Here is a 61213-nt window from a genome sequence, read left to right on the forward strand (position 1 = left end):
CTTTGAGCAGGCATTGAAGATTTTCTGAGGCTGTGTGGGCAGCATCTCTCCAGCCCAGACAGTTTGATGGATAGCAACTTGAATTTCACTGAACTGCTGCATGACCTCTCCCGGTTGTCTCACCCAGACCTTAAGGAGGAAAAAAAAAACCGAGCTTTGGAGCATTCCATAAAACAATGCCTGAGGGACCGACTTTTTTCTTCTGGTAATCACTGATTTGGTTGGCAGGCAGGCACAAGAAGCAGCAGAAGCAAAGTAATTCAGCACCATTTCCTCTCAGTGTTCAAAACTGGCTCAGAAGGATGCTGTGAATGACAGAAACGGCATCCAGTTTTAGTCACCACGATGTAAAAAAGAGGTTGAGACTCTAGAAAGAGTACAGAGAAGAGCAACAAAGATGATCAGGGGACTGGAGGCTAAAACATATAAAGAACAGTTGCTGGAATTGGGGATGTCTAGTTTAATGGAGAGAAGGACTATGGGTGACATGATAGCAGTCTTCCAATATCTCAGGGGCTGCCCCAAAGAAGAGGCAGTCAAGCTATTCTTCAAAGCACCTGAAGGCAGGACAAGAAGCCACAGATGGAAACTGACCAAGGAGAGAAGCAACCTAAGGAGAAATTTCCTGACAGTTAGAACAATTAATCAGTGGAACAACCTGCCTCCAGAAGCTGTGAATGCTCCAACACGAAGTTTTTAAGAAGAGACTGGACAGCCATTTGTCTGTAATGGTATGGGGTTTCCTGCCTGAGGAGAGGGTTGGACTAGATGACCTCCAAGGTCCATTCCAACTTTATTATTATTGTTGTTATATGGAAAAGATCAAAGGCCACTAGAGAGGATCCAGTAATAGAGACGGCTACATTCCTTCTAAGTCCCATCAAAGAACATCCAGGAGGCTAGTAGAGTTAAGAGAGCTTGGAACCGGTTCAGAAACCTGATCACAATAAGTCCAGATAGTCTGCTTCTCTCGTTTTATTTATCACCTTACCACATTTCCCCCCAAAATAGTCTTCAGAAAGAGGACATTAGATATAGGATGGTAGCTAGCCAAGAAGAGATTTCCGGATGGGCCTTCAGGATGGTGTAGACCAGGGGTCCAAATCTGACAACTTGAAGACTTGTGGACTTCAACTCCCAGAATTCCCAGCATGCTGTCTAGCAAGGCAGGGGTTGCCAACCCCCGGTCCATGGACCAGCACCGGGCCGCGGCATGCAAGAAACCAGTCCGCACAAACAAGCAAAGCCCCATCCGCGAGAGGCAGGCAACACACAAAACCACACCCCTTCTGGTTCATGGAAAAACCTCTCTCCACTGAACCAGTCCCTGGTGCCCAAAAGGTCGGGGACCTCTGGTCTAGGGAATTCTGGGAATTGAAGTCTTCCAAGTTGCCAAGTTTGGAGACCCCTGGCATAGACTCATTTTCTTGTCCCAGCCAGGAAAGATGAGGTCATGTCCACCAGTGGCTGATCTAAGGTCAGAAAGGATGATAACCAAACAGTCCCAGATTATTTTACAGGTTTTATAGCTTGCCCAGCTCAACATCCTCGGGGTGGATTGCAACTGTAAAAGCGGCGGTAGATATAAACCCAGATGATAAGGTTCACTCAGCCTTCCATCCTTCCGAGGTAGGTAAAATGAGGACCCAGATTTTTGGGGGCAATTAAGCTGACTTTGTAATAATGCCGCTTGGGGTGTGTGTGAAAGCCTTAATAAGCAGGCATATACATAGAATGAAGGCTACTGCTAAGTTTGTAAGCCGCCGAGTCTTCGGAGAAGGGCGGGATATAAATGGAATTAAAATAAAAATAAATAAATAAAACCCACAAAGTTGGGTAGATTTCGTCTTTGGCTGCCTCTGCTTAATTCCCTTTCTCTTGCCGTTTAAACCGGTAACTCCCATAATATGTAGTTAGACTGTGCGTGATGTGATTGGTCGTTCAGAGGTAATCTGGATCACTCTCATTATGATTAGTCAAGTAGTAATTTATAAAGCAGACACACAGAAAGCTTAAGTAGGGGCCTGCTGTGAGCAGGGCCCAAAGTCACCAAATTGAATGTTTTTTCCCCTCCCTAATAGTACATTTAGAGGCCTTGGAGCATAAAGGTGATGGAGCAGGCTATTTGCCACTCCTCTCCCGGGAGACATTCAATTGCATACTTCATTTGTATTGGAAGTCAGCACCCACCCACCGTCCTAGAGAAGGAAATATTTGGAGGGGGGGCAATATTAAAAAGGCAGAATATTATATTTCCCCAAAGGAAGAATGGAGGGGAAAAAAATCTTTAAAAGCTTTTCTGCTCAAGTTTTCCCCAGGCCGAAAGTGGGCAGGCCAGCTCTGTAGAAATGCAGAACTGATCATCCTATTCAGAAAGGCCGGGTCCAATTATTCATAAGCAAAATGCCTTCAGCCCCAGCCCCAGAGGAGAAGGTCATGACCTTTAGGACATAATAGGATTAACCCACCACCATTAGAATACCAAAAGGGCACACTCAAGCTGAGGTCAAAGTTCCTGCCACAGGAACAGGAAGCGCCTCAAAACACAAGGCCCAAAGAAGGTATAAAAACACACACACGACTCCCAGCTCCATTTTGTCAGCCACCCTAGAAACATGCTGTGTCACTGAAGTTTCTGGCAACTCAAATCAACAGAACCTTCTTTCTTAAGCGGCCTCCATTTTGTTTATTCCCGGCTTGGATTGGACCTCTTTCAACATTTGGACCACTGAGTTAGCATAATGGGTGTAACCCAGCAGCTAAAAAAAAAGGGACGCGGTGGCTCAGTGGGTTAGGACGTTGAGCTTGTCGATCAGATGGTGGGCAGTTTGGCGGCTCGAATCCCGAGTGCTCTGTAACAGATTGAGCGCCTGTTACTCGTCCCAGCTTCTGCCAACCTAGCAGTTCGAAAGCACGTAAAAATGCAAGTAGAAAAATAGTGACCACTATGGTGGGAAGGTAACAGTGTTCCGTGCGCCTTTGGCGTCCAGTCATGCCGGCCACATGACCACCAAGATGTCCTCGGACAAACGCTGGCTCTTCGGCTTTGAAACGGAGATGAGCACCGGCCCCTAGAGTTGGAAACGACTAGCACACATGTGTGGGGGAACCTTTACCTTTAGCAGCTAAAAAGCTTCATACTGAATCTGACCATTTCCGGTTTGGGTTTTTGTTTCTCCCATGTATTTAGCCAGCATTGGCCCAAGAGAAGGGATTGTCTCTCCACTTCTTAAACTGCACGCAACCAGGATCATCATAACACTGCTTATGAAGAACCAGGATTCTGATCTTTTCGGTTAGGGCCCTTCACATCCCCTGAAGTAAGATAGGCTTTCGCTATGCCCTCTTTTCACCAGTCTGCAAAACAGGATTTTATTTAGGGGGCTAGATGGCGTTTTATCGATTCTGTAGGTTTTCTTGCAAATACCGTTCTCTGGTGTAAGTCTGCCTTGGCTGTATGGAGTAGGTGAGTATGGTATAGATAGAAACCATGGCAGAAAATACACGAAGGTATTTTGTTTGGCCACAGATGTCTCCGTTCTCAAACATCTTATAGTAGAGGAGGCGGATGGGATGACGATGAGAGATGCAAGTAAAAATGTAGGTGCATTTACAGTAGTATTTTACAACCACAGCAACTTTAAAATATGTGGACTTCAACTTCCAGAATTCTGGGAGTTGAAGTCCACACATCTTAAAGCTGGTGGGACTGAGAATAAACGAACACCAATTTCCACCATCAGGCAAGGAAGACTTCCCAGCATCCTTCACCATCGGTCATACCGCCTGGGGCTGCTGGGAGCTGTAGTTCAGCAGCCTTTAGAGGGGCCACCGCCTTCCCACCCCAGCCTTCGGGTGGGGGGCAAAACCCTAATTCCTTTCTCTTACCCCCTTATCTTGCAGATTTCCCACCTGGGCCGCCAAAGCGCTTCTACCTCCAAAGCCATGCTGGGAAGCTTTGCACATGCTCAGAGGCACGCTCCGCTTCCAGCCACTTCCAACCCCCCCACCCCCCACCCCTAGCTCTTCCCTAGAAATGGGCCAAACTTTCCTTCCCGGCGGGGCGGGGAAGGCTAGCAACAGGTGGCTTCCTGGGCCCAAACCAAGCCAGCCGCTCTCGGGAGTCGCGCCGGAGTGACTCCGGATTGCAGATGGGCCGGCGGCGCCTCCTCATCAGGATTCTGTGCGCGCCGGCGAAGCACCGCAGCGAATGCCAATGCGCTCCTCTGCTCGCCCGCCTCCCCTCCCTCCCCTCCGGCCGCCGCCGCCGCGCTCCCCCCTTCGCCCCCGCCCCGCCGCGGGAGCCGGATGCAAAAAAGCCAGGCTGCCGCCGGCCAACGCCTCTTGCAAGCCGGCCTCCTTCCCCCTCCGCGCCCGGCAGAGACCCTCCCCCGACCCCCTCCCCCGCCTTCTCTCCCCGGGGACGCAGCTGGCCGGGGATGCTTGCGGGGCGGCGGGAAGCGAGGAGCGCTGGGGCTGCTGCGGTTTTGGCACCCCCCTCCTCGCAGCCTCCGCCCTCCCCCGCCCGGCCCGGAGATGGGGGGGTAGGACCAGGCAGGGGAGGGGCGAGCGGAGCCCAGCTCGCCTCCCCTCCTTCCCGCCACCCGCTCCCGGCTGAGCCCGACGGTGGGAGCCGCCGATTGAACAGCTGCCCACGCCGGAGCCTCTAAGGAGCCCGGGAAGACGCGCCGGCGGAGCGGAGGAAAAAAAGAGAGAAGGAAGGAAGGAAGGAGGGAGAGAGAGAGAGAGAGAGAGAGAGAGCAGGGCCGGGGGGGGGCGCTGCGTCTCTCCCCACCCAATTTGCAGAAGATCAACATTTGCTCTCGCCAGCAGGAGGAGAAAAGGGGGGGGGAGAAGGCGACCGCGTTGAATTGAGGGAAGGCGAGAGGCGGCGGGGGGGGGGCATCCTGCCGGGCCCTCCCCCCAGCAAAAGGGGGCGATGCAGCATCCTGGAGCGTCGGACATGGGGAGTTTCCTTTTTTACGGACAGTTCTCCCCCCCCCTCTGGACTGGAGGGGGCTTGTGGCGCTTTGACTCCGGAGTCATCTGATTAGCCTGCCCGCCCCCCCTCCTCGAACTCGCTGCGCCCCACACTTTGGCCCTAAGCGGCCGGGCGGGGAGAGGAAGACCCGAAAGCCGCCGGCACGGCACCGAGCCTCCCTCGCCCGTCGACCTCCTTCCACCCCCCCAGCCCCTTTTCCCAAGCCTTGCGGCCGTCGGGGAGCTTTCCAGATGGAGAAGCCAGTCGGGAGTTCTTCCTGGATTCTCCATTGAGAAGAGGATATTTGCACGGATGCGGGAGGGCGGGCGAGTACGCGCGCGCGGGGGTCTCGTGTGCGTGTGAGCGCGGCCGCGCGCGACTGAGTTAGTGTGTTAGCTGGGGGGGGGGCTTTCTTTTCCAGAGAAAACGTAAAAAAAACAAAAAAACCCCCAAAAACTCCAAACCGTGGTGGCGAGGGTGGGGGGGTCCCCCGAGAAGACGGGAGGCAAGAGGAGCGGTTGGCTTTTCCCCTTCCCCTCCAAATCGAACTGCGAAGGAAAAGGGGGGGGGCTTCCTTCCCCTCCCCCGTCCCTTCCGACGCCGACAAAATCCCCCCCCCACCTCATCAAAGAGAAGAGTCGCAAGGAGAAGGAGGCCGGTGGGGGGGCGCAGTTCACGGATTCCGTAAGTCTGAACTACTTTGCTTTATCTTGGCGGGGTGGGGGTGCGGGGGGGGGCGCGGTGGAAGCGTCTCCGGTTTTATGGAATCCGGTTGACGTTAAAGAAGACTGCACAGGTGCCCATAAAAACCGAGGGGGGTTTTTGCTCGTTAGGGTTGGGGGGGGGAAGGGGGATGGAAAGGAAGTGAGGGTTGACTTCCTCCTGGGGGTGGTGGGGGTGGTTGGACCTGCAGATTTAAGAAGCAGCTTCCTCCTTTTCTGGATGAGGATGCAACGGCCAGCAGGTGGGGAGGGAGGGGTGGGCGGTGGACAAAATGATTTCTTGCAAGGGAGGGGGAAAAATGCAGCGAGGAATGGTAGCCTGGCTGATGCCTTTGGGTCTGCTCAACCCTCTTGCGCCACCCGTGCCTCAGTTTCCCCATCCCCGCCTGAACTTGCCAGCCCAGCTGCCCCGGGAGGGTGGGGGTGGGTGGGAAGCAGCTATGAATGGTTATCCTTGAGGGACAGGCTCACCCTGGCTTTGGAAGAGACCTGCTCCGTGGCACCCTCCATCCTTGGACTTTCGGTCCCCCCTCCCCCCCCTTGCATCACCTGGCCTTCGGACTCCAGCATCAAGGCCAAGGAGCCATTTCCTTCTCCCCCCCCCCCCCCCGTTGGCCTAAGCCAGGGGTAGGCAACCTTGGCTCTTTTATGACCCGTGGACTTCAGCTCCCAGAATTCCTGAGCCAGCTGTGCTGGCTCAGGAATTCTGAGAGTTGAAGTCCACGGGTCATAAAAGAGCCAAGGTTGCCTACCTCTGGCCTAAGCTCTTGCAAGGGCCTTTTCTGGGGCCTCCGTGCCCTCCCACCAGCCCAACTGGGCCTCCTCCATCCTCTGACTGGCCTGCCTTGGTCGTGGGAAAGGTTGCAGAGTCCGACTGAGGTGGACCGCGATATCAAGACCCGTTGCAGTCCTGTGAACATTCAGAGGGGATGCTTGAAAAGGGCTGTTGTGAGGCGAGGCAGATTTAGGTGTTTAGTCCTCACGTTTAGTGCTGAATGGTCCCCTTGCTGGAGCAGCCCACATTCAGATATCTCTCCCCCCCTCAAAAAAATATTTTTTACTACCACAGCTCTGCTTACTGTTTTTCAGCATATCAGCACAAATTGCTTAGCAGCATTTTTTGGCGGTGGGGGTGGGGATATATATATATATATATATATATATATATATATATATATATATATATATATATATATATATATATATATATATATATCAAATACTTTGTTAACTATTTAGGTTACCTTGCTAGGCCCCAAACATGGGGCAAATCTTTATTTCCTGTTTTCAGCCTATCTTGAAGGCCATCGAACGGGCAGTAGTCACACCGGACAGCTCATATATTTGTGTAAATTACTAACAAATATATATATATATATATGGAAAGCTTTAGAAGGAAAGAGCTAATTCACAAGTTCCAAAACTTTGGTTCCAAAGCACTGGAAGTTTTTTTTTTTCTTCCTGGCAAAGGACAATAGCTCTCCACACACTTGATTGCTGTCTGTGTATTCCCACTTCCCTTATCTATTTTTGTACCTCTTGGGAATCTTTCTGGGAATGAGGCTTTCAGCAGTTCGTTTGAGGTTGGTGTATTGCAGGAGTCCAATTTGTGTGTTTCTAAACCACAATGTATGACTTGTATTGTTCTGAATCCAAACGGTTCTGATTTATTTGGTAAGTGGTGTACTTGGTAAATCGTGTTTAAACCAACTGGAGAAGAAAGTCTCTATTAACAAATCCACCAGGGAGCTGTTCAGGGGCTGAAGCAATATATTTTTTTTGCTTAGAAAAGTTGTTATATGTCACTTATTTAAGGAAGAGGAGACGTGATAAAGATATGTGCAATTATCAGGAAGCATGAAAGTAGTAGATACGGAAAAGATTTTCTACCTTTTGCAGAATGTTAGAAAATGGGATAATCCAGTCAATCTAAATGAGAGGGTTTCAAGTTAATTAATCAAAGGGAAGGATCAATCATACATTGCCTATATAAGCCAGGCAGTTTACTTCCATAAACACATTAATCATGAACCAGTATTAACCACATATATTATGATACCATCACGCAAATGATGGAAATTACGGAATTCATGTCATGATCAGTAAAGCTGTGATGTCACAGAGTGTCACTTGCCCCTTCCCACAAAAGCCCACGTGTTCACGATGGAGAGATGGGTACCAGCTTAGCTTGTTTCATAAAAAGAAGGGAGGCAATCATTGGATCCTTCCAGATAGACTATGCTTAGTTTTACCAGCCCTCCAACTTTGTGTCCCTTTGTGGATGGGAGCCAGATAAACACCTTTTTTTTGGAAAGTTAATACTAGCTATATATTGGGGACCCTCCAGGTGGGACATTCTGCTTGTAAGACTTTTCAAAAATCATAGTGTTGACGCATTTTTTGAATTTAAAAAGTGGGGATTTGGGGGCCCTTCAGTCAGGTTTAGTAGGACTCTTTCTTATGTCCTTTCCAACAATATTCCTTAGGTGAAAATTCTGTTATTTGTGATGGTCTTCACGGCTACATTATAAGGTAGCGTTTCTCCTGATGAGCAACTTCAAGATGTGTGGACTTCAGCTCCCAGAGTTCCTTAGTCCACCCTGCCATTGCTTTACTAACAGTAGTGCAGTAATAGCATTTTTAGATCAGTAGGGCTAGAAATAAAGTATGGATATGTTTCCTGTTCTCAGCTCCTTTGCCCTGTTTCAGGGGTGTCCAACCCGGGTATCTTTAAGACTTGTGGATTTCAATCCCCAGAACCCATGCTGGCTGGGGCATTCTGGGAGTTGAAGTCCACAGGTCATAACATTTCCAAGGTTGGACACCCCTGTCCTATTCTTTGCTTCCTTCTTTTTCTCTTAAGCCTAAAACTCTTTCTTCTCCTTTCCCTTTGCTTCCCACATTTCTGATTGAACAAAAAACAACAACAACGAAACAAAACCTGGAATTGTTGTTTTACAAGTCCTCTTCCTGCCCCAGAGAGGACAGACAGACAGAGACAAACGCATATAGGCAGATAGACACATCCTTCCACTCTCTCTCCAAATATTTGGAGTGCAACCTGTTGCTCTCTTCAATCTCTCACCAAAGAATAATGTCTGCTACGTCTCCCTCTTGGAATTTTCTGCGTACAAATTCCTGGGATCTTTTGAACACATTACCTGCCTGTTGAATTCAGCAGGATCTTTCCCCTAGCTGACTTAGGAAATAGAAGACCAAGCCTCTCGGGATAACCCCCACCCCTCACCCCACCCCAATCCAATCCAGCTACCAGATCTCTTTTCCACTGGAGATCCTGCCATTTCTCACCATCTAATATCATCCCTGCCCCTGAGCCATGTCACCCAATCTTAGCATGCCTGCAAAAGTGAATCTCTGGTCTTTACAACTCCACAAGTCTGCCTGAAGCGATCTATTTTTCGGGCTGTGGTTTTGTATTAAAAATTAAATTTCTGGAAGAGAGAATCTTAGCTGCTTGCTGCTACTGCTGCTTTCCCATCCCCTGTTTTCTCATAGGACAACGGGATGGATGTCCTTTCTGCAGCATGGCTAAAAAGCACAGCAGGAGCCATGTCCTGTTCTACATCTGGTTTTCATCCTGTAGGGCATCCTCCAAACGTACACCACCTCCGTTGACTGGTGAATATTTGCAGCACCACTAGATAAGCTATCTTTTCCTGCCTTCCCTGGACCTTTTCTTGCAGTTGCCATGCTAGCTTATTTTCCTGTTACCTTCTCCAGATACCACTCTGTTCTTATCATCCTAATTCCATCTCTCTCTGGCTCTTAGCCAGATCCGGTGGGTGACTTTCTTGCTGTGAACCAGCGCCTTCCTCCTCGTTGCCCGTCTCTTTCTCTTCCGATCCTCCATGGGGAAGACCCCACCATCCATTGCAATATCTGTTACCTTTGCTTTGTGATCATCTTTCTTGTCTAGGAGATGGTTGTGTTGTTGTTGTTTTTTCCGGGTTTCTGCGCGCCTGTTTTCTTTGTGGAACAAATTTCCCTTTCGCTTACCAGAGTCGGGCTTTTTTTTAGCTGGTGTAAAACAGCCAATTAAGGGCCGTGACTGGACCAACGAAAATGATGGGTAATTTGAAGGTTCCATAGTGGGTGGAAACGAAGAGCCACGTTTCCTTCAGATCAGCTGCCATCGGGGTTTTCCCGGCATTTAGTATTTCTCACACCATCCCACACCATCCCTTCTTCCTGGTTTAATTGGAAGGCTGCCTTGCTATAGTTTGTGGCTGGCCAGCTCCCTTCTCATCAGGAATCTATATATTTATTATTTTTGCAAATAAGGTGGCGAACATATCCACTATACCTTCCTCCTCCTGTTTTCCCACAACAACAACCCTGTGAGGTGGGCTGGGGTAAGAGAGAAGGACTGGACCAAAATCCCCCAGCCAGCTTTCACAAATAAGGTGGGATTAGAACTCACCGTCTGCTGGTGATTGGCCCAAAGTTACCCAGCCGGCTTTCACGACTAAGGCTGGACTAGAACTCAGTGTCTGCTGGTGATTTGCCCAAAGTCACCCAGTTGGCTTTCACGATTAAGGCTGGACTAGAACTCAGTGTCTGCTGGTGATTTGCCCAAAGTCACCCAGTTGGCTTTCACGATTAAGGCGGGACTAGTACTTAGTGTCTGCTGGTGATTTGCCCAAAGTCACCCAGCTGGTTTTCATGGCTAAGGCGGGACTAGAACTCACACTCTCCTGGTGATTGGCCCAAAGTCACCCAGCCGGCTTTCACGATTAAGGTGGGACTAGTACTTAGTGTCTGCTGGTGATTGGCTCAAAGTCTCCCAGCTGGCTTTCACGACTAAGGCAGGACTAGAACTCACCATCTCCTGGTGATTGGCCCAAAGTCACCCAGCCGGCTTTCATGCCTAAGGTGGTACTGGAACTGTCCATTTCCTGGTGATTGGCCCAAGCCCCTCAGTCAGCCTTCATGCCCAAGGCGAGACTAGAACTCCCAGTGGCCTGTTTTCTATTCTGCTGCCTTCACCACTAGGCCAAACGGTGCACCTTTGCCTTTGAACCCAGCACCCTGGGACCTCCAGTTGAGCAGCTGTTAGGGCCACCAGCTGTTAGAGGAAGAGGAAAGGTTATAGTTGTGTTCTTGCTAGCTTGGATTTGTCTCTCTCTCTCTATCCCGCCGGGGAGGACACCCGGCTCCACGGAGAAGACATGGAGAGATCCAAGTCAGCAACCAAATTGGTGTGACAGTTCGGGCAGATTGAGCGCGGCCTTGGTGTCGGAGTTGTCCTGGAGGCTCTCCAAGAGAGTGAAACCGGAGTGGGAAAGGGGAGATGGCTGTATTCCTTTGGGCTGCCTGGTGTTGTTGTTGTTTAATGTCTGTGCGGTGACACGGCTTGAAAAGTAGAAGGCAAGAGAGGGATCCGTGTGCCAGGCTGACAGGAGAATACAGGGCCACTCATCGACACTTCTAAAAAAGTGTCATTTAGCTCAGAGGCTCATTTTAAAGCCAAGTTCACACCATTTGGAGAGGGAGACATAGCTGCTTAAAGAACCTTTGCAGCCTTAAGTAGCCGTTCTGCCATTTTGATTTTGGTTCCTGCACGGGGCTGGATCCACAAAGGGATTGTTGGATGTCTTTGTATCCGGGAGGGGGGGGGCTGAAACCCACCCTTTTTCCAGAAACAAACTTCAGGCCTTAGCCAAGAAGACAAGAAATTCCTGTCCTCTGAGGACAGTAGAACCAGGTCTCCAGAGACGGCTGCCTTCTTCAGCCATCTGAGGCTGGAGTAGTTTGCAGTGCGATGCGAAACTCTCCTTTTGTGCAAGGAGTAGCTCCTACGGGAGAGCTAAGGGCAACGTGGGCTGTAATTTCGAAGAAAATCCGTGGTGGAAGGCCAAGAAGACTGGATGAAAAAGAAGCAGCAGTGACTGCAAGGAAGTGGTGATGCGTGTTTAAGTAAGCACTTAGTGAAATAATTAGGACATTCAATTTTTGTGTGGCGGGCTCTCTACTCTGAAGTGCACTTAGGTCCATTCGGAGGTCGAAGCAAGGCACTTGGGGTAAAAGGTGCATTTTCTTTTAACATTGTATTTATTGAATTTTTAGTGTTGCCAATCTCCCGTGTAAAGTGGCTTACAGATGTATAAAAAAGGCAAAAAATAATTAAAAATATTAAAATGAGGCAAAGTTAGGTGTTCACTCTGCTGAACACCAAATCCTCCCAGTATTGTTCTGGGTCTAAATATTCATGTTGTATGGTTGTAGTATTGTTTTTATTCTTCTCATCTTCTCTACTGCCCCCTCTTATTGGTATCATATAATTATTATTACTCTGTTGCTTTGTATGTACATTGACAGCTTTTGCACAGGAGACAAATTTCTTGTGTGTCTAATCACACTTGGCCAAGTAAAGTACAGGTAGTCCTCGATTTACGACTACAATGAAGCCCCAGATTTCTGTTGCTAAGTGAGACGAGCAGGACTAGAACTCACCATCTCCTGGTGATTGGCCCACCCAGCTGGCTTTCATGGCTAAGGCGGGACTAGAATTCACTGTCATGACAGTTACAGGTGGTTTTCATGGCTAAGGCGGCACTAGAACTCACGATCTCCTGGTGATTGGCCCAAAGTCACTCAGCTTGGCTTTCATGACAAAGGCAGGACTAGAACTCGCAATCTTTCACCTTCTAGCCTGGTTCCTTAACCACTAAGAGGGATACTTGGAATTGTAGGAGAGTAATTTCTGGAAGGCTACAGGTCTCCATTTTCAGTGTTGTGTTAAAAATGGGAGGAAACTCAGTTCCAACCGCCATTTTTTGAAGTTCGTCAGCTGAGCTGGGTGTGTTCCATCTCTCAGGATGATCTAAAGACAGAATTGAGTTCATGGTGGGCAGGGGTGATCTGCACAGTCCGTGCAAGTCCATCTGTAGTTGGAAGGACTAAGGAAAGAAAGGCTTCAGGGATAATGAGCTGTACCAAATGTTTCCCCCGATATTTTTATTCTCCCTCAGCCATCAATCAGAATGTATTAGTCTTGTGTAGCGCTGAGTAAATGTTTGTTCTGCTTTATCACTGTTTTGTTCCTGTTAACTAGATTGTCTGGAATTTTCCCCTATGGCACTGTTCAAAAATAGGTTTATGCCCGTAGGACGGTTGAGCTACAAATTGATCCTTCACCTTGATATCTTTTTGGTTTCAGGGGTGTCGGGAGAACGTGGGCTATTAAAAAGAGCAGACTTCTTGGGTAACCCGACTTGCTAGATCCTCAGCTCTTCAGCGAGAATTTGTATTTAATTATTCATTTCAATTTCACCTTATCTGGATTGCCCACCCACCTCAAAGGGTGACGTGCAATAAAACATGGAACAAAAGACAGGCAGTCCTCGACTTACGACCATAATTAAACCCAAAATTTCTGTTAAGTGAAATGTTTAAGTGGGTTTGTCCCATTTTGCAACCTTCCCTGCCACCGTTGTTAAGTGAATCACTTCAGTTGTTTAGTTAATAACGCAGTTATTATAAATGAAGCTGGCTTGCCCCACTGACTGCTTGCCAGAAGATCGCAAAAGGGGATCACATGACCTGCAGGACACTGCAACTGTCATAAGTACATGCCAGTTGCCAAGCATCTGAATTCTGATCACATGACCGCGGGAATGCAGCAACGGTTGTGAGTGTGAAAAACGGTCCTAACTCACTTTTCCCAGTGCCGTTGTAACTTTGAACAGTCACTAAATGAACTCTTATAAGACGACCTGTAATATACAAAAATTAAAAGGTTAGAGTTAAAATTTTGGAATTAAATTTTTATAAAAGTATCCACGTTTTTAAGGAGGCAATGATAATTAAACCCCTATAAAGGAGAATATTTGTAGCCGAGGGGTTGACATGAGAGGTCCTTGGTGCTCTCTGAGCTTGGTGGTTTTCTTGCAGACACGTTTCATTCGCCAAACTGGGTAACGTCAGTGCTGTAATTAAACCCTGTTTAAAAATTAAACTGACAAAGTCCAGAGGAAGTGCCCACGTGGCATCAGCCCAACGTACGATGGTGTGCTCCTTTAGGCACCCCACGGAAGGCAGCAGTACCATGTTTAAACCTCTTTTGGGAGACCACCTCATAAAATAGGAGTGAAGGAGATCAGCAATGCCTATGGGGATTCTTGGTCATTTAGGTCAGGGGTCCTCAACCTTGGCAACTTTAAGACTTGTGGACTTCAACTCCCAGGATTCCTCAGCCAGCAAAGCTGGCTGAGTAATCCTGGGAGTTAAAGTCTACAAGTCTTAAAGTTGCTAAGGTTGAGGACCCCTGATTTAGGTCACGGTTTTTCAAGAGGCAACTGGGCATTCTTCGTTGTTGCTTTTTCCTTGACAAAAGTTTCGCTTCTCGCTCAGGAGGCTACTTCAGTTCTGAACTGGAGAACTGGAAAAGCTTCTTGGAGGAGAAGCGAAACTTTGTCGGGGGAAAAAACAACAACGAAGAATGCCCAGTTGCCTCTTGAAGAAACACCTTTGGGAGATCAGCCTTGGCAAAAGCCATCCTAAGGTAAACTTACCTCCTTGATGAACTCCGGGTTGACGGAGATCCCATTCATCAGACGTTAACCGGTTACTACTCGTTTAGTCTGATGTGTCTGCGCTGCTCGAGAAAGATACGGGCTGGATCCTGAAAAGGCTATGGCAGATGGCATAACCAGCATTTTGGTAAGCTGATTATCTCAGCTACCCTTCCTGCGCTGGCATTGTAGGCTTTGCAGGCAGGAGTTCTTTGATCCCATTAAACTCTTAGTAAGGCTTTGCCTGCAGCTAATCGGGGATTCCTACGGAGAAAAGGCTGCATTACAAGTTCCATCCTAACATACAGACAGGAGAAATAATCCAGGCTCCTAATCAATAGGACAGGCAATGGCTGCTCCATGGGATGGCAAATCTGAGGTACAAATCATTGTTAGTTTGCTCATCCTCAAGCAGCTGGTCCAGGAGTTGAAATGGCTGGGCACCAGGTTAAATGATAGGTATTTTCCTCCTGCGGTTGCCAAATCCAGACACGGCTGAAGTTCTGCAATAAAGGTAATCCTCAATGTATACTCCAGTTGGAGCCATAACTTCAACTGCCAAGCAAAACAGTTGTTAAATGTTACAACCTCTTTGGCCATGGTTATTAAGTGAATCTTCAGTTGTTAAGTGATTCCTGAAGTCGTTAAGTGATCTCCTCCTCCTCCTCCTCCTCCCCCTGTTTTTTCCTGTCCATATCCACAATTCTTTCCTATTTTGTTTCCTCCTAACACTTTTGGTGTTCAAAACTGGCTCAGATGGATGCTGTGAATGACAAAAACTGCATCCAGTTTTGGTCACCATGATGTAAAAAAGAGGTTGAGACTCTAGAAAGAGTGCAGAGAAGAGCAACAAAGATGATCAGGGGACTGGAGGCTAAAACATATAAGGAATGGTTGCTGGAATTGGGTATGTCTAGTTTAATGAAGAGAAGGACATGGGCCGACATGATAGCAGTCTTCCAGTATCTCAGGGGCTGCCCCAAAGAAGAGGGAGTCAAGCTATTCTCCAAAGCACCTGAAGGCAGGACAAGGAGCAACGGATGGAAACTATTCAAGGAGAGAAGCAACCTAGAACTAAGGAGAAACTTCCTGAAAGTGAGAACACTTAACCAGTGAAACAACCTGCCTCCAGAAGTTGTGAATGCTCCAACACTGAAATTTTTTTTAGAAGAGACTGGCCAGCCATTTGTCTGAAATGGTATAGGGTTTCCTGCCTGAGCAGGGATTGGACTGGATGACCTCCAAGGTCCTTTCTAACATCATCATCATCATCATCATCATCATCATCATCATCATCACACTTGCATTGTTTTTATCTTGTTAAAACATTTCTTCAATTAAAAAAAATACACCTTTTTTTTAAAAAAGCATGTTGGTCCAACCCTGCCAGTGTCAATCCAAGAAAGTCTGTCTCGCTGTTCTTTGTGGCCAGAGCAGAATCTGCTGCCTTGGTTAAGGCCTACGTGAAGTGCCCCCTCTTGAGCTGCTCCTGGCGTCCTCCGTTGCTTCCTCACCGTGCACCCAGCTTTAGAGGTTGGAACTGTTCCATCAGCTCCTTGTCCAAGAAGAAACAGATTTAAGGCAACTTTTGCCCTGCTTCTGAGGGTCTCTTGATGAAATCAGCTATTTTGGCTTTTGGAAAAAGGTCTCCTTGGGGGACACCTGCCAGACAGATAGGGACCGTTCTAGGCTCCAGGGCGTTATTAAAGGGATAGGATGCAGAGGGAGCTAGTCCGTTATGCTTTATTATCTTTTCATTCTCATTTTTTCCCCCTGGTCTGTATCGATTCCACAGAGGCTTAGTGTGCCATTCTATTTTCTAATTGTGTCTTGCCCGGGAAGCATTTGATATGCCGAAAGAACTGTTAATACGGTCAAACTGTCAAACAAATACAAAGACCTAGAAGGTTTTGGCGGAGGCAAGGAGGCACGCCACAAAGAGTGTATTATAAATAGAAAACAAACATGTCAAAGAATGTTAATTTGTTCCCACCTACCCCATGTTAAATAGCAGCTCCTTGCTTTCTTTAGTTTTAATTTTTTTTTGCTTGGTTTCACTGCCTGCCGAAACGGAGGGCTGTTGCTTGGTGTCACAGCCGTCCTGAATGGAAAATCTCTGATTAGCTGCAAGCAAGCCTTGAATTAAATCTATGTGCTTTGGGCATATTTGTGCGTCATATATGTAGGCTGGGTTATATTTCTTTTCCGGTAATAAAGCCTAGAGTGCGAATTGCATCGTTTCATTCTCCCAAGTTTGCAAGGGGGTGGAAGGAGGGAGGTTTGCAAATTTGATTATGCCTCCGTTGAGTGTGGGAAGAAGACCCCTATGGACACTGAATGGAATCCTTTGATGTGACACACTTGTTGTTGTTTTTTAAAGTGGGCAGAATTCATTTTTTTAAAAAGTTGGGTGAATGTTAATTGATTAAAATTCTGGCCTAGAAACTAGGAGACTGAATTCTAGTCCTGCCTCGGGAATGAAAACTAGCTTGGTGACTTTGGACCAATCACCAGGAGACTGGAATTTCTAGTCCCATGTTAGGCACAAAGGCTGGCTGGGTGACTTTGGCCAGTCTCCAGGAGACTGGAAGTTCTAGTTCTGCCTCAGGAATGAAAACCAGCTCGGTAACTTTGGACCAATCACTAGTAGACTGGGAGTTCTAGTCCCATGTTAGGCACAAAGGCTGGTTGGGTGACTTTGGCCAGTATCCAGGAGACTGGGAATTCTAGTCCTGCCGTAGGCAGGGAAGCTGGCTGGATGACTTCGGGCCAGCCACTTGCTCCCAGTCCAACCCACCTCACAGGGTTGCTGTTGTGGGAAAAGAGGAGGAGGATCATGTCTGCTTAGCCATATTAACGGTACTTTCACCATATCAAATATTTCTTGGGCAAGAGACAATTAGAAAACAGAACGGCACGCTAAGCCTCTGTGGAATCGATACAGAGCAGGGGGAAAAAAATATGAGCATGTTCACCGCCTTGAGTTATTTGTAAAAATGACAAAGGCAGGACAGAAATAAATGAATACAAGAAATAAATAAATGTTCAGCCGCTTTCAAGGCTGCAGTTTAAATCTTCACTGTTTGCTGAATGTGCAAATTGGAGCCGAAAAGGGGAGATGGCTAAGTTTTGTTCCATATATAGCCTCGTGGAGTCCTTCTATTTCACGAACGTGGAATACTTAAAGGGGGAGCAGCAGTGGATTGACAAGGTTGCGCGAGGACAGTGAATTATCCAGTGTTTTATGCACTGTTTTAGAGGGCCGTGGAAAAGTTCCATCAGAAAGTTGGAGATAACGGATGAAAATGTGATCGGCCATGTGACAAACATCAGACGGGGGAGGCATCTCATATTTTCAACGTGCAGGCAAAATGTGGGACAATACAGGTAGTCCTCGACTTTATGATGACAATTGAGCACAAAACGGTTGTTAACCGAGACGGTTGTTAAATGAATTTTGCCCCATTTTACGACCTTTCCTGCCGTGGCTGTTAAATGAATCGCTGCGATTGCTAAATTAGTCACCCAGTTGTTAAGTGAATCTGCCTTCCCCATTGACTTTGCTTTTCAGAAGGTCGCAAAGGGGGAAATCACGTGACCCCGGGATGCTGCAACTGTCATAAACATGAGTCCGTTGCCAAGCATCCAAATTTTCATTGTGGGACCCAGGAGATGCTGCAATGGTCGTAAGTGTGAATAACAGTCCAAAGTTACTTTTTCCAGTGATGTAACTTCAAAAGGTCACTAAATGAAGTGCTATAAATTGAGGACTACCTGTATTCTAGTTTCTAATTAAAATATTAAAACTGTACACCCCAACCTTATTTCTCCAGGTAGCCTTCAACTTACGACCATTAACTGAGGCCACAGTTTCAGTCGTTAAGTGGATCACCCCATGACCACATCTAATTTTACGATCCTTTTATTAAGCAAACTCGTGGTTCACTATAGGGCAGGTGTTGTTTTTTTGTTTTTTTTTCTAGAAACCAGAAATAAATGCTGGTTTTCGGCAAAAACATTGCAAATTGTGGTCACGTGACTGTAGGATGCTGCAAACGGTTGTAAATACAGGCCAAGTTGCCCAAATGCAGTCATGTGACAGCCGAGGGCGGGGACCGCCGTTTGGAAATAAATCAGGTCGCGAGTCCTTTTTTTGAGGATCCGTTGTAACTTCAGCCAGTAAACAACCTTCTGTAAGTTGAAGACTGCTTGTGTGTCACACTGCATTGTGTTCAAAACATGAGGCGGGTAGAGTACACAAATATACAGCTGCAACAATGTCTCTTTGACGCCCCATGGAGTTGTTTCCCTTTTCCCCGCAGCAGGACGCTTCCATATTTTAATACCTGTAGATAGGCAAAGAGTTAAATCTTAACATTTTACTCATCGCTGCCGGTGTCCTGCTGGCATAAAGAACACCTGTTGGTTTATTTTATTTTTGCTAGAGGTAGCAGGCCTGCTAGGGGAAAAAAAATGGCAATTTCCCCTCCCATCTGCTCTTCCTTTTAGCCACCTAATAAAAGCCTGGTGGGATCCTTTGAACTGGATACAGGCAGCTCATTTTTCACATAGAGATAGTCCCCGACTTACAGCCACTCATTTAGTGACCAAAGTCAGAACAGCATTGGGGGAAAAATGACTTTTTCACACTTACGACTGTTGCCGCTGCAGCTGGTCACGTGATCGGAATTCAGATGCCCCACAAATGGCTCGTATTTATGACGGTGTCCCAGGATCATGGGATCCCCTTTTGCGACAAGTGAAGTCAACAGGGGAAAGCCAACCGTGTTAACAGCCGTGTTGCTAACTTAACAACTGCAGTGATTCACTTAACATCTGTGGCAAGAAAGATGCCAAAATGGAGCAAAACAGTCTCAATTAGTGAGAGAAATTGTGGGCTCCCTGGTGGTTGTAAGTCGAGAACTACCTGTAGCCTCGCCTAGAGACGAGGTGGGAGGCACACAAATCTCATAAATAAATAAATAGATAAGGAGATAAACCTTGACACCTTCGTAGGACATAACAGATAGTTCTCAACTTATGACCTGAGGCTTTCATGCCTAAGGGGACTAGAACTCACAGTTTCCTGGCTTCTAGCATTGTGCCTTAACTGCTAAACCAAACTATCAAGTTTGAAAACACTTGACTAGAATTTAGTTTTGTTTTGATTTAGTGCAGGCAACCTTTGCTCTTATGGCTCGTGGACTTCAACTCCCAGAATTCTTGAGCCAGAATGGCTCAGCTTGGAAACCTCTCCCTTTCCCCTCAGCATGGCTGGCTCAGGAATTCTGGGAGTTGAAGTCCACGAGTCATAAAGCAGCCAAGGCCTAGGGCAAGGGTAGGCAACCTTGGCCCATATATGACTCGTGGACTTCAACTCCCAGAATTCCTGAGCCGGCATGGCTCAGCATGGAAACCTCTCCCTTTCCCCTCAGCATGGCTGGCTCAGGAATTCTGGGAGTTGAAGTCCACGAGTCATAAAAGAGCCAAGGTTGCCTACCCCTGGTTTAGTGTGTCGCGTGACCTTAACCAGCATGGCATATAAGACACCGCTTAAACTTATCACGACTGCATGAAACCATCTGGTTGTGTCGTTGGTTTAATATTTTTTTAAATTTTTTTTTAAAATGGTGATAGCTTGATCCAGAGAGCTGTTGAAAGGGTATATTTCTCTGGTTCTTTTTGAGAACAAAATACAGATAGAATTATTTGGAAATTAGAAGGTTAGAGTATTTAGATTTGCTCCATAAATCCTTTTATTCTTTTTTTTTTGTGGTAGCCTTGTTTACATGCACTTAAGAAAGGATTCAAGGTTGTTAACCTGTCAGGAACTGTGTGAACGATGAGGGTGTGGGGAGAGCATTCGACTGGGTCTCTTGCTGTTTGAACTTTGATGCAAATTCTCTTTTCCCCCCCCCCAAATGTGCTGTGAATATGAATGACACTCATGCAAGTCAATGAGGGAGAACTTGGCATTTAAATATTCTGTTTAAGCAGCACCTGAAAACGGAGCCCCAAATTTCCAAGCTGTAGGCAAAAGCTGGCCTGAGGCAGTGTATGCAGAAGGCTCCGGAACCTTTAGAAGGAGAGGAAAACTTGCAGAGTCCTAGTGCAATCTCAAAAGCTCCTGGGAGGACAAGTTGATCACTTAAAATAATTCTGAAAAATAAGAAAAACGGTGGGGACCAAGGGTTAGAGCTCAACAAACACTGTAGGATAAAAGGAGAGGCTTGTTGGTTTTCCCTGCACAAAATCTTTGCCCTTTCCTTCCTTGTTTATATTTGTTTGTTTGTTTGTTTGAATTTTATCCTGACTTTATTGCTTTATACGTAATTCAAGGTGGCGAACATACCTGACATTCCTTTCGTCTCCTTTTCCCCAACAACAACCCTGTGAGGTGGGTTGGGGCGAAGGAGAGTGAATGGCCCAGAGTCAACCAATCAGCTTTCATATCTGAGGTGGGGCTACAACTCACAGTCACCTGGTGATTGGCGCAAAGTCCTCCAGCTGCCTTTTATGCCTAAGGCGGGACTAGAACTCATGGTTTCTTGGTGATTGGCACCAAATCACCCAATAGGCTTTCCTATGCGAGGCGGGACTAGAATTCACAGTCTCTTGGTGATTGGCCCCCAAAGCACCTAACAGGCTTTCATGCCTAAGGTGGGATAGGTTCAAACTCACCCAGCTAGCTTTCATGCATAAGTTGAGACTAGAACTCACAGTCTCTCCCAGTTTCTAGGCCAGGACCTTAACCAGTACACCAAACCGACCTTTATCTTTATAGATGGTGAGCTGTAAGTTAGTTGCTAGAAAACAGGATTGCTTTTCTTTTCAGACCAAGGATCCCAGGAGTTAGGACCTGCATGGGTCACATTGCAAACACAGAAGGAAGCCTGGTGTCCCTCGGGTGTGCAAATGGGGACCCAGGGGTCTTCTGACTCCCAACAAGCTGGGGGACTCCAGAGCTACTTATAGAATTTGGGCCAGATTTGAAGGCCGAAGGGCTAAAATTCATGCGTTGTGTACCCAACAGCACAACTCTGAAATTTCTCCGAACGGGACAAGCTTTCTCCGGCAGGATAATTGGTTTCCTTTCCAGCAGCCTCAGACAAAGATGGGGGGGGGGTCCGTGGGTCGTCGGATAGGAAGGCAGGGAGGAGAAAGGCGGCCATATTCAAGGTTTATTTGCACGAGATGTGGAAATGCAAAAGATGGCCGATGAGAGAGAAGAATAACAGAATTGGAAGGGACCTTGGAGGTCATCTGGTCCAACCCTCTGCCCAAGCAAGAGAGCCTATGCCATTTCAGACAAGTGGCTGTCCAGAATCTCACCTAAAGTTCTTTCCCACGTCAGTTCCCATCAGGGCCCCTTGAGGGACAAGGCAGCGGGGGGGGGGGGAGAAGAGTAAGGGAAGAGCTGCCCTTTCTCTCTTGCTCTAACTTTGTGGTGGGGCCCACTTGCCATTCTTTGGAGGAACGCTCCCCCCCCTTGGAGGAGAGAAGAGGCAACTGAGTTGGGAAGGGCTGTGGCACTGCAGATGGCTTTGCCTAGCAACCGTGGCATCCTTGTTAGCAGCTTCTTGTTGCCCGGCAACAGCAGTCACGTGGTGCCAAGATACTGTTTTCCTCATTAGTTGAGCCAGGCTGGAGAAGTTGCCGACAGCAAATCCTCCTTATTGCCTCGGTCTAAAGCAGGGGTGTCCAACCATGGCAACTTTAAGACTTGTGGACTTCAGCTCTCAGAATTCTGGGACTTGAAGTCCAGATGTCTTTAAAGTTGCCATAGTTGGGCACCCCCTTGGTCTAAAGCTTTGGGTCTGGATAATACTAAGACTGGCAGTGCACTCTGCCTCGTTGGGGCACCCATGTCTTCTGAGATTTTGGGGCATCTACGAAGTGATAGAAAGTCACTCTGCACATGGTCATCAACCAGTAATATCCCAGGCCTTCTCTGAAGGCTTAGCTTTCAGATGTTTAGGGCAAGGGCAACCACAGGGTGTGTCTACTTGTGTCAGTCAAGAGCAGGAGTAGGCAACCTTGGCTCTTTTATGACTCGTGGACTTCCAACTCCCAGAATTCCTGAGCCAGCCCGAGCCAGGAATTCTGGGAGTTGAAGTTCACGAGTCATAAAAGAGCCAAGGTTGCCTACCCCCTGGTCAAGAGGATGGCCATCATTGAGTGGTTGAAATTCCACAATTAAAGGCTACGAATTTCAAGGTCTAAGGCTACAGTCAAGCAATAACAGCTGCCATTTTGATTTTGCTGACCTGTCTTATGGACAGTTATCAGAGCTCAGCTACCATCAACCTGAAGAGAGCACTTTAGGGATAGAAGGAAGTGTTGTAGGCCGAATTTGGGAGGATAATTCACCAAGGTAGCTTTAGATATATCCCAGTAAGCTATTCAGCAAATGCTATTAGGATAGATTTACAAATGCTGTTAGGTGAGACCGTTGGATGCACTTAGATTTTTTTAGATTTTTTTTTAAAAAGTCCCACCTTTATTATTTTTATAAATAATTCAAGGAAATGAATATCTTCTTCCTCCTCATATTTTCCCTACAAGAATAACCCTGTGAGGTGGGTTGGGTTGAAAAAGAGGGCCTGGCCCCAAATCACCCAGCCGTCTTGATTGACTAAGGTGGGTCTAGAACTCACCGTCTCCTCGTGATTGGCCCAAAGTCACCTAGCCGCCTTTCATGCTTAAGTCCAGACTAGAACTCACAGTCTCCCGGTTTCTAACTTCATCACTAGACCAAATTAGCTTTCCCCCCAAAATCAAAAAGCAGAAGAGCCGTGGGGCTGAGGGGTGCCACGGGGGTGGGGGGGAGAAGAGAGATTTAATAGTGGGTTCCTGCTGAGCAACACATCTTGGCAAATGCCCAGCAATGCCAACTCCTAATGCCAGCTCTGATACAGGCTTCGCCAGGCACTCATTTTCACCCAGCATGCAAATGTAAGAAATCATTTATTATTATTATTATTATTTTTAAAGAGAGACTGTGTGAAAAGTCCTGGAAGTTGGTTCTGGAATTCAGTTCGGAGGCTATTGTGGAAATGAATCTCTAATTAATTTTGGAGGCATGTTTCCAGAGGACGCATCTACTGAACAGCATAAATGCCTGCTGGGAGACACAATCCTTAAATTGGAGCTAGCGCTTGATAATCAGAATATACAGACTATTCCGCAGATCCCTGAACTGTAGTAAATAATGGAATGAAGTAGAAGAATGGAATGGAATGGAATAGAATCGCAGAGTTGGAAGGGACCTTGGAGGTCTTCTAGTCCAACCCCCCCACTTAGGCAGGAAAACCCTATACCATTTCAGACAAATGGTAGTCCGATCTCTTCTTAAAAACCTGGAGGAGCACCCCTTCCTCCTCTCCTCTCCTCTCCTCTCCGCTTCCAATTCTAATCTCCCTTCTCCTCTGCAGCCTGCCTGCCTGCCTTGGAAAAAGGCCAATCCAGAAATCCTCGCTTCACCTTTAGCCAAGGATGGCTGTGCAAATGTCAGGCACATCCTCTTTGTTTGCCGATCCGCTTCATGCCGTTGCCCCTGAACCTTCAGCGTTGCACAGAGGAGAGAGAACTTGCGGTGTGCTGCTTTCCCCCCCCCCCCGTCCCCCCCCCCCCGGCCTGGTGTAACGGTGGTGGAAAAGCCACCTTGGAAATAGTGTCTATTTCTCTGGATCGCTGGACCCAGTCATGGCACTTCAGAGGAGAAGAAGAGAAACTGGCTTTTATCCCCCCCTCCCACATTAGCAAATGGCCTGACCGCCCCCTCAGGAAACCCAGTGGTGAGGCCTTCTTCTCCCTGTGCTCGGCCTCCAGTCTAGGCGGTCCTCGACTTACAAACGTTTGTTTAGTGACCGCTCGAAATTACACCGGCACTGAAAAACGTGACTTACGACCGTTTTTCACACTTACGACCACTGCGGTGTCCCCACGGTCACGCGATCCCAATTCAGCCTCGACTAGAGTTGAGGTAGACAGCCCTCTACCTACGACCATGTCTGTTACTAAGCAAGACAGCGGTTAACTGATTTCTGCCCCATTTTACGACCTTTCTTGCCGCCGTTGTTAAGCGAATCACTGCAGGGTTTAAATTAAGTTAAGCGAACCCGGCTTCCCCGTTGACTTTGCTTTGTCAGAAGGCCGCCAAAGAGGATCGTGTGACCCCAGGACATCACATAAACCAGGGCTCTTCAAACTTGGTCCTTTTGTGACTTGTGGACTTCAACTCCCAGAATTCCTCAGCCACTGACCTAGGACATGGGGTTGTCTGGCTGAGGAATTCTGGGAGTTGAAGTCCACAAGTCATAAAAGGGTCACGTTTGAAGACCCCCCCTTGGCATAAACCATCATAAATATGAGTCAATTGCCAAGTGGCTGAATTTTGATCGCGTGATCGTGGGGATTGCTGCAACGGTCGTGTGAAAAACGGTAATAAGTCACTTTCAGTGCCGTTGTGACTCCGAATGGTCACTGAATGGTTGTAAGTCAAGGACCACCTGTATTCAGAAAAGCAACGCCTCGAAGCGTGCATCATGAAGGCCCTACGTGGTTTAGCTGAGGTTTTCGTCCTTTTCGTGGCTGAGCTAACTACTTCTCTCCGGGATTTTTTTTTCTCCTCCCAGGTGAGGTTTCAGAGTGCGGGACCTGTTTTATTTTATTTAATTTTTTTTTTTTAGCTTTTGGTCCTTTTTCCCTGCCTCATCTGGAAAACTCTCCGCCCCGCCCTCCCCGCTCCCTTCTGTTTGCCGGTGATGGATGGAAAACAAAAATTAATGCTCAAGGTGAACACACAGTGCTAGGACAAAGGAGTGTTGCTGACTCAGCGCAAAGCAGGACGGGTGTCATGTGCCACTGGGGGGGGGGGGAGAGGGCTGTTTGCTGGTCCTTTGCAGCATCAGCCGTTGGAAAGGTGCGTAAGGCTGACGGGTGGGGGTGGGGGTGGGAAATGCTGGAGTGAGTGGCCACTAGGAGGCGCCATTCTTGGGAAAGTTGACCCTTGGCTGTGGGACCACTTTGACTGATCTATTTATTTTTGCTGGAGACCAATAAGGATTTGCAGCTAAAGGAGCAATGCGCTGAAGTGAAGGGCAGGGAGGGTCAAATAGGTAGCCGAGAGCGTAATGGCAGGCAGGGGATGCTTTGTGATATTGGCAGAAATCAGTGTGTGTGTGTGTGTGTGTGTGTGTGTGTGTGTGTGTGTGTGTGTGGCGGGTGGGGGGGGGCAGCACTTGGCAGAAGACCCTGCAGGAAGGATCAAGCGAAATAGTTACTATAGGTCACCTCTAGATCAGGTTTATCACTATGGGCGGATGACTTAGTCCCCGTTCAACTTCAAATAAAGCATCCTTTCTTAAAAATCTGAACGCCAAAGGCTTTCTTTTCTTCCACTTTTATCTATATAAGATCCTCCCTGATCTATTTGTTCTATTAACACTTTGAAAGAGGGTTATTTGGGGGGGGCGAATGCCAGTGGGAGGGGAAACACCACCCACAATTCTTCTGTAGCCAACTCTGCAAAGAGTGGAGGGCTGGGATGGCCCCGTTCCCCGGACGTGAGCCTTATTTCCAAGAAAACGTCAAAGACATTTTGCCAAGGAGTTACTCACAATTGCCCTAGAGAGAGACCTTCCTCCATCCCTAATCAAGGTATACAAATCATCTAAAGCTGGGGTCTTCAAGCTTGGCCCTTGTATGACTTGTGGACTTCAACTCCCAGAATTCCTCAGCCAGGCACGCGTGCCTGGCTGAGCAATTCTGGGAGTTGAAGTTCACAAGTCATACTAGGGCCAAGTTTGAAGATCCCTGATCTAAAGTTTATGATGACTCCCCAAATACAGGTATTCTTCAATTTACCATCTCCATAGGGACCAGAATTTTCATTTGCTAAGCAAAAGGTTTGCTAAGTAAGTCGTGGCCCATTTTACGACCTTTCTTGCCATGTGTTGTTAAGCGAATCACTGCAGTTTTTAAGTTGTTAAGCAAATTCAGCTTCTCCTGTTGACTTCAGGCCACTGGTGGTGGCCAAGCGCCCAGGTTTTGCTCACCTGACCCTGGGGACGCTGCAGCGGTCATAAGTGCAAGGACTGTTCATAAATCACTTTTTCAGTGCCATTGTAACTTTTAACAGTCCTTGAATGAATGACCATAAGGCGAGGACTTATCGGTACACAAAGAAGCGTCTGGATCCATGGCACATCAGCGTTTCCAGAAAAGAGAATATAAACCATTCTGGCAACACTAGGTGACCCGACTAACAGAACATTGTGGTGTAAATTAAGTTGTGTATTGTGTATTGTGTCTCTGCCAGAAAAGCATTGGCGATCACATGAGGCTATAATCGTTGTGAAGACAAACTGGTTGCTAGGCCCCTAAATTTTGATCCTGTGACTGTGGGGAATGTAGCAACAGTCATAAGTGTGAGGATCAGCTATAAATCGCTTTTTTGTAACTTCGAACAGTTGCTAAATGAATGGTTGTATCTTGAGGACTACATGAGCATGAGAAATCAGGAGTCATTTGAGCAGTTCCAAAGAATTGAATAGAATAGAATAGAATAGAATAGAATAGAATAGAATAGAATAGAATAGAATAGAATAGAATAGAATAGAGCAGAGCTGGAAGGGACCTTGGAGGTCTTCTAGTCCAGCCCCCTGCTCAAGCAGGAGAACCTATACCATCTCAGAAAGGTGATTGTCCAGTCTCTTCTTAAAAATTTCCAGTGATGGAGCACCCACGATTTCTGGTGGCAAGCTGTTCCACTGGGTGATTGTCCTCACTGTCAGGAAGTTATCTAGTTTTTTTGCAAGCTTAAGTTGTCTACAGGAACCTGAACCACTAAGGGTCAAAGCAAGTGGATAAGAGTCAATAGAATTCAAGGTGGGCTGGACTTTTGTGAGCATGAAGGGACTCGAGACTTATGACGCATTTGACCCCCCCTCCCTCGAGCTCAGCCTGCTCATCTCCTACGCTACCTGTAGAGAAGTGGGGGTGGGGGGGGGTTGATGCAATCCAGCCTAGAGTTCTGGGACCTTCCGATGGACCTTCGTCGCAGTATCAGCTTAACCTTGCTTAGCTTCCAAAGCTGGGCGACGTTGGCCAGAGACTCATCTGCTGAGATCTGTTCCAGGGACTCATGGAAAGGGGGCATCTTTCTGTCCTACCTGCAGGTGGCAGCGCAGAGGCCACGGCCGAACTTTCTCCATGAGGAGGGGTAGAAGATGCCGGCTTTGCCCGCGCTGCTGCTGCTGCTGATACTCGGCTTTGCCCACCAGAGCCTGGAGCTGTTGTCCTCTCTGCGCATGGGTGAGTAGAAGACTTTTGTTGCAGGACGGCGAATCTGTGGAACGGCTTGCCTTCAGAAGCTGTGGGTGCTCCATCACTGTAGGTCTGAAATGGTTTAGGTAGGGTCTTCTTCTTGAGCAGGGGGTTGGACGAGAAGACCTCCAAGGTCCCTTCCAACTCTGTAATTCTATTGTCTCAAAGGTGTTTTTTCAAGAGGCAACTGGACTTCCTTGTTTTCTTTGAAGACGTTTCACTTCTTCATCCAAGAAGCTTCTTCAGCTCCAACCTGATGGTGGGGAATGGAAGGATTTATATTCCTTGCAGGCAGCTGGTCGTTTGCATTCTTTTGTGAGAGTCGTTGAGGCCACTTGGAGGTTCGTCTGTGTCCTCAAGGTCCCCTGAGTGGTGCAAATGGAACTGCTGAAAGGACCATGTTGTAGATGGGAGATAGATGATGTCGTATCCCACCCCTTCTCTTGAGAGAGAGGACTGTTCAGTGTTGACATAGGTGGACTCTTTGACCCCTCTTTCAAACCAGCAGACACACATACACCTCCAAGCGGCCCCAAAGACTCTCCAAAAGAATGCAAATGACCAGCTGTCTGCAAGGAACATAAATCTTTCCCTTCCCCACCATCTAATCAGAGCTGCAGGAGCTTCTTGGACGAGAAGTGAAACATCTTTAAAGAAAATGGGTGGAAACTAGTCAAGGAGAGAAGCAACCTAGAACTAAGGAGAAACTTCCTGACAGTTAGAACAATTAACCAGTGGAACAACCTGCCTCCACAAGCGGTGAATGCTCCAACACTGGAAGTTTTTAAGAAGAGACTGGACAGCCATTTGTCTGAAATGGTATAGGGTTTCCTGCCTGAGCAGGGGGTTGGATTAGATGACCTCCAAGGTCCCTTCCATCTTCTTCTTCTTCTTCTTCTTCTTCTTCTTCTTCTTCTTCTTCTTCTTCTTCTTCTTCTTCTTCTTCTTCTTCTTCTTCTTCTTCTTCTTCTTATTATTATTATTATTATTATTATTATTATTATTATTATTATTATAATAAAACAAGAAAGTCCAGTTGCCTGCTGAAAAAGGCCCTTTGGGGACAGCCGTGACCTGGAGACTGAGAATCTCCATAGACATCTGTTATTCTGTTGTTCTAAGAGAACTGAAAGAACGTTGAGGGTAGTTGAAGCTTGGGGCAGAAAGCCAGAGTCTCAGTTACAGACTGACCTTGGGCGTGACAGTGGCTGGAGAAGGGCTGTCAGTTGTGGTTCAATAAGCCCTTGTTATCTTTGCAGCCAGATGCCTCCAGGAAAAAAGGCAGAGTTTTGTACTGATTTGGTCCTTGGAAGCAACTGCAGAGGTTGAAGCTGCTTTGCTTTCCAAGCTAGAGGGCATCTGTGTTTGACCAGGGCTGAGGTTAGATCATGGTGTAGAGACAAAGAACAAGGATCCCGGAATCTGCCGGGATTTAGAAGAAGAGAATTAAACAAGAAAGAGGAAGGTCAGAGCGTACGTCTTCTGACGTTCTCCAGAGCAGTGTTTTTCAACTTTAACAACTTTAAGATGTCTCGATTTCAACGGCTGGGGAATTCTGGGAGTTGAAGTCCAGTCATCTTAAAGTTGCCATGTTTGAGGAACACTGCTTCCAATGGATTGGGGCAACAATTCCCACCATTCCTGCTTGTTCATTGTGCAGGCCAGGAATTCTGGGAGATGTCACCTCTGTACAGTGGGAGAGGTTGACAGTCATCTTGTGAAGATGGTTGAGAAAGACAATGTCTACACTCGGAGTAGTTCAGAAAAAAGTTTTTTTTGACAGTGATCAAAACTTCCTTCCTTCCTTCCTTCCTTCCTTCCTTCCTTCCTTCCTTCCTTCCTTCCTTCCTTCCTTCCCATCATTGGTTCCTCTTTCACGACCAGCTGCCATCTTGGATGACCAGACAGTGTGTGGCCGTGGGGAGCGACTCGCCTTAGCTTTGGCCCGTGAACACATCAACAGCATCATTGAAGTGCCCGCCAAGGCCCGGGTGGAGGTGGAGATCTTCGAATTGCAGCGGGACAGCCAGTACGAGACCACTGACACCAGTACGTTGGGTGCCCTCCAGCAGGGCATGGACAATCTTCTCAACCCCTGAAACCAGGAAGCCGAGAAGGTGGAGCTTCTTGAAGTTAAGGGAGGACCACTGTAAGGAGCGATCTGGTATAATATGTTGAGCTGGCTCTATCCATCCCTCAAAATGGGCTTAACTCTACAAAACCCACCTCAGGATGCAACTACATGTTGGGTTGAGACTGTCAGTCAGTTGGAAAGTCTTGCTTGTAAGAACGGCATCCTTATCCCTGGGGTTTGTGTGGGATGAACTTCTGGGTTCTCCATTTGCACGACAAGGCCTACAAGCAATTTTTTGTTCTGAGAAGGAGCCGTGTCAAAAGCAAGGTTTCCCCACCCCTGCCACAGACCTTATGGATCCTGGGGAGGTGTGGCCATGAGGGAGTTTTCCTAAAAGAGCCTCTGAAAGTTGAGGTCAAGGTTTCAAGCCTCGGACGGTCAGTATAGGCCAGGGGTCTTCAAACTTGGCCCTTTTATGACTCGTGGACTTCAACTCCCAGAATTCCTCAGCCAGCCATGCTGAGGGGAAAGGGAGAGGTTTCCAAGCTGAGGAATTCTGGGAGTTGAAGTCTACAAGTCATAAAAGGGCCAGGTTTGAAGACCCCTGGTATAGGCCATTTGAGCAAGGTCAGAGCTAGTGTGGTAGCATGTGGTCCCAGAAGAGAGGGCTTTATTCAAGAGCAGGCTTCCCCAATCCCGGCCTGTGTACCAGTTCCATGGCCTGTTGGTAACCTAGCTGCAAAGCTGCAAGTGAGCGGTGTGCGAGCAAACCCTATTATAAAACTATACACGCGTGGGATCTAGGTTACCCTCTGCTCCCCACCCTGAGTCTGTGGAAAAATTGTCTTCCACGAAACCGGTCCCTGGTGCTCAACAGGTTGAGGGCCACCGTTCCAGAGGACCAAGAGACAGTGAAGTTTAGACACGGGTGTCGAAGCTTGAAAACTTCAATTCCCAGAATTCCCCAGCAAGCATTTTGGATACTTCTTTCAGTATTTTAAAACGGGGGTCTTCAACCTCGGCATCTTTAAGACTTGTGGACTTCAATTCCCAGCTGGCTGGGGAATTCTGGGAGTTGAAGTCCACAAGTGTTAAAGATGCCAGGTTCGTACACGCCTGGTTTAGATAGTTTGGTTGAGAGGAAGCGAGTCAAGGCAGCAGCTCCTGCAAAGTCAGCCTGTCTTCAATGCTGCGAGTAGCTTCCTTTAGTCGGGCAAGATTCTGGCCTGCAGGTGAGGAACAATAAAGGAAATTGCTTAGAAGTAACTCTGTCTTTCTTGGGGTTTTTTTTTGGAGTCTGCCAGGGTAAGTGAGACTAGAATAAGGACTTTTTCACCCACTAAGTTCTTTTAGACCAGCTTGCGAACTCCACTCTTTTGTGCTGATGGAATGATTGGCAGATAGTAAAAAAAGAGAAGCCTTACAATAGAAGCTTACAAAGGTTGTAATTCTGCTCCGTACAGCAAGCTTGGACTGTGCAAAGAAAAGGGGTTTTTTTTTTTCCTGCCTGACCTTCTTCCCACCCTCTCTGTTTCATGCAGTGTGTCAAATCTTGCCTAAAGGTGTGGTCTCGGTTCTGGGGCCAGCATCCAGCCCGGCCTCTGCGTCCATCGTCAGCCACATATGTGGAGAAAAAGAGGTGAGCGAACCCCAAACTCATCCCCATTCCTGACATTTTTGGCACCTTCTGATGACAGCAACCCCCCCCTCCCTTTTCTACCAAAAAAAAAGAGAGAGATGGGACTGGATTCTCACCTTTCTTTCAGAAAAGTACGTAACAGGCGCTCCTCCGGTTACGACCCAATTTTTGAGCCCACAATTTCTCTTGCTAATCGAGACCCTTGTTAAGTGAGTTTGGCCCCGTTTTACGACCTTTCTTGCCACGGTTGTTAAATGAATCTGCTGCAGTTGGTAAGTTAGTGACACGGATGTTAAGTGAATCTGGCTTCCCCATCGACTTTGCTTGTCGGAAGGTGTCCAAAGGGGGATATCATGCGACCCTGGGACGCTGCGACCATCGGAAATATGAATCGGTTGCCAAGGATCTGAATTATGATCCCATGTCCATGGGGATGCTACAAAGGTCGCAAGTGTGAAAAAAGGTCATAACGGTCATAACTCATTGTAACTTTGGACAGTCACTAAACAAATAGTTATAAGTTGAGGACTTTCTGTATGGAGTCTCAAAAGGGCCAGACTTGCGTTTGCTTAAAAGGTGAGGTTTGGCTTCTCTCCAGAGGCAAAGATTTAGGCAGTGGAATGGCTTGAATCATCCAATTCCTGCTTTTAGAACTCCAGTATGCTATTTCCCCATCCCCCTTTCTTTTGAAAATGACACGGATGTTTCTAGACCTCATGATTGCGTAATTTTGCTCACAGCTTTAAAAACCGCTGCAGGACTAGGAAGAGTTTTGTAAACACAGTACAGGTAATCTGCAACTTTTGGCCACAATTGGGACCGAATTTCTGTTGTTAAACAAAATGGTTGTTAAAATGATTCACGCTCAGTTTTACCACCTTTTTTGCCACAGTGGCTAAGCCAGGGGTAGGCAACCTTGGCTTTTTTATGACTTGTGGACTTCAACTCCCAGAATTCCTGAGCAAGCATAGCTCAGCTTGGAAACCTCTCCCTTTTCCCTCAGCATGGCTGGCTCAGGAATTCTGGGAGTTGAAGTCCACGAGTCATAAAAGAGCCAAGGTTGCCTACCCCTGGGCTAAGCGAATCACTGCAGTTGTTAAGTGACTCGTGCGGTTATTAAGCGAATCTGCCTTCTCCCCGTGGACTTTGCATGTCGGAATCCGGCTTGGAAGGTCACAAAATGGCCATCAAATGACCCTGGGCAAAGCTGCATCCGTTGTAAATATATATGCTAGTTGCCAAGGGCTCGAATTTGGATCACGTGACCTGTCGCAAGTCCCTTTTTCTGGTCCTCTTGCAGCTTTGAATGGTCGCTAAAGAGAATCATGGTCAGTTGAGGACTGCATATCGTGAGCATGGCAGGTTTAGTTCTGTAGAATTTTGACCCGCTGAAGCCTTCTTGTCTGCCCTGGTTTTGTAGTCGCCCAAGGAGAGCAGTCTCATTGCCAAGAAAGCCAACGATGTCCTTCTCTCCTCTAGATACCCCATGTTAAGGTGGGTCCCGAGGAAACACCAAAATTGCAATACCTGCGCTTTGCTTCGGTCAGCCTCTACCCCAGCAACGAGGATGTCAGCCTGGCGGTGTCTTGTATTCTGAAGTCCTTCAACTACCCCTCGGCGAGCCTCATTTGTGCCAAGGCTGAATGTAAGGAAGACAGTTGTGCTGTTTGGCAAGGAACAGGATTTTGGGATGCTTGGCATGGGGTGGGAGGTGTTCTCCATGTACCTTTGGTTTGTGGGACCCAGGATTTACATCTGCCTGAAGATCATGCCCTTGTGACAGAATCTTGCCGAGGACTCCAGTGAGTGGCTGTGTTGCACGGTGGGTAGAGGAAGCTCCTACTTTAACGTGGTGTGGACGGAATAATCTCGGCTAGCCCGTCAGGTCCGAAAACAAAACGTCTGATCCAACTACAAGGGTACTCTTATTTCCCAAAGCTAGCACAAAATCTGATTCTGCTGCCGACTGGATATAGTCGGTACTGGCAGTAGAGGAAGAAATTGCAGGGAGGGCAGAGGAAGAAAGCAGACAGTGCATTTGAGACAAGCGTGCAGATTTGGGACTTTTCGTGCTGCGTGATTTTAAGTAGGGGAGTGCTCGTATGTTCCCAGAAAACTAACTCTAGGAGATCCTCTTTTTCCTTTTGGGTTTAGGCTTGGGATAAGACAGGGAAGACTGCTTTCAGAGATAGTCAGCCGTGGTTGCTAGCACCCCCCCAGCCAGTTTGGCCTCAGGGATTGATGGGAATTGTAGTCTGAAGGAAGAGAAGGCTGAGACACAGGTAGTTAAATCTGTGTTCAGAATCCAAGCAGCTAAATTAACAAGCCACCTGTTAGGAATATGCAGATAGCAACGGCTGCTGATGTAGAGGTGAGCAGAGATTATGTCTATTAAAATTATAGCAGGCAGGAGAGTGAGAGAATGGTGTTGATAATACCAGTCCTTCAGATAAAATTGGAGCAATTTTATTCAGGACTGCAGTAGTGAAAATTGCATCCCTCCGATCAGCCTGCTGGGCTGCTGATAATTATCAACACCTCCCTGTAGTGTAATTTGGATTTGGGGGGGGGGGGAGAAAAAAAAAGCAGACATGTTAAATGGAAAAAATCAATTTAGTATTACGTCTGGTCGTCTCTCGTCTGGGGTGAGTGGCTTCAAACAGCAACATTGCCTCAATGTTGACGCTTGGCAGGCGGGCCACCAGGAAGCCCTCTTGTGGAAATCAAGCCATCATTGTGTTTTGATCTCCTTGGTCTTCTGAAAAGCAGAAGTCAAAGAGCTTTTGATTCAGTGAGCAGACTCAGAGATATTCAATAAGGTTTATTTTGGTGCAGAAGCTTTCGTGTTCTGACTGAATGTGTCCAGGGTCAAGCGGGCAAGCCTTGAAGCCCCAGACCATAAGGCTGAAGTCTAGCTTGTAGACAAGGTTGGCGTAACCGCCTGTTTCCTTGTTCTGCCCGCCAGGCCTGTTGAGACTGGAGGAATTAGTGCGACAGTTCCTCATCTCCAAGGAAACCCTTTCGATCCGGATGTTGGATGACACCAACGATCCCACGCCGCTGCTCAAGGAGATCCGAGACGACAAAATCTCCACCGTTATTATCGACGCCAATGCTTCCATCTCTTACCTCATCCTGAAGAAGGTGAGAGAGGATGGCTGGGCCCAACTGGGCCAGGAACACAAAGTTTTGGGGTTGAAGTCCACGAGTCATAAAAGAGCCAAGGTTGCCTGCCCCTGTTCTGTTCGATGGATCTTTAGTCTCTCAGTATTACATGCCTGGTGTTATGAGGACAAAGCTCTTCTGACAATGTTTTGTGTACATTTGGGATGTCATAATGAACCCAAAGGCTAATTGCATACCTTGATTAGGAATGGGTGAAGGTCTCTCCTTGTTCCTCCCCAAGCTATTGGGCGATTGTGAAGCCCCCTTGGAATATTGTATTTAGTTGATTGCAATCCTGCATTCATTACCTCGTAACTAACTCAAGGTGTCAAACTTGCCTAATTCTCTTTTTCTCCTCCTGTTTTCCCCACAACAATCCTGCAAGGTGTGTTGGGCTGAGAGAGATGGAGGGACTGGCCTCAAATCACCCATCTGGGTTTTTTGTTTTTCATGCCTAAGGCAGCACTAGAATTCACAGTTTCCTGGTAATAGTCCCAAAGTCATCCAGGCAGCTGTCATTCCTAAGGCGGGACTAGAACTCACAGTCTCCAGGTGATAGATCCAAAGTCACCCAGCCAGTTTTCATGCTTAAGGCAGGACTAGAAGTCACAGTCTCCTGGTTTCTAGCCTAGTGCCTTAACTACTAGACATGGGGTGGGCAATTATGGCCCTATTACGACCGATGGTCTTCAATTCCCAGAATCCCTGAGCCAGCCAAGCTGGCTCAGGATTTCTGGGAGTTGAAGTCTACAGCCTTGCCTGGGTCGCACTGAGTGAAAAGGAACTGTCTTGGGCTGCATATAGAATATATATAATATAGTTAACGTATATAGATAACAAACGTCCTAAATTTTTAAATATTTTTATTATATTATTAGTTCTACAGGACTGCGTGTAGCCCGTGGGCAGCAAGTTGAACACCCTTGGTTTAAACCTTAGTAGGACCAAAGTATAAACATTTTTATATCTATTTGAGATTCATCTGAAGTGCGTAAAAATCTTACTCACCTGGCTACGTTTAAAACAGCTGGAAATGAGCGTAAGTCAGACCAAACCAGTCCAGCAAGTTGTGACCTGGCCGGTTTTAGAACCCACCAATCGTCCGTATCAAATTTCTCAGCACATTTTCTGGTGTCCTCAGCAAGCATAGCATGTTGTCAAGCAATCGAGATGTTCTCGTAGTTAATTCTGGCGCATTGCCTTTTTTTCCCAGGCTTCAGAGTTGGGGATGACATCTGCCTTCTACAAGTACATCCTGACAACCATGGTTAGTATCTTGACCGAGCTGAGCTTGTGAACAGAATCTCTGTTTGTAGGTATACAATCCTATGTCGATCCCATTTTTGACTCCTCAAAAGAGCTCAGATTCATGGTTTCTACGCAGGAGAGTCCTGGCTGGTCTGGTCTCATTGTTAAGTAAACTATTCTGACATTTGGCTAAGACTAGCCCTGATGCCAGGTTCCACAGCAGCCCTTTTTCATTCTGTGGCTAAGAATCGCCATCGTTTAGCAAAGCTTAGCTCAGAGCTTCTCAGCCCTGGCAGCTTTAAGACATGTGGACTTCAACTCCCAGAATTCCCCAGCCAGCCTGCAACTTTAAGAGGCTAAAGGTTGAGAAACACCGACTTAGGTGACAGCTCCCACAATTCCTGGCCAGTACAATGAACAAACCAGAATGCTGGGAATTGTTAGCCCAATCCATCTGGAGCAGAGTTTCTCAATCACGGCAACTTTAATGTATCAGGACCTCAACTCCCAGAATTCTGCATGCTGGCTGGGGAGTTCTGGGAGCTGAAGTCTGCACAACTTAAAGCTACCAAGGTTTACACTAACACTGGCTTAATGTAACAAAAAAAGCTAGGTAGCTTCAGCAGGATATCTTGCCTCTTCAGAGTTCAATATCAGACTGCTTCCTGTGCGATAGGGTCTCTTAAAACTTTTTTTTGATTGATGCTTATTTTTCACTGCTTCCTGAATATTAAGAGAGTGCATTGCCCGTATTAAATTTCAAGAGTATATAGGTTGTACCTCCTAGCAACTGGTTAAAGCAGCTGCCTCTTTTTCTAGACCCTTCCCAGGAAAAGACATAGCTGCTTTAAGGAGTTGCAGACGGATGCTCTGGTCCTGCCCTGTGTGTTCCTAAGCACCTTTGGGAATTGCATCTGAAGGGCTGTGCAGCTCCACTTAGCATTGCAAAGCGACAACTCTAAAAGGTTTCCAAGACTCATTGCTTCAGGGCTTTGTGTCAGAGGAGAATGTATAAGCTCCGGGCGGCTTGCAGCTAAGGCTGTTAAGCAGACTGAAACAACCAGCCTGTCAAAACACAGGTGCCTGGTGCAGTGTAGGAGGGATATTGTACTGCTTAAATAAATAAAACCTGATTTCCAATCTTATCAGCAAAGCAGAGAAATATAAATTCCTTTTATATATCTATTTATATCTATCTATCTATATCTATAGGGGACGTGGTGGCTCAGTAGGTTAGGACGCTGAGCTTGTCGATCAGAAGGTCGGCAGTTTGGCGGGTCGAATCCCGAGTGCCGCGTAACAGAGTGAGCGCCTGTTACTCGTCCCAGCTTCTGCCAACCTAGCAGTTCGAAAGCACGTAAAAATGCAAGTAGAAAAATAGGGACCACTACGGTGGGAAGGTAACAGCGCTCCGTGCGCCTTTGGCGTCTAGTCATGCCGGCCACATGATCACAGAGACGTCCTCGGACAAGCGCTGGCTCTTCGGCTTTGAAACAGAGATGAGCACCGGCCCCTAGAGTTGGAAACGACTAGCACGCATGTGCGGGGGAACCTTTACCTTTACCTTATCTATATCTATCTATATCTGTATATCTCTATATCTATCTGTGTCTGTATCTATGTATCTCTATGTCTATCTCTCTATATATCTTATCTATCTATCTATATCTATATATCTATATCTATATCTATATCTATATCTATATCTATATCTAGATAGATTAAAAAAAACCTGAAAACCAAAATATGACCATGTAATCTTTTAGATTTATCTTAGACGTGTTACCTTTCATGAGTAGGGACTGGCTTTTTAAATCTGCATTGAAAGATAGCAATAGTTTGTTAATAGAATTCAATTACAATCTATCTATCTATCTATCTATCTATCTATCTATCTATCTATCTATCTATCTATCTATCTATCTATCTCTATGTGTCTAGCAGTGTTTCTCAACCATGACAACTTGAAGATGTGTGGATTTCAACTCCCAGAAATCTGCTGTCTGGGGAATTCTGGGAGTTGAAGTCCATGCATCTTCCAAGGTGCCAAGGTGGAGAAACAATGGATTAATTTTATGTTCGGAAAGACAGTTGACACTTTTTGATGAGTGGTTAATAAATCAGGCTATCCCTTCCTCGCAGTGTCTTTATAGCTGATTGGATCCTCTGCTTCTGTTTGAGATGCAGACAGGGCCAAAGCTAAAAATGATGCAACCGAAATGTCAGGCTTTAATCCCCCAAAATGCTTTATTATGACATCATCTTTGCCTGGATTAAATTAACAGGGAGCAAATATGACCCATTGTGGCAGTTCAACAGTGATTATTACTCTGATGGGGGATCCACCCTCCAGAAAGGCGGGTGGGCAGGTTGAAGAAATGTGTGGGACGGTGACACAAATCATGCCTGATTTAACTTAGGCTTATATTCAAATCCAATTGCAGTTAAATTAAATATAGCTATTTTAATTACTCCCACACTTAAGGAATGGATCTTGGGTTTTATATCTCCTTAAGTCTGGAGAAAGCATGTCATTTTTCCTTTGGTCCCATTAAAAAAAAAGCAGTTCAACTTTACAAAGTTGCTCAAATATTCAAATATTTATCCCCCCCTTTTTAATTCCCCCCATTTTTTTTCAATGGAAAAAGTGGTGGTGGGTTAACTAGTGGCACAATGGAGCAGATCCTTTGTCAAAGACTTTTATCCAGTTTTGGGAAACATTTTTGGCCAATTTTAATCAAGATCTGACTTAAAAAAATAAGGTTGTCTGTAAGGCAATATCGCCTCACGCTTGAGTGAAATGACCACAGGCCATCAGTCCATTGCCAATACAGATAGTCCTCAACTTAATGACCACCATTAAGTTGCTAAGCAAGACAGTAGTTAAGTAAGCAACTTTCAAGGTTATGATCGTTTTTGCCACTTTTGGTTGAATCACAAATGGTGATCACATGACCATGGAATGCTGCAACCGTTGTAAATGCAGGTGTTCCTCGACTTACGACCGCTATTGAGCCCCCCCCCCATTTTTGTTGCTAAGCGAGACAGTTTTTAAGTGAATTTTGCTCCATTTTATGACCTTTCTTGCCACAGCTGAATCACTGCAATTGTTCAGTTAGCAACAGGGTTGTTAAGTAAAGTTGTCTTCCCCGGTGATTTTGCTTGTTGGAAGGTCGCAAGGGTTGTGTGAAAAACGATCCTAAGCCACTTTTTTCAGTGCCATCGTAACTTGGAATAGTCACTGAATGCACTGTTGTAAGTTGAGGACTACCTGTATAACTGCCTTTGTAATGGTTTCAGGTGTAAAAATAAATCAAGTAAAGATGAAGCCCTTTTTTAAATTTAATATGGATTTCACTTGGAAGCCATAAGTAGGTTGCTTATTGTTTTTATATCACTGTTTATAGAACATAGAGTAACAGAGTTGGAAGGGACCTTGGAGGTCTTCTAGTCTAACCCCCTGTTCAGGTAGGAAAGCCTATAGCATTACGTCACCATGAACTCAGAGAGCAAAATGGACATTGCCAACAAATTCGGAGTGCTTGGGTATGGTTAGGGGGGCACTTACTTTTCTAGCCTGCCCTATCTATGTTTCCTGGTAAAATACGTGGGAAAATCCCATTGGCGGAAAATTCCACTTAGGGTTAGGTTAGTTCACCATGAACTCATAGAGCAAAATGGACATCACTAACAAATTTGGAGTGTTTGGGTATGGTTAGGAGGGCACTGACCTTTCTAGCCTGCCCTATCTATTTTTTCCTGGTAAAATACATGGGAAAATCCCATTGGCAGAAAATTCTACTTTCAGACAGATGGTTGTCAGGTGTCCTCTTAAAAACCTCCAGTGTTGGAGCATTGACAACTTCTGGGGGCACATTGTTCCACTGATTAATTGTTCTAACTAGTCTTATCTAGTTAGACTTATCTAGTCTCGCTTTCCCCTGTTGGAAGAAAATTCTCAGCTTCATCTTTGATTTCACCCCTTACTGTGATTTGCTCAATATAAAGTCACATGGATATTTTGTTTTATTTTATTATTTTATTTTATTTTATTTATTTTATTTATTATTTTATTTTATTTTATTATTTTATTTTATTTTATTTTATTATTTTATTTTATTTTATTTTATTTTATTTTGTTTTTTTATTATTTTATTTTATTTATTTATTATTTTATTTTATTATTTTATATCTTATCATCTTATCTTATCTTATCTTATCTTATCTTATCTTATCTTATCATCTCTTATCTTTGAATAGAGCTGGAAGGGACCTTGGAGGTCTTCTAGTCCAGCCCCCTGCTCAAACAGGAGAACGGTCCTATACCGTCTCAGACAAGTGACTTCTAGCCTCTTCTTGAAAATCTCCAGTGATGGAGCGCCCACAATTTCTGGAGGCAAGCTGTTCCACTGGTTATTTGTCCTCACTGTTAGGAAGTTTCTCCTTAATTCCAGGTTGCTTCTGTCTTTGGTCAGTTTCCAACCATTGTTTCTCGTCCTGCCCTCTGGTGCTTTGGAGAATAATTTGACCCCCTCTGCTTTGTGGCAGCCCCTCAAATACTGGAATACTGCTATCATGTCACCCCTGTTCCTTCTTTTCTTTAGACTGGCCAACCCAAGTCCTGCAGCCGTTCTTTGTATGTTTTAGTCTCCAGGCCTTGGATCATCTTAGTTACTCTTTGTTTTTTTTCCAAACTCTCAACATCTTTTTTGTAATATGGTTCCTATAGTAATGTTCCCATGTTCCCCGAATGCCTATATGGTCAGGATGCATCGGTCTGAGGCACTTCCGCTTGCCAGGTGATAAATTATAGATGACTTAAATTTGATATCAAGACTGGATACCATTGAGGTAATGTAAAATCAGAGTCTTCCATTTGTTCTGATTACATCTTCACCAGATTTCTTAGCCACTGACGGACATGTTTCTCAGGTGAGGAGGACACTGATTTATCTTTATTTTAGGCAATTGTATCTCCCTCTCATCCTGGAGGCATGCCAGATGCTTTATGGGCTGTATTGTTTCACAATCATTTTGCCTTTGTGATCCTTCCATACTTCCTGGAGTGATCCCAACGAATCAGGGATCGTGAAATAAACGTACAGCCATGTTAGGATCGGAATTTCTGTTCTTTAAACAAGGCGGTTGTTAAGTGAGGCAGGCCGATTTTTACAACCTTCTTTGCCATAGTTGTTAAGTGAATCATGCGGGCGTTAAGCGAATCTGGCTTTCCGCATTGACTTTGCTCGTCGGAAGCCAGCTGGGATGGTCACCAATGGCAATCCCGTGAGCCTGGGATGCTGCAATTGTTGTGTATACATGGCAGTTGCCAAGCACCCGAATTTTGATCACGGAATGGTGGGGGTGCTGCAACAGTCGTAAGTGTGAGGACTAGTCGTAATCCGCATTTTTCAGTGTTCACTTTTTTTGAGTGGTCTCTAAACAAAGAGTCGAGGATTACATGTAATGGCATCCTAGCCCTGATCGCTAGGTTGTCTTCCATGTTTCTCCTTCCTATTCCTTGGAAGTCTGTCTCTTCTGTAGCATTTTCCCAGGCTGCTCTCTCTTGACTTTCCGAATGTATGTTAAAGAGGAAGGGTCCACTAATATGTTGACAATCCTTCCAGGACTTCCCAATCTTGCACTTGGATGGAATTGTGGATGAACACTCCAACATCTTGGGCTTCTCCATGTTTAACACCAGCCACCCTTTCTACCTGGAATTTGTCCGTAGCCTCAACATGTCATGGCGGGAGAACTGTGAACTCAATCCTTACCCAGGACCGGCGGTAAGTGTGACAATCCAGCAGGGGGAAGGAGAGAGGACAATATGGATGCATGGGTGGGAAGGATTTTATAGCTAAATAAGGACTCCGGGATTTGAAAAGACGGTGCATCTCTTCTTACAAAGGGAGCTACAGAATAGCAACCACAGAGTCATAATAACCTTTTTGGGTTCCTCTACACCAGGGGTCCTCAAACTTGGCCACTTTAAGACTTGTGGACTTCAACTCCCAGAATTCCCCAGCCAGGCTGAAATTCTGAATTGGAAATTGTCTGGCCGTTTTAACATCTGAAGAATGTTGGGTTGAAGACAGGTGAAGTTAGGAATCTATATAGTTAGGAATCTATGTCTTTTTGATGGACTTCAGCTGTCCTCAACAGAACATCTGAAGGAAGGATGTTGGGTTGAGGAAGAGTGGATTGTTGGGTTGAGAAACAAAAGATATTGGGTTGAGAAAAGATAGATTATTGAGTTGAGGAACAATGATGTTGGGTTGAGGAATAAAGGATGTTGGTTTGAAGAACACGGCTGAAGTCAACCAGGAAGACATAGATTCTTAACTGCTTCTAATTAAAATTATTTCTGTTCAGCTGAGCTTCAGGATAAACACTCCTCCACTGTTGACTTCTAGAAATTGTTCAAGATTGGGTTGACTTCATCCTGGTGGAGCACATCCACGCTTACTATCTGACTCACTCAACCCACCTCTGCAGCTGCACAGATGTGTTAGTGTGGTAGCCAAAGCAAGAATAGCTTTGGAAGAACAGGGTAGCAAGGAGGTGCCCCTCCCCCTGCCGAATGCCATAATTAGCAGCAGCCAAATTATTTTTGTTCCCCTCCAGCTATCAGCAGCCCTCATGTTTGACGCAGTACATGTGGTTGTGAATGCCGTGCGGGAACTGAACCGTAGCCAGGAGATTGGGGTTAAGCCCCTGGCTTGCACATCTGCGTACATCTGGCAACATGGAACCAGTCTGATGAACTATCTGCGCATGGTGAGACCCTGCTGCTCCTAGAACGACAGTTCCCTCCTCCCTTTTTGAAAAAGCAAAACAAAAACATGGAAATATGTGACATGATTGTGTAAGCGTGGATGTCTGTCTTGTTCGATTTGCCCAAACAAAGGTCAGATGTTCTCAGCTGGAGCAAATACGCCAATTGCTCGCAGGTCCCCTGAGAGAAATGTGGCCACTGACTTTTCTGCTCTTGCAACAATGAATGGCAAAATTTATTCAACGAAGTGGATGAGCACAATTCGGTCACCAGAGATAAAACTTATCAGAATTTAGCATTTTGGGTGAATCTAGCTGCCGATTGTGTTAACTGTTTTGTCCAAACGCGACCAAAATGGAAGGCATAACCTTTCAGAATCCTCCCTTCCATTTTCAAAATTTGGCAAGGAAAAAACCAACAACCCTCTAAGGCTATTTTACTACCACATTAAGACTTGTGGACTTCAGCTCCCAGAATTCCTCAGCCATCCATTCCTCAGTGAATTCCCTAGGTCAAATTTCCTAGGTCACTGGCTAGGACATGGCCACTTTAAGACTTGTAGACTTCAACTCCCAGAATTCCTCAGCCAGCCAGACTATCCCATGTCCTAGCTGACTCAGGAATTCTGGGAGTTGAAGTCCATGAGTCATAATGGAGCCGAGGTTGCCTACCCCTGTCCTAGGTCAGTGGTCCCCGAACATGGGCACTTTAAGACTTGTGGACTGGCTGAGGAATTCTGGGAGTTGAAGTCCACAAGTCTTAAAAGTGCCCATGTTTGGAGAACACTGACCTAGGACATGGGATAGTCCCTTTCCTTATTTGGGAGATGAAAAGATCCAGCGTTCTTCCTTCCCAAGCTTATTATTATCACTTGTGAACCAGTTTGGGCCCTGCCTCACTCTCATTCTCCCGTGTTCTTCTCTCTGTCTTCTTTGATTTGCACCCCATTCCTCTGTCTCTCCATCCCCGGCTAGGTAGAGTATGACGGGCTGACGGGACACGTGGAATTCAACAGCAAGGGTCAAAGAACTAATTATACCCTGAGAATTCTGGAAAAAGGTCGACACGGACACCGGGAGGTAAGATATATTATATTTATATTATATTGTATTTATTAAATGTTTATACCGCCCTTCTCCCGAAGGACTCGGGGCGGTGTACAGGGCAATAAATATCAAAATATACATACAAAAGTTAAAAAGAATTAAATAATTATGCCCAATATAAAACAATGATTAAAAACAATGTTAAAAGCAAATCCAAACCCCAACCCCATCAGACCAGATGACTAGAGCCGGAGTTTAGGACGCTCAGTTTTTGCGAAGGTGATTTACAGGAGGCCCTCGACGTAACAACCATTTGTTTTGCAACTGCTCACAGTCACAACGGCACTGGAAAAAGCGATTGTAAGGAAGGACCCACCTCAGCTAACCATCCAAGAAAGCAGAACTCTTGAAACAGGCGTTGTCTCAAAAGGAAGCTTTTATTAGGGGTTGGTGACAGTAAGGAAGGCAAGGCGAGATCTGGGGAAAACCCCGCGCAAACGGTATAGTTAAGCCAGTAATATTCCTCCCCCCACCAAAGTCGTAATGTCCATTTGAAATCCAGCCAATCCACAGGGGGCACAATGAGCAGATAACTGGCACAGTTGGCGTGCATCTGAAGGTCTTCTCCAGCTTTCGTTTCTCTGTATCCGATAAGGGAGACACATTCCTTTCTCAGGTGGATAGAGGTGGAAGAAGAAAAGCAGAAAGCGAAAGTCACCCCAAGCGAAAGCACATATCCCCCCCCAGTTAAATGGCAGGCCCCAAAGCAAAAAAGGGAGATAATAAGGATTTGGGGATCTGACAGCGATCCCCATTTTTCACACAACCGTTGCAGCATTCCTGGGGTCAGGTGATCAAAATTCGGATGCTTGGCAACTGGCTCAGAGTTATGACTCTTGCAACGTCCTGGGGTCACGTGATTCCTCCCTTTACGACTTTCTGGCAAGCCAAGTCAATGGGGAAGGCAGATTCGCTTAACAACTTTGTTACTCACTTAACAATGGCAGCGATTCACTTTCTGGCCACAGCTATGGCAAGAGAGGTCGTAAAATGGGGTCAGAGTCAATGCTGGGTTTCATTGTGGTCACAAGTCGAAGACTCTCTGTATACAGGATAAATCTAGCAAGAACCTCTCACCCTGGCTTCTATCTCAACAGATTGGGGTGTGGTACTCGAACAAGACGCTTGCAATGAATGCCACAACGCTGGATATCAACGCCTCTGAAAGCCTTGTCAACAAAACCTTGGTGGTCACCACCATCTTGGTAAGTGCCTTCCTTGCCTTACTCTTAGCGATACTTCTCCATCTTTTTTTAAAACAGGGTTTCAATAGCTGTGTAGAGCAGAGGCCCCCAAACGTTTGGGCACCAGGGACCGATTCCTTGGAGAGAGGTTTTTCCGTGGACCGGAGGGTGCGTGGTTTTACGTGCTGCCTTCATCCCACGGATGGGGCTTTGCTTGTTTGTGCGGCCCGGTTGCTGGCATCCTGCAGCCTGGTCCCGGTCCACAGACCAGGGGGTTGGGGACCCCTGGTGTAGATGACTTGGTGAAAGTCAACCAAGGATGCGAAGGATAACTGGGCCCCTGGAGATGTGAGCACAAGGGAGTTTTAGCTTGTTTAACTCTTCATGTGGGAAAGTGAGGCTCCCACAGCGAAAATACTGTCTCTTCTCTTTAGTTCTCTCCTTGGTTAGTGTCCATCCGTTGCTTCCTCTCCTGCTTTCAGGTGCTTCTTTATGGCAACCCCTGAGATATTGCAATGCTGCTATCCTGTCACCCCTGGTCCTTCTTTTCATTAAACTAGACCAGGGGTCAGCAACCTCAAACAGTGAAAGAGCCACTCGGAACCGGTTCCCTCAAAAAAGGAAAAACTGGGAGCCGCAAAAAATATGTGCACATGCACATACATGCGCACATGCGCAGAACAGGGTTTGACTGAAGAGTAGAGCCAAGGCGAGATATGCACCTACCCTGCATATTTGAATTGATTGGTTGAACTTTTTTAGTCCCACTTTTTTTTTTTTTTTGGACTGCACATGGCAGAGGACCAGGAGCCGCAGGAGACGGCTGAAAGAGCCGCATGCAGCTCCGGAGCTGCGGGTTGCAGATCTGTGAACTAGACAGACCCAATTCCTGCAACCGTTCTTCCTATGTTTTAGCCTCCAGTCCCCTAGCCGTCTTCGTTGCTCTTCTCTGCGCTCTTCCTAGAGTCTCAACATCTTCTTTACGTAGTGGCAGACTTCATTTTACATAGTGAAGACTTCCCCCGAATAGCTTGGAGTAGTTCTTCACTTCCAGAGAAACAGTTGAGAACGGCTGCTTGAAAATGGTCAAACTCTTCCGGCTCATCTTAGGTTAAAAATGGGATGGTGGTTGTGATGGGCAAACAGTAATTAATGTCTGGCAGGCGCTTCCCTACAATGGACTGATGACAAGCATGCTTCAGTTGAGGAGGGGGAAAAAAAAGAATTAGGCAAATTAGTGAAGAGCCGTGATTGCGACTGCGATTTTCATGCACAAAAGAGATGTCGGTCGTTCTGCATAGGGAGTGGGTACAGAGAAACAAAAGGCGCAGATTGTTGGGTTGTTATGATGTGTGTGTGTGTGTCCGATTCCTCTAAAACATTCATCAGAATATTGGGGACAGAATAGAGGCAGATACCAGGGGCTCTTGGACAAATTTCAGAAGTGCTCTGTAAATGGTCAGGATAGATTTATTGGGGTGGGGGGTGGGGGGAAACATGGCTCCTTCCTCTATTAGGCTGATGAATGGGAAGGGAAAGAGAGAAATAGAGGAAGAGAAAGAGGGGAGGGCTGGGGAAAAAAGAATAGCAACCCTTTCCACTCTTTTCTGCAACTCTTATTAGATCACTTGGCTTCTGATGCCTCGGGACTTTAGAGTTACGTTTTACCTTGCTGTGGCTCAGTGGGTTAGGACGCTGAGCTTGTCGATCAGAAGATCAGCAGTTTGGCGGGTCGAATCCCGAGTGCCGCGTTAACAGAGTGAGCGCCTGTTACGTGTCCCAGCTTCTCCCAACCTAGCAGTTCGAAAGCACGTAAAAAATGCAAGTAGAAAAATAGGGACCGCTACGGTGGGAAGGTAACAGCGCTCCGTGCGCCTTTGGCGTCTAGTCATGCCGGCCACATGACCACGGAGACGTCCTCGGACAAGCGCTGGCTCTTCGGTTTTGAAACGGAGATGAGCACCGGCCCCTAGAGATAGAAACGACTAGCACGAATGTGCTGGGGAACCTTTACCTTTAACCACACTATGTATTCAACAAACAGTAAGCCTTTCAGAAATGAAATGATCCTGGGCTTTTATTTGGATACTTGAGCTGGAAGTTGAGTTGGGTTTGGGGTTCTCCTGTCAAAAACAGGTAAGATCTTGAGGACAGTTGTCTGTCATCTACTAGCTCAAAGGCCTCCAAGCCTGGCATCTTTAAGACTTGTGGACTTCAACTCCCAGAATTCCCCAGCCAGTGCCCACTACCTCGTATTATATCCTGGCTTTCACTCTTACAGGAGAACCCGTACGTGATGCGCCGGGCAAACTTCCAGGAGCTGTCTGGTGCCGCGCAGTATGAAGGCTTCTGCGTGGACATGCTTCACGAGCTTGCCGACATCCTTAAGTTCCGTTTCCAGATCAGACTGGTGGAAGACGGACTTTATGGGGCTCCTGAACCTAATGGATCTTGGACTGGCATGGTGGGAGAACTCATCAATAGGGTAAGGCTGTTTGGAAAAGCCCACCCCCACCCCGCCTCGTTTTTTCCCCCCTACAAAAATTTCCACTAACCAGACAGTTCTTAACTGTAAAATTGTATGTGGAAAGCAAGTTGCTTTTAGGAGCCAGAATCTAACCCAAAGCTGAAGGTTGCAGATCAATGCATCCCAGTTTGGTGCATCAGCAGCTAACTGGACCTGGCTGTTCTGCATGGCTATTCAATTCTGGTCTTTTCAGAAAACTGTGGTCTTAATGGTGCTTTCTCCCCCCCCCCCATCCCTCACGAAAGTCAGCTTCGTGCAGCAGCAGCAAAATGATAAATAAGGAGACAGATCTGATACCAGCTCCCTGCAAGTAGAAAGCTATTTGCTAACAGGCATGGCTAGGATATTTTCTCCGTGGTGCTTCTTCTGGTGGAGCTGACGCTGGCTTGTTTTTGCTTTCTCTCTTATCCCAAGAGAAAAGAGAGTAAGAAAAATGACATCTCTGCTTCTGAATGGGTTGAACATTTGTTTGTGGGTGCACTTAGCCTGCAAAGAAAGGCTGTCTATAAAATGACTCACTATTACTCAGTAGTAGGCGAACCAGATCTGGACTCGTTTGGATAACTATAAGAAAGCAGCAAAGGGATACATATATTTTTCTGCATCTCTCTGTCACTTTTCTAGTGCTTTTTGAGATTTCTGCAGGCGAGATCTGATGGTTCAGATCAATGCAATTAAAATAATCAAATTACAGATAAGCCTCAACTTACAACTATTCGTTGGGTGACTGTAAAAATCGACTTACGACTGTTTATCACGCTTACAACTGTTGCAGCATCCCCACGATCACGTGATCGAAATTCAAGAGGCTTGGCAACTGATTCATATTTATGACGGTCGCAGTGTCCTGAAGTCAATGATCGTCTTTCTCAGCCTTCTGACAGGCTGTGGTCACAATTTGAGGGCTACCTATATTAATTGATATGGGCAGTTCTTGACTTACGACTGCAATTCCAGTTCTAAGTCATGGTTGTTAAGCAGGTCATCACATGCCTGATTTTAGGACCTTTTTTTTTGCAATGGTCATTAAGCAGACATGACATCGTAAAGTGAATGCCTCGGTTGTTAAGCGCCCATTGTACACTAGGGGGTGTTTTTTTGCCAGACATAAATGCCCATTGACAGCAGAATGGTGGATTCCAGCAAAAACATCGTCAATCACGATTGACCCCGTCCCCTTTGAAGGATACAGGCAGTCCTCGATTTACAACCACAGTTGAACCCAACATTTCTGTTGTTAAGCGAAGCAGTGGTTAAGTGAGTTTTAGTTCCATTTCACGACCTTTCTTGCCACCGTTGTTAAGTGAATCACTGCAATTGTTAGGTTAGCAACGAGGTTGTTAAGTAAGTCCGGCTTCCCCATTGATTTTGCTAGTCAGGGAGGTCACAAAAGGGGAAATCACGTGACCCCCCCCGGGACACTGCAGCCGTCATAACTATGAGTCAGTTGCCAAGCCTCTGAATTTGGATCACGTGACCCTGAGGAGGATGCGACGGTTGTTAGTCTGAAAAACTTAAGCTGTAACTCAGTTTTTTTCAGGGCTGTTGGAACTTTGGACGGTCACTAGATGAACCGTCGTAAGTCGAGGACTGCCTTTAGTCTTTGCTTGGGTTCCAGCCAGCCAATGAAAAGACTGCAGCAGGCGGGCAGTCTTTTGTGTTTGAGACAATTAACGTTTCCTGTGCTTTGCCCTTCAGAAAGCCGATCTGGCAGTGGCGGCCTTCACCATCACAGCAGAACGAGAGAAGGTCATTGACTTCTCCAAGCCTTTCATGACCCTGGGGATAAGCATCTTGTACCGTGTACACCTGGTAGGTACAACTCTGCCTTCAATTGGAGGGAAGAAGAGTGGGGGATTATCTGGGGAGATCACCTACTCCATGCTTTACGTCGGTTCTGTTGAGTCAAAACGTGGTGACAAAACTGCACCTTATTAAACATAAGGCTAGGGACGCGGTGGCTCAGTGGGTTAGGACACTGAGCTTGTCGATCAGAAGGTCGGCAGTTTGGCGGGTCGAATCCCAAGTGCCGCGTAACAGAGTGAGCGCCTATTACTCGTCCCAGCTTCTGCCAACCTAGCAGTTCGAAAGCACGTAAAAATGCAAGTAGAAAAATAGGCACCACTACGGTGGGAAGGTAACAGCGTTCCATGCGCCTTTGGCATCTAGTCATGCCAGCCACATGACCACGGAGACGTCCTCGGACAAGCGCTGGCTCTTCGGCTTTGAAACGGAGATGAGCACCGGCCCCTAGAGTCAGAAACGACTAGCACGCATGTGCGGGGGAACCTTTACCTTTACCTAAACATAAGGCTATATTTAAGGCAGGAAGTCCCTCCGCTCGGAAACTTCCGATTGTATGGACCTCAGCTCCTAGAATTCCCCAGTCAGCCTGGAATTCGGAAACTTTAAGTCTACCCGTAGAGAGCCAGTTTGGTGCAGTGACTAAGGACGCTGGACTAGAAACCAAAGCAGCAGGAGTTCTAGTCCTGCCTTGGACACCAAGTTAACTGGGTGACTTTGGACCAGCGGAAGAAGGCCATTGCAAATCATTTCCCCCCCCCAAAAATCTCAAAACGGCGCCAGGACTTGTCTATTTAGTTGACAGGAGTCAAGAAAGATTTGGAGGTATATATAGACAGACACAGAGAGCAAGAGATATCCACACATCTAGAAGTTGATAAGTTTGGGAAAAACTAATTTATTGCAATTCACTCTTTGGAACTAGACTTGTTATTAGAAAATTCAGAAATACTTCCGTGAACTTCTAATCTTTCTTTCTTTCTTTTTTTAATAGGGACGCAAACCGGGGTATTTCTCCTTCCTTGACCCCTTCTCCCCAGCTGTTTGGCTTTTCATGCTTCTTGCCTATCTGGCAGTCAGCTGTGTCCTCTTTCTAGCTGCTCGGTAAGTATTCCCTATGAGAGATTCATTCCTAGACTGTCTTCCATGCTGCCTTATGTGTCATCTCAAGCAAGTGTGGCTTCCTTAGATCAGTGTTTCCCAACCTAGGAATTCCCCAAGGTGGCTATGTTGGCTGAGGAATTCTGGGAGTTGAAGTCCACACATCTTCACATTTCCAAGCTTGAGACACAGCCTTAGAATTCAGGAGTAGGCAACCTTGGCTCTTTTATGACTTGTGGACTTCAACTCCCAGAATTCCTGAGCCAGCCGTGCTGAAGGGAAAGGAAGTGGTTTCCAAGCTGGGCCATGCCGGCTCAGGAATTCTGGGAGTTGAAGTCCATGAGTCATGAAAGAGCGAAGGTTGCCTACCCCTGCCTTAGATACTTCTTCTTGGAATGCTGTTTTGTTCTGTGATCCGTTGTCAGTAGGTGGGAGTAGAGTTTAATAAAATTCTAACCAAGTCATTGCATTCTACCTGGAGGTAATTCTGAAGCAAGGAAAATTAAGCTCACATCCAGGGATCTAAAATTTTATACAAGCTCCTTTTGTCCCTTGCCTTTATTAGAGGGATTGTTATTATTGCCCCACAGAAGAAAAAGGGGTGTTGCAAAGGTCTCAGAAGGGACCCTACCTAGTCTCTGGAACTGTATAGGTGAGCGGGGGGTGGGGGGAAGTTACTTACAGACCTGCACGATTCTGTTATGATAACCCGACAATAAAATAGAAGTAGTTCATCTGGGTGTGCTTTCTGTCTGGGCTACCTTGCAAGACTAATATCGGTCTTATAAGTTTGAAAGCACGTTTCTCCCTTGTTGACTTTACAGCCCAAGGGAAGTGGGATCTGTTCTGAGAGGTTGGCCACATCCCCAGTCTTCTGTGTGCTCACCTGACCGTTCCCCTGTCTGTGGCTCTTTCCGTGCTCCTTCCCGCATCCCATTACACCTAGTGTTTTACCATTTCATTTTTTAAAAATGTACAATTTAGAACTCTTTAATGTTTTCTAGACCACTGTCATTTACTCAGAAAAGCTCTCCTTTTCAAAAGGCTAGTGTAGAGCAGTGGAGTGGAGTGTTATATATTCAGGATGGACAGTATTTAATATTTTATTGTTATATGATGTATATATAGGGGTGTGGCTCTATACATATGTTGTGTATAGTATGTTTTAGGTGTGTCATGTATGTGTTTCACTTTTGAGAGCGGGCAACTAAATTTAATTTTTGATGTGTGCCGTTGTGCCCACAGTAAAAAATGACAATAAAGATTATCTTATCTTATCTTATCTTATCTTATCTTATCTTATCTTATCTTATCTTATCTTATCTTATCTTATCTTATCATCTTATCTATCTTATCTTACCTTATCAACTTATCTTATCTTAGCTTATCATCTTATCGAAGGAGAGGTAGATCCTGGAGGTGGAGTTAAAAGAGGGATCAGTCTAGAATCTCTACATAGCCATCAAAGTCCAACCCCGTTGGAATTCCGTGCATCCTTTTCTAGCTCCTAGCAGGCGTTAACTGTTAGTTGAGAATATTCCTGTGCACAGGCATTAGCAACAGAGGTGTGGTCCTTGACTTACAGCCACAATTCAGTGCCAAATTTCCATCGCTAAGCAAGACCGTTTCTTGCCCCGGACATTAAGGGAATCACTGCAGTTGTTAATTGAGTGACAAGCTTGTTAAGCAAATCTGGCTTCCCCATTGACTTTGTTTATCAGAAGGTCGTAAAAGAATCCCGGGACACTGCAGCCATCCTAAATGCATTCCAGTTGCCATAGGGTCATAAGTCACGTTTTTCAGTGCCGTTGTAACTTCGAACGGTCACTGAACGAATGGTTGTAAGACGAGGACTGCCCTGTCAATCAGTGTCAGTCGTCCTTCTCGGGAGGACCTGATCTTTCAGGCCTGACCCCTGAAAGTAACAAGGCTAGAAGAGCCATTTTGCAGAAGGAGGGAGGTTGGTGTACACATTTAACAAATAAATAAGGAAAAAAAGTCTGCCATGTTTCTTCCTCCCGCAGGCTGAGCCCTTACGAATGGTACAACCCTCATCCTTGTCTCCGGGAGCGTCACAACATCCTGGAAAACCAGTACACACTGGGCAACAGCCTCTGGTTCCCAGTCGGGGGCTTCATGCAACAAGGATCCGAAATCATGCCGCGAGCTCTTTCCACCCGTTGCGTCAGCGGGGTCTGGTAAGCAGCTGTGCGACTTAACATCCGAGCTGGCTGAAAGAGAGAAATTGTGCAGAGGAAAGACATGCTCGCACAACACAATCTGCCCAAAAAGACAGGATGGGGTACAGGTCGTCCTTGACTCACGACCACAGTTGAGCCCGACTTTTCTGTTGCTAAGTGAGACGTTTGTTTGGCTCTGTTTCACAACTTTTTTTTTTTGCCACGGTGGCTAAGCGAATCGCTGCGGTTGTTAAGTTGGTTGCGCGGTTGTTAAACGGAGCTGGCTTCCCCCTCCCCCCCCACGGACTTTGCTTGTCAGACGGTCGCCAAAGGGGATCACACGACCCCAGGGTCGCTGCGAGCGTCATAAATAAGAATCGGTTGCCAAGCGTCCAAAATTTGGATCACATGACCATAGGGGGCACTGCAACGGTCGTAAGTGTGGAAAAAACGGTTCTAAGTCACATTTTTCACAGTGCCGTTGTAATTTTGAACGGTCACTAAACAATCCGGTGTAAGTGGAGGACTAGCTGTATCAAATTGGCCACAGGTTTGGGAAAATCACCATCGTTTTATCTCCCACCTTCCTTGAACGATTTAATGTGTAGGGCAGGAATGGGGAACCTTGGCTCTTTTATGACTTGTGGACTTCAACTCCCAGAATTCCTGAGCCAGCCTTTTTGGGAGTTGAAGTCCACAAGTCATAAAAGAGCCAAGGTTCCCCACCCCTGGCCTAGGCTGCTCTGTGACTTGTGGACTTCAACTCCCAGAATTACTGAGCCAGCTATGCTGAGGGGAAAGGGAGAGGTTTCCAAGCTGGGCCATGCTGGCTCAGGAATTCTGGGAGTTGAAGTCCACGAGTCATAAAAGAGCCAAGGTTCCCCACCCAAGGCCTAGGGGATGGGGGTGGCTGTTTTTCCCTCTTAAACACATGATGCCAGCACCTACAGATTTCAGCTTTTTTAAAGGAATACTAATGAGGTTTGCAACCCTTAATTGGTAGCTTAATTGGCACTAAAACTTTAGGTGATTAATCAGTGGGGAGCATTTTTAATTGCTGAGAACAACACTTCATCTGTGGGATTGTACATTAAGGGCATATTGGTTTTGACATGTTGATGCAATAGGCGATAATTTTTTTTTTCAAATGATGAATTCTGTTTATTGGCGTGCCAGCTTGCCACGTCTTTCTTTCAAAAATCTTAGTGACATTTATTGACTTATAATTCAGTTTTAACGGCGTCCGACTTTGAGTTGTCAGTTAAGAGCAGATTACAGGTAGTCCTTGGCTTAGGACCGCAATGGAAGCCAAACTTTCCGTTGCTGAGCGAGACATTCATTAAGTGAGTTTTGCCCTGTTTTACGACCTTTCTTGCCACCGTTGTTAAGTGAGTTGTTGCAGTTAATTAGGGACACAATTGTTAAATGAAACTGCCTTCCCCTATTGGACTTTGATTGTCAGAAGTTTGCAAATGAACTGTTGTAAGTCAAGGATTATCTGTACTGATGAACAAATCTTGAAAGCAGTGTCGGCTTCACTATGAATTTATTACTGTTTTATATCTCTAGCTCTTTTTAATGCAGGTGGTCCTCACTTAATGACCACAGTTGACCCCAAAATTTCCACTGTAAGTCATTGTGGTCATTAATCAGGTCACACGTGACCTGGCTTGATTTAATTACTGTTTTGACAAGGGTCATAAAGCTAGTCACTGGTTGTTAAGCAAACCATGTAGCCATTAAGCGGATCACTTGGTCACATGCTGGCTGGGGAATTCTGGGAGTTGAAGTCCACATATCTTAAAGTTGCTAAGGCTGAGAAAGGCAGCTGTATAGAAGTGCCTTTTTCACTGTCCCAGGAAGCCTTAGGACAGGGGTCCCCAACCCCTGGGCCGTGGCCCGTTCAAAACCGGTCCACACGAGTGATGGACAAGCACGCCAGTGTGCACAGCTCCGCTTGTGCGAGCAGCAGGCATGCACACCCACCGTTGGCGCAAATGGAGCTGTGCATGTGAGCGCTTTCGCCTGCTACTTGTGCAGAACTGTCCCCTCTCCTCCCCCTTTACCGCCGCCACCAGTCTCCAAAGCCGGAAAGCTTTCCGGACCACTGTCTTAGGAGACACATCTAAAGAGTTGTCTTGCCAAGACTTGCTCCCGTTAAGTAAACGTTGAATGTGAAATGCGGAGATTTTTCCTTGTCTCTCTAAAAACAAAAATCAAACTGGGCTTCCTTGTTGCTGTTGCGAAGGTGGGCCTTCACCCTGATCATCATCTCTTCCTACACGGCCAACCTTGCTGCCTTTCTCACCGTGCAGCGCATGGAGGTGCCTATAGAATCGGCGGATGACTTGGCTGACCAAACCAACATCGAGTACGGCACCATCCATGCCGGTTCCACCATGACCTTTTTCCAGGTGAGCGTCGTTTTCTCTTTTCCTTGCAGAGCTGGGCTGCTGAGGGAGGGCCCTCTTCTCCAAACCCCCCTGCGATTTTAGGCGAGGGAGGCTACCGGGTGGTTGAGCATGGTGGAGTTTTTGTCGTTTCCCCAGACGAAGAAATTCTCCATTGCCTGCACATGTTAGTTCTGAAGGCCACCATTGTACACCCCTGTGGTGTTTTGATGAGGGCATTGTTTTCTGTTTGATTGTTTGTCTGATATCGATTCCTTCTTATCTGGGTGTAGGCTGCTCGAGAGAGAGTGCGTTCTGTTCTTTTTTTGTTGTTGTTTCTTTCTTTGCCTTTTTGATGGTCTCTTTCGAATGGTGTGCAAATGTGGTGTATCTCTATGTGTCTGTTAATGGCTGATTTGTCTGAATGACAAATTTCCAGGAATTCCCTAGTGGTTTTGTGATTTTGCTTGGTCTAGGAATCTCACACTTTCCCAATTGAAATAATGATGGAGTCTGTCTATTGATCAGTCTACTAGGATCTCTCCTCTCCTCTCCTCTTGCCTCTCCTCCTCTCTCCTCCCCGCCCCACCCCTTGATCTCCTTCCTTCCTTCCTTCCTTCCTTCCTTCCTTCCTTCCTTCCTTCCTTCCTTCCTTCCTTCCTTCCTTCCGCAACCTGTATCCATAGTAACAGCAGCTGTCTCTACTCCGAGAGACATTAACGAAGGGAAATCAATCATCAGACAAGGTGACAGGCCTTGATGACAGAAAAGGAAAACCTACATCTGCTTTGCACAGATCTCTGAAAATTGTTTTTTTTTTTATATCCTATCTAAAAAAGCCCAGCTTGCTGCAGTCTGCAAGGCCAGTTATTTTTAACAAGGAGACTGGCTTGGCCTTGCCGTGTTTGAAAAGCTTGGCTTGTATAATTTGGTTTTTTGTTTTTTTTTAAAAAAGAGCTTCTTAAAAGCTGCCTTACTTCCCTGGCTCTGCTACAACAAAGGGCTTCATAATTTTAATGATACGCCAAAGCAAAAAGACCAATTTGCCCATCCTTTTGAGAGATGCCTATTTGCTGGGGAGATAAAGTAGAGACAGGAGAAGAAATATATGCCTCTCTTATAAATTCCTTGGGAAAAGTTTGCAATAGCAGTTAAGTCAACAAAGGACAAAGGCACAAATCTTTCTACTACACTGTGCCTGGAAACGGTCCATCTGTCACATGAAAGCTCCTTATGCTTTGCTCCTCTCTCTTCCCAACCAGAACTCTCGATATCAAACTTACCAGCGCATGTGGAATTACATGCATTCGAAGCAACCGAGTGTCTTCGTAAAGAGCACGGAAGAGGGGATTGCTCGGGTGCTGAATTCGAAATATGCCTTTCTTTTGGAGAGCACGATGAACGAATATCACCGGAGGCTCAACTGTAACCTTACCCAGATTGGGGGGCTACTAGATACCAAGGGCTACGGCATCGGGATGCCCCTGGGTGAGCAACAGTAACTGGCTTGGCTTGGAGGAGGAGGAGGAGGAGGAGGAGGAAGTGAAGAAGAGGAGGAAGAGGAGGAGAAAGTGCAGAAGATGAGGAAGACGAGGAGAAAGGGAAGAGGAGGATGAAGAAAAAGAGGGAAGTGGATGAGGAGAAGGAAGGAAGAGTAGGAAGGGGGGAAGAGAAGGAGAGGGGAGGAGGAAGAGGGGAGGAGGAGGAGCAGAAGGAAGAGGAGGAGAAAGAGAAGGAGAACGAGGAGAAGATAGAAAAAAGCGGATTGGTGTCTGAAGGTTGCCTCCTTATCCTCCCGTAGGTTCTCCATTCCGGGATGAGATCACCTTGGCCATTCTGCAGCTTCAGGAAAACAACCGATTGGAAATCCTGAAACGCAAATGGTGGGAAGGAAGCAAATGCCCCAGAGAGGAAGACCATCGGGCCAAAGGTCAACCAGTAGAAAAAAATCGGAAGGGTTGGATGTTAGGAGCTGGGGGAGTGGGGGGTCTCTTAAGTACCAAAACGACGGATCGATAGATGATTCATCTTTTCAAAGGGATGACCTTCATCTCAGAACCTCAGTGGGTGGCCGCGTTTAGTCAACCTGACCTAGGCTTGTAAGCTAAGCGGAACCCCTCCGAGGGTTACGAGCAGTCCCTAAATTAAGAACAAGCCCTGTTCCTAAACGTGTCTTTAACTTGAATTTGTCTGTAGCGTATGAATTGGGCCCCTTATTCCCTAAAAAATGGCGGACCGTGTTCTTCCTTGAGCTGACAAATTGCTGAAACGCTGCAAGAGTCTTGTGAACCTTTTTTTTTAATATACAGCTAGTTTTCAGCGGTTCGTGAAAACACTTGTCCATTATTTGGCCCTTCTTGATCCAAGGACTGCTTGGACTTACATGGTAGGTTTCTAGGGCAGGGGTCTCCAACCCCCGGGCCATGGACCAGCACCGGTCTGCAGCATGCCAGGAACCGGTCCCACGCAAACAAGCTAAGCCCCATCCGGGGGACGCATGGAACATGCAAAATCAGGGTCCCTCCAGTCCCGGGAAAAACCTCTCTATGGAACTGGTCCCCGGTGCCTGAAAAGTTAGTGGCCATTTTAGATTTAAGTTTTGGGGGAAGTGCCCTCTTGTGGCCATACAGTAGATTGCAGGCAGGGGAAAAACGTGAACTGCCAAGAGATCTCTTATATCAGAAACCTAAGGTGAAGTTTAATACGGTAGTTGCTCCTTCTCTGCAGAGACCCCTGGGAAATGTAGTTCTGTGACGGAAAGGGTTTGGTTTCCTAGAATGTAAACAACAGCATCTTTTGGAGGAAGATCTATTCATCAAACTGATCCAAAACTGTGGGGCCTTTGGTGCTCTCTGAGCTTGGTTGTTTTCTTGCAGACGTTTTGTTACCCAACTAGGTAACATCATCAATGCTAAGTCTTGCCCTGTCACTCCAATACCTGGGAGTGGTTTTGACGGTTGCTTGAGTAGACTTGTTATTTATTTATTTATTTTATTTATTTTATTTTAATCCCATTTATATCCCGCCCTTCTCCGAAGACTCAGGGCGGCTTACAATCTAAAGCACAATGTGCTTAGCAATAGCCTTCATTCTATGTATATGCCTGCTTATTAGGGCTTTCGCCCCCCCCCCCCAAGCGGCATTATTACAAAGTCAGCTTATTGCCCCCAACAATCTGGGTCCTCATTTTACCTACCTCAGAAGGATGGAAGGCTGAGTCAACCTTGAGCCTGGTGGGACTCGAACCTGCACTAATTGCAGGCAGCTGGTGTTACTTAAGGAGGCATTAGCCCACTGCGCCACCAAGGCTCCTTACTTACTGTTATTTACTGTTCGATTGTCTGGGTTGGTATTTCCCCAAGGGGCTGCTCAAGGAACTGTCAAGAACACTTGCCAAGCACCCAAATTTTAATCACATGACCGTGAGGAAGCTGCCATAGTTGTGAGTGTTAAGACTTACTAGACATAGCCAAATTGACTGCTTTGATCAAAGAAAAAAAAACACAATTCCTTTTGTTTCTACTTGGAAACCCCTTCTGGACTTTGTGCTTGAGGTGGAAAAAAAAACCCGACATGTTGATTTTGGGTTTTACCCAAATGAGTAGGTTTGTTGTTATAGAAATGGCTAGTTTATATTATTATGTAAAAGTAAAAAGTTGAGGTTTGATGTTATTATTCTACTGCACCAAAGGACATCGTTGTTTTTTTTTCTTTTTTCCCCTTTGACCCACGCTTTTTCCTCCCTTATTTCCTCCTATTTTCTTTTGCATATTTTTGTATTTTGTATTATAAACAAGTCAACAAAAACTTAAAAAAAAAAGAAGAAATGAGGACTGCTCGTAAGTCCCTTTGCTCGGTGCCATTGCAACTTTGAATGGTCACTCAACAAATGGCTGTAAGTCGAGGGCTACTTCTCCTCTGTACCGGGGGGGGGGGACATAAGCATCCATTGCCACGTGTCTCCTATCAGCTCGTATCCTTCACACTTCATTCTTTACTCCAGGGCTGGGCATGGAGAACATTGGAGGAATATTTGTGGTGCTGATCTGTGGACTCATCATTGCCGTCTTTGTGGCTGTCATGGAATTTGTGTGGGCCACACGGCGCTCGGCGGAGCACGAAGAGGTGAGTGAGGCTGGGGGACGGGCACAGGGAGAGGGGAGAGAAGGGAGGAAAGCCGAGGCTAGGAAAATGAAGGAAGCCTTGCACGTTTCTTTACAACCAGCCTTAAGCAGAGAAGGAGCTAAGCCACAGGTTCTTGCCAAGCCACAAGCAGAAGCGTCAAAGGAGATGATGTGTATCCACGACAAAGAAGGAAACAGCTGGAAACGAGAGGCTGGATTTAGTAACCCAAAAGTGCTTTTTTCAGAAGGCAACTGGACTTGAGGACGTTTTGCTTCTCCTCCAGGAAGCTTCTTCAGTCCTGACTGAGTGGTGGAGACTGGAAGGATTTATATTCCTCGCGGTCATCCGGTCGTTAGGACTCTTCCTGAGAGTCGTTCAGTCAGAACTTGAAGAAGCTTCTTGGATGAGAAGCGAAGCGTCCTCAAAGAAAAAAAAAAGAAAGTCCAGTTGCCTATTGAAAAAGCAGCTTTGGGACAGACAGACAGCCCTGCATAATATAGACCTGTGATTTTGTTGAACCCGTTTTGGGGGGGATTGTTCCAACAATTTGTGACAATGGGATCACAATCTCTGCCATGGGTGCAACATTACTGATACTTCCAGAATGGCACTAGTTTGAGTACAGGCAATCTTAAGAACAATAATAGGGACTGGAATTTTTATTGTTAGTGATGGAAGTTCTGGCACTTCCAGTTGCCATCATTAAGCAAATCCTGAACGATTGTTAAGTGAGGATGTCACATAGTCTCTGTTTGTGACCTGCCAGCTTCCCTATTGACTTTGCTTGTAGGAAGCTGACCAAGAAGGTCATAAATGATGATTATGTGATCATGGGGATGCTGCAAACGATATAGGTATGAGGACCCAGTTGTACGTAAGTATCACTTGTTCAGCACTGTTGTTAAGTTTGAACAGTCACTGAATGAGTGGGTGTTAAGTGAGGAGCACCTGTATTTTGTTGCACAACTGATGCTCAGTTTACAATGGCAATTGGGACCCGAATTGCCCTCATTATGTGACACTACATAACTATACGGCTCAGCGACAAATTGCTTTTATTAAACAAGAACTTTACAGGTCATTAAGCAACTGTCTCCAGGGCTTCCGATTTCCTGACGGCTTCCCCATTGACTTTGCTTATGGGAAGCTGGTAAGGAAATTGTGATCACGTGACCGTGGTTTGCTGAAGCATAATCATGAACTGGGCACAGAGGGCCCACATCACAATCACATGACTGTGGGGATGCTGCAACAGCCAATACTCCACGGAATGATTGTAACTACTACTCTCTCAGCACTCTTGTGAAGTTTGAATGGTAGCCCAGAATTCCCAGCCCGTGCACATTCCATCTGACTGAATGGTATATATAGGATCTCCTGCTGGAACAGGGGTTTGGACTATATGACCTCCAAAGTCCCTTCCGAGTCTGCTATCCTCTGTTATCCTGACTGTTTTCTGTTTCCCTCCTGCAGATCTCGGTTTGTCAAGAGATGCTGAGGGAGCTACGTCACGCGGTTTCTTGCCGCAAGCCGACTCGCTCCCGACGGCGACGGCGCCACTACCCCATCCGCGGGGGTCTTTCACTGCGATCCGTCCGGGAGATGCGCCTCAGCAACGGCAAACTCTATTCGGGGACTTTAGTGACAGAACCAGGCCCTCAGCGCCTGCTGGAAGAGCCCCCCAGGCCTTGTACCCACGTCCGCATTTGCCACGAGTGCCGGCGCATCCAGACTCTTCGGGGAGCTCCCCCGCCACCCCGGGGGCCCCCGCCGCCTGAAGAAGGCACTCCACGGAGGGGAGTCCCCCGCGAACTCAACGAGCAGGAGTGACTGCTGCCCTGCCCTTGCTTTTTGGCCCCCTCCTGGTTGACCTTGCCTTCGCTCATCGGCGGAGGTGCCTCCAGTTAGAGATGTACGCTATGCGTATGCCCTGAACGAGGGACCCAAAACTGGGAGGACCCACCCAGCCCCACACAGGGACCTTTGCCCTTGGGGGCTGCGGAAGTTTGCAGCTCTCCTTCCAAGTGTCCCGGAGAAAGAAACCCACCTACTCGTTCCAAAATACAGGGGAGAGAGGGCTCCCTTTTTTTGCGCCAACCTCCTTATATGAGAACGAGGTACTCATCCTGCCTGGTCTTTTCCTCCTTCTGCCCCTCGCTCTCCATCACCCAAATTTCACCCTCTGGGTGGATGGATCCACGGTGCCTGTCAGGGGCACTACAAGAAAAAAGAGCAGAGTCGTGCTTTGGGGAGAAGAGATCGCGAAACTGTCTACTTTTCAAGAAGAGCTCTCTCCTCCAGGTTGTCCTCCATGTTTTCTGGACCTC

At 46.5% G+C, this 61213-nt stretch overlaps 1 protein-coding gene across 1 annotated transcript; it reads left to right on the forward strand.

Moving 5' to 3' along the window:
- Positions 1-27469: 27469 nt before the first annotated feature.
- On the forward strand, positions 27470-60716 carry GRIK5 (glutamate ionotropic receptor kainate type subunit 5; the record flags this gene model as incomplete). Its single annotated transcript, XM_083369385.1, has 19 exons — positions 27470-27554; positions 29451-29615; positions 31182-31279; positions 32759-32924; positions 34245-34423; positions 35658-35711; positions 41320-41481; positions 42320-42472; positions 43445-43549; positions 44674-44781; positions 47042-47245; positions 48986-49099; positions 50085-50194; positions 52216-52389; positions 54620-54785; positions 56024-56249; positions 56563-56691; positions 58765-58886; positions 60360-60716. The coding sequence occupies 19 exons, from the start codon at positions 27470-27472 to the stop codon at positions 60714-60716; spliced, it is 2877 nt and encodes a 958-aa protein (XP_083225511.1).
- Between the last annotated feature and the right edge of the window lie 497 nt (positions 60717-61213).

Source organism: Vipera ursinii, assembly GCF_947247035.1.
Source record: "Vipera ursinii genome assembly, chromosome: 9".
NCBI lineage: Eukaryota > Metazoa > Chordata > Lepidosauria > Squamata > Viperidae > Vipera > Vipera ursinii.